Source organism: Tasmannia lanceolata, unplaced genomic scaffold, assembly GCF_043159265.1.
Source record: "Tasmannia lanceolata isolate RefF3 unplaced genomic scaffold, GAP_Taslan_0.1 ptg000002l, whole genome shotgun sequence".
Lineage (NCBI taxonomy): Eukaryota > Viridiplantae > Streptophyta > Magnoliopsida > Canellales > Winteraceae > Tasmannia > Tasmannia lanceolata.
In genome coordinates, this window is record NW_027518679.1 from 36,611,390 (window position 1) to 36,683,478 (window position 72,089).

At 38.4% G+C, this 72,089-nt stretch overlaps 2 protein-coding genes and 1 pseudogene across 3 annotated transcripts; 2 read left to right on the plus strand and 1 right to left on the minus strand.

The window, feature by feature from the left end:
• Positions 1 to 1,780: 1,780 nt before the first annotated feature.
• On the minus strand, positions 1,781 to 20,153 carry LOC143871413 (ribulose bisphosphate carboxylase/oxygenase activase, chloroplastic-like). Of its 2 annotated transcripts, none has more exons than XM_077376670.1 (7): positions 19,996 to 20,153; positions 17,906 to 18,222; positions 16,848 to 16,953; positions 16,669 to 16,754; positions 15,276 to 15,748; positions 2,955 to 3,236; positions 1,781 to 2,138 (listed from the first exon to the last, which is right to left on the minus strand). In XM_077376670.1, the coding sequence occupies exons 1-7, from the start codon at positions 20,038 to 20,040 to the stop codon at positions 2,020 to 2,022; spliced, it is 1,428 nt and encodes a 475-aa protein (XP_077232785.1). In that variant the 5' UTR covers positions 20,041 to 20,153; the 3' UTR covers positions 1,781 to 2,019. The 2 variants fall into 2 exon arrangements, with proteins under 2 accessions (XP_077232785.1, XP_077232786.1); XM_077376671.1 differs by having other exon boundaries at positions 2,922 to 3,236.
• Positions 20,154 to 38,345: 18,192 nt separating this feature from the next.
• On the plus strand, positions 38,346 to 38,834 carry LOC143891278 (uncharacterized). The gene has a single exon (XM_077395895.1). It carries the CDS (start codon positions 38,346 to 38,348, stop codon positions 38,832 to 38,834), a length of 489 nt encoding a protein of 162 aa, XP_077252010.1.
• A 7,086-nt stretch (positions 38,835 to 45,920) lies between these two features.
• On the plus strand, positions 45,921 to 48,126 carry LOC143884431 (AT-hook motif nuclear-localized protein 20 pseudogene; annotated as a pseudogene).
• Positions 48,127 to 72,089: the final 23,963 nt, after the last annotated feature.

A 72,089-nucleotide genomic window follows, 5' to 3' on the forward strand; every position in this document is an offset into this window, starting at 1 on the left:
CTCATAGACATGCCGGACTTCCAAATCAAATATCTTTTGGGAGAGCTGGAGAAGTGCTCCTCTTAGGGAGGAATTCTCTTGAGGTTTTGCCCAGTAACTTGTATCTACCTGGGTTTTGGAAAGTTTTTTTTATGGTTTTTGAATGGGAGGCGTTTTGATTTCTGTTGGGCAGCAATTTTAGGAGGGCTTACCTTGATGGATAGGAGGACAAGGTAATGCTTCAAGAATTTTTGGTCTTTTGTTCCTTAGCCCAGGAATTCATTTCCTGGGTTTCATACGATGTAAAGCAGAGGGGACTCCTGGTCCCGTCCTGATGTAATATTCGTATGATTTATAATATAATACGTCACTTTTTCAAAAAAAAATTCATAAAATAAATTATCAATTTTTCAAATAAAATATATAACAAGAATAGATTTTGAGAGCATATGGCTTGAATAACATTACTGGAATACCCTTCTGTACAACTGGGAAACATGCAAGTTAGAAGCAAATTTAAGACAATGCTTTACACAGTACCGTTCTGCAGGATGGCTGGTTTGAGCTGCTGCTCATGATTTGGGTATGAAGAGGAGGGGAAAAAGAGTGAGGTTAAGAACATGTGATTGTTTTCTGTTAAGAGCCAAATGCGCTGGATTTTAAGACATTCCTTGTTAACCGTATTGAAGTATAAATAATTAAATATTAGCAACTCTAACACCTTAAGCTCTTGGAGTAATTGTTTGGTTCACATGGTATGAGAGCTGTTACCTCACATTAGGTCCTGAGTTCAAAACCAAACAACTCCTTGATATTAAAAATCCACTACGGCCAACCCAAAAGAGGGGCCATGAAGTATGAATGATTAAATGACACCTACTCTAACAGCCTAAGCTTTTTGAGTAATTGGCTGTTTCACAAACCCCACCTTGTTTTTGGCCTTCCAGATTTTCCAAACAAATTTGGCAGAGGAAAGCTTTGCTATAATACCCCACTTTGGTGTGACATGTACCCATTCTGAGAAAACATCAGAAAGATGTGGTGGCCAGTAAATGTTTGCTAGGATACTAATCTTACCCCTTCTCAACAAACAGTCCACATCTCTTTCTTTTTTTTCTAGGTAAGCAAAAAGAAATTGAAGTACAACAATGGAGCTGAAGGAAGCAACATAACAGTGAAACCAGAGTGCAAGAAAGTGTTGGGGGTTCCACGCGAAAGCAAAAATCCCACATCAGAAAAATGAATGGATGTGGGTGGGCTTAGAAGGGCTTGGGAACCCTACCCGTAATGGCTAGCTTTTGAGCGTGAGGCATGCCATCAGAATCCTTGGCAAGGTATGGGATATTGCATCTGGAGGATGAATGAATTTTTTTTTGTTTTCAGAAGAGTTCATACCCTTCTTCGCATACCTATTGGCTCCACAACTGCCCTCCCTGAAGATACAAGATACTGTACCAATGAGAATTCATATGCTTACCATGTATCCTGCTTAGAATTGTAGAGAGGTACCAAGAAACCTGGATTATTCTCTTATCCTCAAAGAAAACACCAATGGTCTATAATTCAGATATACAAGTGGGTGCATAATAAGAACTCGATTAGGAATTTTTTGTTTGAAGACAAAGTAGGCATCCCAAATGACAGATTAGAATAGGCTGATGATTCCCTTATAAATATATGAATGTCGCTCATAGTTGTGTTTACCTTTTCTCATGAAGGATCTTCTCCCAAGGTCCAATGAATTTAATCCATTTTCTCTCTTCATAATAAAATTTCTTGCTTACCAAGCAAAATAAAAGGATTTCACTAAAAGCAAGCTTGTACTGCACATATTATTCACTCACCATCATCTAATGCCAATTACACAGTATATGATCACAAAGATAGTATCTGATCATAAACTCAAAATGAAGATTGAAATAAGTTTGCATTAACACTTACAAGCTATTAATTCATAGATACAGAAGCAACATTACTTATTTCTCCCACTTTTTGAAACCATTTTTGTTGGGCTTGCCATTGAGAATAAGAGTATGAAAATTACTCAAACTGATAGAGGCAACTGCCATTGTCACTCCTGGCTGTTGGATCAAAGTTCGAAGCAGATCGATCAGTGCAACCTTCAGGAACAGGAACATTCACTTGTTGGGCTGCTTTGCCTGCATCCAAATAATAATAACAAATTATGAACTAATCTCCTACCACCCATTCGAAGCAGATGGATCATGACAACCGATTGTCAGTCCAAAACCTAATATTGGAGTCAAATTAATAGGTTTGGCAGTGTATCAAAACGCAGATGTGGGTCAAAATGCGGCCAAAGCAGATCCTGGTCGCCTCGCCACAACATGGTTGAGTACTCGGTTGATGTGGCAGAGTTCTCAGCTAAGTCACAAATATTGTTCTCGGGAGTTTCTTGGCAAGGGAAAATCTCGTTATATAGTAATTTTGTGTTATTTTTTGGGTTTATATCGGGCAAAACGATAAAAATAAAATTATTTGAAAATATAAAAATTAAGATAAAAATATAAAACAAAAAATATCATAAAAATATCGTGATATTATCGCAATATTATCATGGCAAATGAAAATATCGCTATATTTACTAAATTCTCGGGATTATTTCGAGATTTTCTCATTTTATCAAAATGTCACGATAAAATCGCTATATTTTGAAAATATCGGAGATATTTGTGACATAGGTTCTCAGTTGGCGTGGTCATAACTCGAGAGAGTCAAAGGTGTTTTGATTGACTTTGTACGGCAAAATGCAGACTCAGACAAGAACGCTGCCAAGGTAAATAAAGGGAGTCGACTTGGGGGAGTCCACGACAATGCGGAGGAGTTTTAAAACTATGGGCTTTGGGCCGACAATCGGTTGTCATAATCTATAACGGACAGGGCCTTAACAGTCCTACAATCTACAGACAGAAGAAGCAAACCTCAAGGCTTGTAGGATTAAGAAGGTGGAGTACCATAGAAAGCTCCGCTTTCAATAGAATCTTTGTTGGCATCTCCTAGTGCTGCCTCGCTCATGTACTTGTCTGCCAATTGGACTCTCTTCACATTCTCTTGTTCCTGGACCAGCATGTTACCATACTCCATGAGCTTCTCAATGGTCATAGCAGGCTTCTCAAATGTTGGAGGTCCCTCTCTTGAGTTAACCAATTTCTTCCCAACTTGTTCAACACCAACACCGGAAATCCACTTCCTCACTTCATCATCATACACTCTTGCTCTGAGCGCACCGAAAAAGTCTGCAAATCAAATATTATACCATTAATTTTCAGTTAATGCTGGTTCATTACCATATGAACAATAGTCCACAGTAAGAGAAAGATGCAAATATTAAGATTTTTCACATGGATTGATGAATATTTTTAAATAGTAACATGGATTGATGATTCTTGGGAAACAAAATGATCATCTAGGTTTACTATAAACCTATTGGGTTCTTGTTTTTTTATTTTTTTGTTATTAGTCTGTAAAAATGTTAGAGATTTTTCAAAATGGTATTGAAAATTAAATGAATTTTCGCAAGTTATTTTTTAACAAGAAAAATAATTTTCAGATAGGGCCGGTCGACCGGGGTTCTAGGTCGACCGCGGATTGGGTATTGGAAATGTAAACGATTTCCAGAAAGGTGTGGCCGGTCGACCACGGTAGCCCCGGTCGACTGTGGCTGTTCGAAAATCTATCCGTTGGGAGAAAATAGACATGGCTTTTCACTTCCGTTTTTCAAACTTCTTTCATGTCTTTTGCTTGCCAACAGTCACGGATGATTTTCAAACACAAGGGTCACTTGTGGATGATCCAAAATATTTAAATCGCAAAGACTTGCAATCAAATAGTCATTATTCAAACCAATCCAAGAGATGTCTTGAAGGGATGTTTCTCTTAATGAATAGACATCAAATGCTCTATAAAAGGAGGAGAAATCTGTCTTTTCAATACACAGAAAAACAGTTAGTGCTGTATTCTTTTTCCTCTCTTGCAATCTCCTACTTTGTTGTTTTCTCAAAGTTTAGTTTACATAAAAATAGTGCACTAAACACTGTTTTCTGCAGAAACAGTTTTAGTGATTTCTCTAAGGCTTGAAGTTCTTAAAGAGGAGTTTTGGGTTTGATTCCGCTTGTGCAAAGCGTCGTCAAACATTTGTAGGATCTTCCTACAAAGCTTTATTGCATCTTGGAGGCAATTCGCAGATCTCCTTTGCACACAACTGATGGGGACGAAATTTGTCTTAAGAAAAGCGATTACGCACCGTGAAGCAACTCTACAAAACTCTACAGAATTCTACTTTTAGAAATTCCCATCAACAATCTTAACACAAATTTCTCTCACGTTTCTGAGTCCTTCAATGGCGTTGCTTTCGATTCGTCAAATGACCCAAGACTTCATAAAACTTGAGCGTTTTGACAAAGGAAATTTCAAGCGGTGGCAGAAGAAGTTGCACTTTATTCTCACTTCACTCAATTTGGTCCGTGTTCTCACAACCCTAAAGCCGGTGGCAGTTGAAAATGAAACTCTAGCGCAGGCTCGTGCAAGGCTGAAATGGGAACAAGATGACTACATTTGCAAAGGACACATCCTCAACACTATGTTGGATACTTTATTCGACATATATCAGGGAATGGGATCAGCGAGCGAGATTTGAAATGCACTTGAAGCAAAATACATGACGGAAGATGCAAGTAGCAAGAAGTTTACTGTAAGTCGGTTTTTGAATTTCTGCATGGTAGATGATAGGTCGATCATTGATCAGTTGCATGAAATTCAACATATAGTAAGTCAAATACATTTGCAAGGCATTCTTCTTGATGATTCTTTCATTGTTCCTTCGATAATTAACAAACTTCCACCAACTTAGAAAGACTTTAGAAAAAGTCTTAAGCACAAGAAAGAGAAAATGTCTCTTGAAGACTTGGCTCAATGCCTCAGGATTGAGGAAGAGTCAAGGATAAGAGACAACAAAGAAGAGCAAAAACCTCTATCCTCTAAAATCCATTTGGTGAAAAATGTTAAGGACTCGAACCAACAAGGGAAAGGCAATAGGAAGAGAAACAAGAATCTCGAAAAGAAGTTCAATAAGAACAAGAAAAGAAAAGGGGCTTGTTTCAATTGTGGCAAACCTGGCCATTACCAGAGTGAGTATCGACTTCTTAAGGATAAGAAGTCAGGTGCACCAACAGACAAAGAAAAGTTTGTGGCCATTATTTCAGAGGCAAATGTCCTTTAAGATGGCAATGATTTGTGGATTGATTCGGGTGTGACGAGACATGTCTGCAAAGACAGGAATCTATTTTTATCTTATGAAATAGTTGAAGATGGAAGTGTGCTCTACATGGGCAATTAGTCGACAGGCGAAGTCAAAGGAAGAGGAAAGGTGGAACTTGAATTCACATCTGGAAAATGTCTCACTCTTACTGATGTCTATCATGTACCAGAAGTTAGAAAAAATTTAGTATCTGGAAGCATTCTTAACAAGAATGGCTTCAAACTTGTATTTGAATCTAACAAGTTTATCCTTTCTAAAGGGGGTACCTTTGTTGGGAAGGGATATATGTATGAAGGAATGTTCAAGTTAAATATTAATAAAGTGAATGTCTTTGCTTATATTGTTGAATCTTCTTTATCATTATGGCATAGTCTATTAGGACATGTTAATACTAGGAAAATGGATAATAAGGTTAAGTTAGAATTGATTCCTAAGTATCAACATGACTTGGTAGACAAATGCAAAATATGCATGCAAACTAAGATCATTTCAAAGTCATTTCCTAAAGTGTATATGAATAATAACTTGTTAGACCTAGTTCATAGTGACGTGTGTGATATACATAGTGTACCCACTAGAGGAGGCAAAAAGTCCTTTGTCACTTTCATTGATGACTATTCAAAGTACTATTATGTATAGTATATCTCCTTAGTGTGGACCCCGATCCGAGAGAGGCGGGGGATGGGCCCCCACACGAAGTCTCAGGATCATCCACGTGAATGGAGAGCTCTACCAAGGAACTCTCGAAAGAAGTGCCCCTCACAGCATGAGTGGCGATACAAAGGTGAGATACCTCTCGATTCGGGGACTAGCCCAGATTCGAGGCATACCTTAAACAAAGAAGAGTCGCCATACTAAGGAAGTGGGCCCAGGATCCCATACTATGCTCTGTTGCAACGGATAACCAGAGATATAAAAAGAAGGTTCGTGCCTGGTTACGAATTTGGAAGGTCCAAAGAGCACCTCATCCGCCCAAGTGCAAACACCTGGTCTCTTATGCCATTTACTTATTGATTTTGAAGAGTTTTAGGCGAAAGTCATATGAAATGGGAACGAATATCTCCGAGAAGACGTCTATCTAATCATGCATGTCTCGGAGATGATTAATAAGCACACCTAAAAGAAATGAAATAAGTGTCACCTGAGAATAACTAGGTTATGAATGTCATACCTAATTGGTGTATAAGTTCTGGTGTGCAAACACATGCATGCTACAGCTAAAGGTATAGGATCTGTACATGAAAGTAAGAAAACACAGCAAAACATACAACACAAATCAACTCTAAACATGACTGGACAAGAGGAATCCTAAAAATCTAATGCTAGACTTGACTCGGACCAGAATGGTCATCCACCCTGGCTGCTCTACGTATCCCGGCCTCGGGAAGAATCGGAGTCAACGTAGTTCGATGACCTATTCTAAACTACAATGCATAACCATCTAGAACCGCTATCCTAGACTCGATCCACTAGACTCGATTGATTTTTAAAGCATTTTTGTACAATTGCTTAAATTCAAGTGAATTGTAATTTTTAGGACTCTCTATATGCCCTAACTAATGCAAGTTGGTTAGCCTTAAGCTAATGCAGGTGGGCCCTATACAATATGTGTATCTAGGCTGTGCAACCTAATGAAAACCATGGGCTGACTATATGCTTCCTAGTCTAGCCATCAGTTCGACTAAATGTCTAACCGATCAACTTGAGGCCTCCTAATTCTAGGGACACTCACACGACATGACACACCATATCAATACAAATCAGGACAGCCTCCTAACTCTAAGACACCTCAAACTTCTAGGACAGACTCCTAACTCTAGGGGAAGATCTTTTTGAAAAGGTTTTGAATAATTTTTGTATTTTTAGAGGTTTTGAAATGCTTATTTTTAAAGGTTTGGCTGGACTCGGGATATAAATCCCAAGCTGCACTACGTACCCTGTGGAAAGGGATCAAGCCAACGTAGTTCGGAACAGATTTTCCTAACTACTCTCTAAGACTCGAGACTTTTGAGATTTTTGGTTTTTCAAGTGTTTTTTATGTTTTGAAATGTTTTTGACTCAAGAGGACAAATTCCTATCATCATAAGAGTATGACAGACTCCTGATATCCCGCAAAGGTTGGACAGCATCCTATGCTTTGCGGGGAAAAATGACAGAATCACGACTCTGCAAGGGTTGGACAGCATCCTATACCTTGCAAGAGCGGATAAAAATCACATGACTTGATGAGAGGTTGGATGGAATCCTAAGCCCTATGATGATAGGATAGACTCTTAAAAGACTGACTCTCTAGCTAAGGACAGACTCCTATGCTAATGGAAAAGACATTCTTGCTAAGGATAGACTCCTATGTTAGTGACTCTGAGAAGGGCTCTAATGAGACATGACATATCTCTTAGAAGAAAATGAGACAAAGAAGGGTGTTAATGAGACTGGGCAAGTCTCCTAGAAGAGAGAACACTATGATCAAAGCGACAAAGCCTGTCTCCAGAAGGTTTGACTTTTCTGCTGAGACATGCTTGTCTCCCTAAAGATGTGACTTTCTATGAGACAAAGCATGTCTCTCTAAAGGGTGTGACATTTTTACACAAGACATAGCTTGTCTCCTAAAAGGGTTTGATTTTTCTGTTGAGACACAGCTTGTCTCTCTAAAAGGTTGGCTCCACCTAGCGCCATCATTGCCTTTGCAATGAGAGGGACCTAAGGTTTAAGGAATGTACATCTAAAAGACTTGGGCAAGTCTTTTAAATAAGAGAGGAGAGTACTACTTGGACTGAGCAAATCCCCTAATGATGGGCTTGGGCTATCGCCTTCATCGCCCTGGCGATGAATGGAAGGATCTAATGACTTGAGGCTATCTTTATAAAAGACAAAAGGAAGAGGGATACTACATGGACCAAGTAGGTCTCCCTAAAAGATGGGGCTTGGGATAACTCCTTCATCGCCCTTTTGCAAAGAAAAGGCTACTAGTGTTTAAATGTCTAAGCAATTCTCTACCTAAAGAGGGAAGAAGAAGAAGAAAAAGGGTATTACCATGATATGGTGAGTCCCCCTAAGGATGGGCTTGGGCTAGCGCCTTCATCGCCCTTATATAATGAAGGATTTCCGAAAACCCTTGACAAATTTAACAATTTTAACCATTAATGACTACTTTGAACTCTACTAAAAATCCCAACAACAAAAGGAAACCATAAGACTAAGAAATAACCTTGAATATTGACACAGCTAATAGTAAAAGTAAAATAACATGGACATCCAACTATTTGCCATTTACAACAGATTCCTAAAAGAAGAGAAAAAAATGAATGCAGCTTTATCAAATGAGAAACATTATACCCCACAGTTTAGATTGAATTTGCAAAAGTAATTAACATTCCCTACATCCTCTTTCTCACAAGAATGAATAACGTTTGATGAAAGAATGATTATCCAAACGAAGCTATACACATAATGGAAACAGTTCATTGATAGGGTCAAGATATAATGTCTGCATAATTCTGCATTTTCAATTCTATTCCAAACATACAGACCTAATATAGGTATCATTCTAGGTTGAAATAATCTCAAATAAGAATGAACTGAATCAAATAAAAGCCACTGAACATTGATAATTCTAGAATTTTTCTTCCCCAGACCATGATTTTCATAATCGAATATACACTAAAAACAATAGATATGGGAGAACTAATGCATAAACTGGTATATAAAATTATACTACAAATAGAACATTCTCACGAGGAAATGATCATTGGGCATCTGAATTTACACTATGGACAGAACTGTCTCATGTTTAAGGAAGATGCATTATACTATTCTCCCAAACAGAAACAGAGAAAATAAAAGCAGAGATGAAGAATAAATCATTTCCTCATAATACTTTCATGTGAACTTTTATCTAAATGGACAGAGATAAACACTATATACCATGTCTCATGAAAGATAAAGCGAAAATGAGTCCATTAATAATCAAAACCATCAGCACCACTAAAATAATATGAAAACTGGATCACTTGCCACTCTAACTATTGATCAAATTATTATCTTCCCTACAACACAATTTCCATAACATTAGTGTCATCATGTGAAGATGGAATCTTTCTTTAGGTGTTTCCAGTGCCCTTATACCATCAACAAATGTAGCAACTGATTGATAGAATTAGCAGCTGAGTGCTTTTCTTTTCTATCAGATTTTCGAGAATCATGGTAAGGTTTGCTAAGAGACAAGAGAATTCAACGAAGTAGAACCAATATAAATGGCCTCATATTAATGATATGAAAAATGCACACAACAAAAGCATGTCGCAAGTCTTAGACTAGCATGATGAAATATTTCCCCTTCAAGCTATAAACCAAATGATAAATAGAAAATTACCTGAACTGCTGATGTAGAAGATAATCAAACAAAAAATGATCTGATATTGCCGAGGACTGTTGTTGAGAAGAATTGAACTCTTGATCTTCCTTTTTTAGCAAGCTTTTTCTTCTCTCGATATTCCTTCTCTTTGTTCACACCTCTTCCCTTGCAATAGATCCTCTACCAGCCAAAACAAGAGAGTACACGATCCAAACTCCAAAAGAAGAGCAACGAATCTCAGTTGTTAAAGACAAAAGATCAAATCTTCAAGATACCTCAAAATTGGATCTCAAAACCGGAGGCTGGCCGGAGAACGGCCGGAATATAACAGAAGTGAAGATGACCGGAGTTCAGAAATCACCGGAATTTGCAAAAAATTGCCGGAACTTGAGATTCTTGCCAGAAATTGTAAAATTATGAGGAGAATTTGAGAAATAGCAATCAGATCTTTTCTCTTTACCCTTGCTTCTATTTGTAAACCCTAGAAACTCCTCTTATACTCCAGATCTGAGAAATTTTAAAAAAGATTTATGAGAGATTTCAGAAATTTCAGAGAAATGATAATGATAATGATAAATTTGAGGATGGAGATTAGGAATTAGATCTGCCGAATTTCGGCGAGAATTGACGGAAAAAATGGGGATCCGATGGTAAAATCATAAAAGATATGAGAAACAGGTTCAAATGGAAGGGTTCAAGATGAGTTTGTGAGTGTGTAAGTAAGGCTGTGGTGGAATGTGGTAGATTTGAGCTTAGGATGGCCGGAATCCATGGGATCTGGTTGGAGAAAATGGGTTTAGGAAATATTCTCAAATATCTGTTAGAAAAAATGGATTTAATGGTGAAGAAGTGGAGATAGATGGAGGTTTGTGTGAAGTGAAGAAGAATGAGCAGAAAAAAAAATAGTTGGAGCTTGACTAGATTCCGACCGGAATCCCGTCGGAGAAGGTAGGTTTGGGGATTTCTCTCTCTCTCTCTCTCTGCTGATTTTTTTTTTTTTAGAAAATGAGAGAAAATCAATATTTAAAGGCATTTTCGAGAATTGATATTGGCACCCAGATTGATAAGGTGCGCGAAAAATTGATATGGCGCGCCCGTAACTTTTGTCCTATTCGGCCCAGGTTCGGCCCCATCCAGGATAATCCACCTCCCTTTTGTATTTGCACTGCGGTCCTCTCTCAGCTCGTTCGCTAGGCAAAAGCGCTCAGATTTCGACGAAATTTTGCAGGGACCTTGGTGGGACCTTAAGCAAGCTTAGGGTGAAGTTTGGGACCCTAAGTGATTAATTTGGTTGGGTTTTTGCTCAAACACAGAGAGATTAGGGAACGGTTAAAATGGGGTGTCTACACTTAGTCACAACAATGAAGTTTTAGAAAAGCTTAAAGTGTATAAAATTGAACTTGAAAACCAATGTGGATCAAAGATTAAATGCTTATGATCCAAAAGGGGTGGTGAATATTATTTTCCTGATTTTTGTGAATCGGAAGGCATTATTCATGAGACTACCCTTTACAACAAAATGGAGTAGCTGAAAGGAAGAATAGGACTCTATCTGAAATGGTTAATGCAATGCTTGTAAATTCTAGTTTAAACAAAAGTTTTTAGGGTAAAGCCTTACTTACGGCTTGTCACATCTTCAATAGAGTTCCAAGTAAGAAGTCTAATATAACTCCTTATAAGTTTTGGAAGAAAAGAAAACCAAACTTAATTACTTTAAAGTTTGGGGTTGTAGGGTCATAGTTAAAGTCCCTAAGCCTAAATTAAGAAAGTTAGGTGAGAAAGGTATTGAATGTATCTTCTTAGGGTATGCTAATCATAGTAAGGCCTATAGGTTTCTAGTGATAGAACCCAATGACTTTCTTGAGGTAAACACTGTAGTTGAGTCAAGAGATGCTATTATCTATGAAAATAGATTTACTTCTATTGCAAAAGAAGTTGAGTCTAGTACTTTTATGGACCCCCCCCCTCTAGAACTTCAAAAAGAAGTCAGTGAAACTAGTAAAATAGGAAGAAGTAAAAGAGATAGAAAATAAAAGAGTTTTGGTCCTAACTTTATTACCTATCTAGTAGAAGGAACAAGAGAAAAACTCTATACTTCGATCATGTTAAACTTAAACATAGAAAATGATCCTCAAACCTATGTAGAAGCCATAAAGTCACACGATGAAGCCTTTTGGAAGGAAGCAATTAATGACGAAATGGATTCTATCATGGGAAATAAGACTTGGATTTTGGTTGACCTACCACCTGGGTCAAAACTAATAGGTTGTAAATGGAACTTCAAGAAGAAGATGAGAGTAGATGGATCAATTGAGAAGTTTAAGGCAAGACCAGTTGCCAAAGGATTTACACAAAAACCCAGTATTGATTACTTTGACACTTATGCACCAGTTGCTAGGATTACTACCATTAGAGTCTTGATAGCTCTTGCTTACATATACAAACTTTATATTCACCAAATGGATGTCAAAACTGCATTATTGAATGGTGAATTGGATGAAGAAGTATACATGGAACAACCAGAAGGTTTCATATCAAGACAAGAGCATACAGCTTGTAAACTAATCAAATCTTTGTATGGCCTTAAGCAAGCCCCTAAGCAATGTCATGAAAGATTTGATAAAGTTTTACTGTCAAATGGCAATAGAATACATGAGTCAGATAAGTGACTTTATAGTAAATTTGAAGGAAATAAAGGTGTTATAATATTACGATATGTTGATGACATGTTAATATTTAGTACAAATATTAAATATATTCAAAGTACTAAATCATTTTTGTCTCAAAACTTTGATATGAAAGACATGGGTGAAGAAGATGTAATCTTGGGAATAAGAATCATAAGGAATGACAATGGTTTGATTCTAACCCAATCTCATTACATAAAAAAGGTGCTCAAAAGGTTTAATCATTTTGAGTGTTCACCTGTTTCAACACCTATTGATCCTAGTGGGAGGTTATATCCTAATCATGGTAGGATCATTTCCCAACTAGAGTATGCTAGTGCTATTGGTAGTCTCATGTATGCTATGACATGTACTGGACCAAACATAGCATTTGCAGTAGGTAAGCTTAGTAGGTTTACTAGTAGTCATGGTTTTGCACATTGGAATGAAATATATAGAGTATTTTGATATTTAAAGAGGACTATGGAAGATGGTTTATGTTATAGTGGGTATCTAACAGTGATAGAAGGATACACTGATGCCAGTTGGATAACTGAGCGTATAGACCATACTTCAACCAGTGGGTGGATTTTCACTCATCGTGGGGGAGCTGTCTCCTGGGCCCTCTAAAAGCAAACATGCATGCATTACTACTACTATGGAAGTAGAGTTTATAGCCTTGGCTGCGTGTTGTAAAGAGGCAGAATGGCTTAGGAATTCATTATTGGAATTCCATTATGGCCTAAACCAATGGCATCGATTTGTGTCCATTGTGATAATCAGGCCACACTATCAAGGGGGCATATAATCATGTTTATAATGGTAAGTCCAGACATATAGAACTTAGACATAGTACTGTAAGAGTTACTAACCAATGGTGTTGTAACTATTGATTATGTGAGATCAAGCAAAAATTTGGTTGATCCTTTGACTAAAGCTCTTGCAAGAGATTTGATGTGTAAAACATTAGTAGGGATGGGGTTAAAGCCATTAACCAATAGTCACCAATGATGGAATCTCGACTCAACACTTGAATAAACATCAAGTCCTGAGTTAATGAGTCCAAGTACATTATATGGAGTGATTACAAGCACTATAATATACATTATTTTCATCCCAAGGTAAAGTGCTTGTTACTTGTAATGTTTACAAGGGTAAGGATGAGCAAATGGGTTCTTAATAGACTTATAGCATGGTGTTAGAGTGTTTTAGTTACACTCTTAATAAGTCTACCTATGTAAGTGTGGGAGTGGGGCTGCTTCCTATGAGACTTGACTAGTCTCTAGAGCGCTAATGAAACCAAGATATAGACACAAGGCCAATACATGTGTCGGCTCTTAGAAACTGCCTATAAAAACGAAATCTTATGTGTGAAGATATGTCTGGTTAGCCCATTTCAAAAAAAAAGAAGATATGTCCGGTTAGTCAAATAAAATAAGCTAGTTCAAAGATACGTCTACTATGCAGTTCTAGCTAACTTTGATGTGTTTTCACTAAGTGAAGGTTCAAATCGAGAGATACCTTCATTTATGCATAAGGTTTCCAAGCCTGATGAGAAGTTATTTTCATTTTAAAAATAGTGGGGGATTGTTAGAGATTTTTCAAAATGGTATTAAAAATTAAATGAATTTTCACAAGTTATTTTTTAAAAAGAAAAACAATTTTCAGACAAGGTCGGTCGAAAGGGGGTTCTAGGTCGACCGTGGATTGGGTACTAGAAATGTAAACAATTTCCAGAAAGGTGTAGCCGGTCGACCGCGGTTCTTGTGATTGAAAAAAAATAAAAAGTCCAGAAGCATGTCGGCGGGCGACCGCGGTAGCCCCAGTCGACTGCGGCTGTTCGAAAATCTATCCGTTGGGTGAAAATAGACATGGCTTTTCACTTCTGTTTTTCAAACTTCTTTCAAGTCTTTTGCTTCCCAACAGTCATAGATGATTTTCAAACACAAGAGACACTTGTGGATGATCCAAAACATTTAAATCGCAAAGACTTGCGATCGAATAGTCATTATTCAAACCAATCCTAGAGATGTCTTGAAGGGATGTTTCTCTTAATGAATAGACATCAAATGCTCCATAAAAGGAGCAGAAATTTGAGTTTTCAACACATAGAAAAACAGTTAGTGCTGTATTCTTTTTCTTCTCTTTCAATCTCCTCCTTTGTTGTTTTCTCAAAGTTTAGTTTACATAAAAACAGTGCACTAAACATTGTTTTCTGCAAAAACAGTTTTAGTGATTTCTCTAAGGCTTGAAGTTCTTAAAGAGGTGTTTTGGGTTTGATTCCACTTGTGCAAAGCGTCATCAAACATTTGTACGATCTTCCTACAAAGCTTCATTGTATCTTGGAGGCAATTCGCAGACCCCCTTTGCACACAACTGGTGGGGGAGAAATTTGTCTTAAGGAAAGCGATTACTTGCCTTGAAGCAACTCTACAGAATTCTACTCTTAGAAATTGCCCCCAACAAAAAACACTGTTCCTCACACAATTCCACACATGGCTAAAAAGCTGATGCCATGAGACTGAATGCTTACAAACTTATCACTATTCATGCAAGCATGACAATGAAAAGTTAAAAAGAAACAGTATCATATAGACTCCGACAAGGCTCGGAAGAAGCCAAGTAAAATAATGGATTTGTTCTAGACCCAAAGGAGATCTCAGATTAGATCAATTTCATACAAGTAGTTTACCTCGAAGCTGAAGAGGAATAGCAAAGCCAAACCTGTTAATTGATAATTTCTAATACCATTAAACAAAATAATAGGATATTTATTATTGAGAAAATCAAAGTTTCGACTAAGTAGGAATTCATGTGACAATATTTCAAAACAATTCTACAAAAAAATGTTTCTATGTAATGCATAAAAGTGGAGAAATGGCATGGATTTCTAAGGTATAGAAGAAACAGGATGCATGTATGGAATTTCTTCAATAAATTAGCAGTTCATAATGAACAGGACAAAGATGGGGATGGTCACGAAACAAATGAGGCTTACCGATAGACTGCCCTGGGAATGCATCGACAATCTTGACAACGGCCTCCTCGGGGACACCGTCAGCTTTGAAAATACCAGTGCAGACACCAATCCTATCGTCTCTGGTTGGGGCCCAGTAAAATTTCTCCATACGACCATCACGAATGAGGGGGGCATACAATGTGGAGAAATCATTTCCAGTGACTACGATTGGGACACGGGGGTTATCCTCCTTGTTGTACATTCCAGGGAGCTGAACATTTGTTGGGTTATCAGCAATGTTCATGAGAGTGGCATTCACCATCTGGTTGTTAACTGTATATTGGGTGGTCCCACCCATTCTTCCTGCTCCTGCATCAAGATCATTGATGAAAAGGGCACACATTTTCCCCTTCCTAATGATATCCGCCGCTTCTCGGTACCTTTGCCTGATCAATTTTGCTGGCTCTCCTGCATTTCCACTTTCCAACTCTCCAGCACTCATCATGATGGGGCTGTAAATATCAATTGCGTGAGTTATGAGTGAAACAACCAGTTACTCCAAAAGCTTAAGCAGATGAAGATGGCGTTATACTTTAACACTCCCCCTCACGTATGGCCCCTCTTTCTAGGGTTGGCCTACACGTGACACATGTGGCCCCTCTTTTGGGTTTGGCCATTGCATGCGGATTTTTGCTATCAAGGAGGTTTCACATGCTCTGATAATATGTGAAACAACCAGTTACTCCAAAAGCTTATACTGATGGAGATGGCATTATTTAATCTTTTATATACTTTAACATTATGAAAACAGAAGGAACTCAAGAGAAGATGACATATACAGGCAGTCATATACACAATGGACGGATCCAAATACCGATTTGTTTCTCCAAACTAATACATAGATTCATGCTTCGCAGAATTGGTTTGAGTCCTATAGACACAGTTTCAGACAAGAAATTCACATGGGGATGTGGAAATATGGCTGCAGATGTCGACACCAAGAACAACAGTGAAATTTGGAAATTTTGAAGGGGGTACACATATTTAGGCCCTGTTCGTTTTAGATTACGCCAAACTATAGTGAGTCCAATAATTGGTTTTGGACAAACATCGGTTGGGATAATCTTAAACGAACAGGGCCTTGGCAAAATGCGAAGTTAGCATGAACTGATACTGATAAATGAAATTTAATAACAAGTTTATTCCTTCGAAATAAGACGTAACACTGAAGAAACTATATGATGTAGATTAAAAGCGAATTTTAAATACAATAGAATATGGGCTTGTAGAGCAAGCAATATATGCTTAGATTACATTCAGCTATTGCATGTTCTAACTAAAGCAACCAAAATATTATAATCTTTTCTTATGTTCCTGTCAGGCCCCAAAAAACATTGCTAAGACAGAACATAAAAGAAGAAAGATAACTCACTTGATTCCCATCTTGGCAAAGACAAGCTCACACTGGAAAGATTTTCCCTGACCTTTCCCTCCCCAAATACCCAGAATGAGAGGAATCTGTAGGAATTCACCAGTATCAGTCACAGCTGATAAATAGTAAAAACTCTAAGAAAGATTCCAACAGAAAGGGCATGCATGCAATGATCATACCTTAATGGTAGGCAAATTCAGAAAGTTCTTGGTGACGTGAACAACGAGCTTATCCATGAAAGCGGGAGCAATGTAAAACCCACTCATGGTGTTGTCCATTTGGTACCTGAACATAGTTCTCAGTAAGTTAATCAATTATCAAATCTTTCATTGGTAAATCTGATAAACAGAAAACCCCATTTCAGATACTTGAGTTCAAACAATTTAAGCACTGGAAAACAGTAAAAAAATGCCAACGACAGAAGGTATTTTCTCTTATGTCTGATGAACTGAAAAAGACCCATTTCAGATACTTAAGTTCTAACAATTCAGGCACTGTAAACAGTAAACTAATGCCAACAAAAATAGGTATTTTCTCTTATTTCTGATGAACCGAAAAGACCCATTACCGATACTTGAGTTCTACAATTCAGGCACTGGAGACAATAAGAAAAATGCCAACGACAGAAGGTATTTTTCCTTATTTCTGATACTTGAGTTCTAACAATTCAAGCACTAGAAAACAGTAAAAAAAATGCCAATGACAGAAGGTATTTTCTCTTATTTCTGATGAACCGAAAAAGACCCATTTCAGATTTGAGTACTAACAATTTTGGCACTGGAAACAGTAAAATAATGCAAACGAAAATAGGTATCTTCTCTTATTTCTAATGAACTAAACAAACCCATTACATATAATTGAGTTGTAACAATTCAGACACTAGACTAAAAAAAAAAGTGAACGACCGAAGGTATTTTCTCTTCTTTGTGATGAATCGAAAAGACCCATTTCAGATACTTGAGTTCTAACCATTCAGGCACTGAAAATCAGTTAAAAATGTCAATGACAAAGGTATTTTCTCTTATTTCTGATGAACCGACCCATTTCAGATACTTGAGTTCTAAAAATTCATCCACTGGAAAACAATTAAAAGAATGTCAACGAAAAAATGTTTTTTCTCTTCTTCCTGATGAACCAAAAAGACCCATTTCAGGTACTTGAGTTCTAACAATTCATCCACTAGAAAACAGAAAAAGAACGCAAATGAGAAAAGGGCATTTTCTCTTATATTTCTTACTGGCGAAGTCCTGTGCTGATATATTCATAGGAGCTCAAAACAGCATGGTGAGTTCCTGTTCCACTGGGAGCTTGGAAGAGGGGATCAACCATCCCCTTTCCTCTGGTAATGTCCTGTTGGTCGTCAGACGTATCAAAGGCAAGACCTCTCCATTTGTCCTTGTTAGTCTGCTTATCTTCATTTACTTCTGCAACAATCTTGAAACTCCCTGAAGAAACCCTAGGGTGGACCAAACCAGAGTTCACCTTCTTCAAGCTGCTACCCAAGAACGCCGAGCTTGGTACTGAAGCTCCGGAACCGGAGCTGTGTAAGCTCACCTGCATCACAGAGAACCCCTCTTTATACCCCAAAAACAAGACAACTCAAATGAAATTACAGACTCTCATCTCTTTTGCTACTATCCGAATCAAATTCAAGCATGCTCAGAAACAAAATCACATAAATAACTACAAGGAAAAAATACGAGAGAAAGAACCCATGAATGAAAGATACAGAAAGTTCAATAAATTCAATAATAATAAAAAAATCTCTTCTTTAGTCCCCCCAAACCAGCCATCTCTTTTGCTGCTATCAGAATCAAATTCAAGCATGATGAAGAAAACAAAAAATGCTGAAGTGAGGGCTGCGCATTTTGGCATTTTGCATATTGATAGAAGTCTGTTGGATCAGACCATTGTTGAAGGGGATTCGCTAAATGTGATTCATTGGCTGCAAGGTGGGTCGGCTCCTCCGTGGAGATTTCTTTCCATGTTTGATGAGATTGGTGATATAACTCTGGGGTCTTCTATCGGATATCAACATGCCAGAAGATCGGCAAATGATAAGGGGGATGCGCTTGCCAAGCGCGGTGTATCTGGTGGTCCTATTAGGTGGTTTGACCATCTTCCTCCTTGAGGAGTGGTGTCCCGTTGATTGTATATTTCGTCTCTTTTGTCTTCTTGTTTTCTATTGTAAATATGGGAGTTCCATCTCGGTCTCCTGTTTTTTCTACCATTTATAATATTTCCATTTCAAAAAAAAAAAAAAAAACAAAACATGCGACAAGGGAAAAACACGAAAGTAAAAGAAACTGTGAATGAAAGATGTCAAAAGCTCAAGAAATTCAATCAATACTAAGAAAAAAAAAAAAGAAGCCCATTTTTATTCGCCCAAAACCAGACAAATTCAGACGAAATTACAGACTCCCATTCTTTCTTCTAGTATCAGAATCAAATTCATGCATGCTCAAGAAAACAAAACTCACATAAATCCACTAAAAACCTTTAACAAAAAGGAAAAAACCAAAAAGCAAAAGAACCTTGACTGAAAGATACCAAAAGCATCAACCAAAAAAAAAGATACCAAAAGCTCAAGATGTTCAATCAATACTAAGTAAAAAAAAACCCCCTTCTTTATTCCCTAAAAAACAGAAAAATTCAGACGAAATTATAGACTCCATCACTTTTGCTACTATCAGAACCAAATTCAAGCATGCTCAAGAAAACAAAACTCACATAAATCCAGTAAAACACTTCAACAACAATTAAAAACACGAAAGCAAAAGAACTCATGAATGAAAGATACCAAAAGTTCAAGAAAAATGTACCCCTTCTTTACTTCCCCAAAACCAAACAATTCAGATAAAATTACAGACTCCATCTCATTACCTATTATCCGAATCAAATTCAAAAATGCTCAAGAAAACAAAACTCATAGAAATTTAGTAAAAACTTTAACAAAGAGTAAAAAAAAAAACTAAAGCAAATGAACCCATGAATGAAAGCTACCGAAACCTCAATAAATTCAATCAATACTAAGAAAGTAAAAGAGAAAAGGGCCCAAAAAGTAGATAAGGAGATGAACTCATATGAACAACAAAGAAAAAATAGGAAAGCCAAAAAAAACCCATGAATGAAAGGTACTGAAAACTCAATAAATTCAATCAATAACAAGAAAATCAAACAAAAAGGGCTCCAAAATGAGAAAAGGAGAAGAACCCATGTATCAAAAGTTCAAAAAAGAGAATAAAGTACCCATAATTTGTAAAAAAAAACCCAGAACTAATAAAATTCAACCGTTATTATCTACTTGAAGACGGGAAAATACAGTACCGGAGCAATGTTAAGAGACCCAACAGTTGAGATTGTGGCAGCCATTGATCCCTCTAAATGGACGGACCAGATTGAATTGCAGAGTAGCCGAGAGGGGTGGTGAGAAAGTGTAAGTCTTATGGTGATGAGTTTTGAGTGTTGCTGGGGTTAGTTCTTATTGCTTGAAATTCTGTGGATTTGCTTATGAATTCCCAACGGCCACACAATACGGATTGGCTGAAGTGACACGTGGCGAATTCTTGTGCCCGTTATGGTTTGAAGATAAGCCGCTTGTAGAAAATTACAAAAATATGGGTGCTTTCTAGGATGACACTGCTCAAGGGGTGGTTAATAATGTTTTAGGATGTTTGGATTGGTGGAATCAGGCGCTGGAATAGGCATCTAATTCCTATTCCCCTGATTCTGACGTTTAGTTCAAAAGAAAAGGAAGTGGAATCAAGAGGCGGAATTGACACCAGAGTGGAATTTGAGAGAGAGAGAGAGAGAGAGAGAGAGAGAGAGAGAGAGAGAGATTTCCGAATATGATTCCCACCCCAATAATAGGTGGTAATCTGATTCTACCCTAGTTGGAATGGATTTTTTAATTAAAATTTATTTTTAATTTTTTCCTCATTTTGTTTGGCAGAATAGGAATAGGGAATGAAGTCGATTTATGTTTCCCACACCAATAGGTAGTAATCTGATTCTCGACCAGTTGGAACGGAATTTTTATTAATTTTTGGGAAGTGATATATCCACCACTTTTGATTACTAGGGACACCCAGCAGCAGTGTCTGTGGCAATCAGCCTCATTGATCCTTTTGACGAGAAGAACATCATCCCCTCTGCATTCATTGATACACTGTTGCTGGGCATGCCAAGTAATAAAAAAGGGCAGATATATCACTTCCCTTAAAAAAAAAATTTTTTTTTTGTCAGAATAGGAATTGGAATATGGTATCGATTCTTGATTCCTGCAATCCAAACCCTGCCTTTTAGGGTGTTTTGTTTGCAGTACAAAAATCGTAATTTAAATACCAAGTTAAAATGAGAATTTTATGAATATAACTGAGATAAGGGATATGACTATCTTGAATGTTATTAACTTGTTTTCAATGAAATGACTGGACTATTTTCTCCTCAAATGGCTGAACTAACAGAATTACTTTGGCCTTAAACATTTTCAAATTACTAAATCTCAAATATCATTTGAATGTGTACATAAATTAAGCATTATAATTGTAATACCCACTTCTTGGCAGTCAGGGTGGTGGGTTATAACTGCAACCTTAATTGCAATACCTACTTTTGGGCAGTCAGGGTGATGGGGCTTATAACTGCAACCTCAAGCTTGATATGTTCCTTGCATAATGTGACCAAATATTTACATGCATTGTGATGTGGCTGTTAAGATAAGCTACATGGATTTGGTAGTTTTGTTAAGTCAATAAAAGTGATAAAGTTGTTATCACTTGGATATTTTTAGGTGTTATTGATATGCAGGTAGGAGTTTAGTGGAAGAGGTCAAGTGGGTTTTCCATAAGTAACATGTACATAGTATTTTTCAAATTAATGAAGAATTTTGAGTACGAAGGTGTTGTGGGGTCCAGCCCCATGGTGTAGGCCGCCCCACACCCACACAAAGTACTTTTCAAGTCCTATTTAGAATAGGAAGCTAATATCGTATTGAATATAGGAAGCAAGAGGTGTTTGCTAATGGGAAAAGGAAAGTGGGAGAGTGTTGTGTAGTGCGTGTTGACGGTAAAAAGAAAAAAAAACGTAAAAGAGAAAAAACGTGAAAAGAGAGAAAGAGAGAGAGAGAGAGAAAGAAGGGAGAGAAGAAGAAAAAGAGAACAAAGGTTTCTTTGTAAGTTTGGAATTATGCTTTGGGATAAAACCTAAGGCCTTTTGGAGTGTTCTTCCTGAAGATTCGCATTGCGCCGTTGAATCCTCTAGCTTGTTGTACGTAGACTTTATGAGGATTTGGGTTTCTTCGACTTGAAGATCAGAGTAGGTATTTGCGGTGAGAAGGTGGGATTTGTTATTCCTTGTGAGGTAAGCCTTGTATATCTCTAATTTCTTAAATTTTCTCAAGTTTTTTGTGAAAACTTAAAACAAATGTTGTATTACCCATTTTATTTAGTGGAGATTTTCGTTAGATTCGTCCCGTGGTTTTTTCCTTTTCATTTGAGGGTTTTCCATGTAAATTTTTTATGTTTTCTTGTGTGATTTCACTCTTGATTGTTTGATTTCTTAATCCACATTTATTTACTTCAAAATTTTAAGTGGGTTTACATCGATAAAAAACTCTACAAGTAAGTTCAGAGCCGGGGCATGGTAACTACTGCGTGCTCTTTAGGATGGAGGAAATTCCTTGAGGAAGATCTCGGAAACCCCGGTGAGCCTCTGAGGAGGAACAAAATCCCTCGAGGAAGATCTCGTAGTTCCCACATTGTTGCTGCGTGGAGGGGCAAGATTATCAACGGTGCTTCCGCGTGGAGGAGGAGATTGTTGGGGATGCCACGAAAAAAGCAAAGATCCCAAATCGGAAAAGTGAGTAGATGTGGATGGGCTTATAAGGACTTGGGCACCCTCTCCTTAACGGCTAGCTTTTGAGGGTGAGTTCTTCCCGGGTCCCGACAACCTCAACTTCTTCTTCTTCCTATTTCTTTTCAAAAAATTTCATCACCATCCATTTTTTGACATCAATTCTTATTTTTACCTTCTTCTTTGTCCTTCTCTTTTACATTTTCTAGCCCCTTCCATTTTTACAGGATTCCATTTTTACGGTGTCGAAGGGGTGCCCAATGCAACAGACTGTGGAAGGTTGACAGTCACAACAGCGATGATCTATGCCAAGGACGATGCCAAATAGCTATGGCAAGGCTGTGGTGCAAATGAAGGAGGAGACATTTAGAGAAGATGAAAACGTATAAACTTTATTTCTATGCTTAGTCTGCACTCATGAGGACAAAAAAGTCTTTTGGACTGTGCAATGGCATATGTTTGTGCAACGAACTTCAACCACCATCCACCCGTAATTTCCAAAAAAAAGTGTAATTTTTGAGAAAATTTCCCAAGTTTTTAACTAAGTATTAAGTAGAGAACCCATGGAGGGATTTGCTAGCCTCTCCTTCGCACAAGCACCTTCGCGCCCAGTCCTTTGAAGTGATGACAGCCGCATATGTTGACTTTTGCTTTATTCATTTAATTCATCTGACCTGGCTGTCATCACTCGCAAAAGAAGAAGCGCGAAGGTGCTTCTACGAAGGAGGCTAGCAAATCCCACCTATAAAATATGTTTTTTTTTTTCAAAACAAAAAAACGTCCAAAGTTTTGTTAAAAGAGTGGTTAGGGAAACCGGTTTTAAGACTGGTCAGGAGACGGAATAGATCATTTTTTGCCAGAGCATCGCTTTCCTAATTTAACTTAATGGTAAAAAAAGGAGATGATAAATTCGCACCCCATGTAGGATTATCCTCACTCTTTGTGATTTGAAGTCAAAAAGCGTTAAAGTCTATTCACGTTAGATGTTACAATCTATTTTGACGCTTTCTGACGTCAAATCACCTTAAAAGGGTGCGAATAATCCTACACGTGGTGCGAATTTATTATCTCCCTAAAAAAATTGTTTTGTAAATATGGCAAATATTGTTTGTTGGGTACGGAGCTCGGTCTTACGCTAGCTTACCATATCATCTTCCGGGATTTGCTAGGCAATTTTACAGAAAGCCATTTCCCAGCTGACTCATGCATAAGAGAACTACCAACTCAGATGAATTAAATGAATAAGACAAAATCTGTTGAAAAGTGAGCCTGTGTGGCTTTTATCTCACGAAAAGTCACCCGCGACATTGCCTAGCAAATCCCTCGCTTTCCTTTTCCTAACTATGGTTGTACTAGGTCTGGCAATTTCACCCGGAAAAGCGGGGATCCGCCCACCCCGCTTGGGGAGGGGATTCCCCGATTTGAGTGGGGAAGGGGAAGGGGAAGGGGATTTAAAAAATTCCCCGGTGCGGGGAAGGAGAGGAGAAGGGGATGGAGTTCGCCCCGCCTCGCATTAATGCCATTTTTTTTTGTATTTTTTTGAGTGTTTTTTTTTTGGGAAAACTACTAGAAACCCCTTGGATCAAAACATATCTACAAGATTCCCCCAAAATTTTCATAATTTCCATTAGTACAGTTTTGTCCCTGAAATAGCTTTTTATGTTTGCTTTTACCCATAATCCATTGGGCATTGTCCCTCATTATATTAGTATACTACCCTTAGAAATCTCTAAAATCTCTCCATCGAACAATCACTGTAAGGCAACATTAAATTCTTTGAAAATCTCCCTCCCCCAAATAAAGGCAACATCTCTCTGATGAGTGATGAGATTTTATATGGTGTGCACTCCTATAGTCCATTATTTTTCAAAAAGTAATGTATGGGCTACACCATAGGATGATCCAAACCATCCATTTGATAGGCTACAATTTAAAAGTATTTTACAGGCCACACCATAGATCATCCAAACCGTCCATTTGATGGGCAACAATGTAAATAGATTGCGGCCAAAAAATCATTTCCATAGGATGATTGCAACCCTCCGATCTATAGAAGGTACCATAATATGCAATTCCTCTATAGATCAGAGGGTTGGGATTATCCTATGGAAATGATTTTTGGGCCACAACCTATTTACGTTGTGGCCTATCAAATGGACAGTTTGGATTATCCTACAATGTGCCCATCAAGTTGAAGGTTTGGATCATCCTATGCCTATGGTAGTATGGTGTGCCCATCAAATGGACAGTTTGGATCTTCCTATGGTGTGGCACGTACAGTGCTTTTTGGCAAGTGGGATTGGGAATTAGAGATCTGCTAGGGACTATTGATCAATTAAATGAATTTGAGAGCAACCACCTTTGTCCCTATGTTAATAAAATGAATAAGACAAAATCTTAGCCTATGTGGGTTTTGTGGCTACTCTCACATGCAACAGCCAAGCCGCAACATGCCTGAAGTGATTGTCCCTAGCAAATCTTTAGTTTTAAACCTAACATTTAACAAAGTAAACTGAGAAAGTAAAGTGATTGTCCCCGAAGAATGCGGGGCGGGGAAGGGGAGGGGATGGGGATTAGATATTCCCCGTGGGGAGGGGAGGGGGATTCCCCACCATCCCCGCAGTGGGGAGGGGAAGGGGAGGGGGAAAATTCCCTGCAGAGGGGAAGGAGTAGGGGACCCCAACATCCGGCCCTGACCCGCCCCGTTGCCGGCCCTAGGTTGTACCCCCCATTACTGCATAGACACTAAAGTTCGCCTAAAAATATATTTGCCTTATTATCTTGCCTCCCTCTCCAACAGAAAAAGAAAACACCTACGTAAAAAGTATGGTTTAGTTTGAATGGTAAAATCTGTTATTTCCAACTGCCATATTCAACCCTTCTTCCCGCCACAATAGCCTTCAAAACAGAAGACACCCTTTGAAAATTTCATCCCAAATTACACCTCGAACTCCTATAAAACATCCCAAAAATTTGAATAAAAACTCCACCCATGTGTAAAAAAGAGGAAGAACACCAACACCAAAAAGAACAAAAGAAAAACACAGCTTGCATTCCCTTCATATTAATCCAACCATGGAAGAAAACAACCACATTCAAGAAGAACAAATCATAACAAAAGAAGGACCCAAACCTCAGAGCAGGCTACGTAAACACGCCCCCGCGTCTCTTCAAATCGATGCCGCCATGGCCCACACCTTCGCTTGTGGGGACCACTCCAATTCTTGCGGCCCGATTCCCTTACTATCACCGCTCGTTTTGACTCCGCCGCCGTCTCCGGAGATTGAAGAAAAAGGAGTGGAGGGTGGCGACAGGCCGAATTCCGGTAACAATGAGGAGATCCGGCCACCGCCGTCAGGTGGGTGGCAACATCCGGCTGCACCCATGTTCATAGAACCTCCATCTCTTTTTTGTTTCTTTCAAGCTCAGTGTATGTTAGTGCACAATGGAAAATGAGCCTGATTTTAGAGTACCATTTTTATAGACTTTCTGTTCAGCTTGGTATGTTTTTTTTTTTTTTTTTGTTCTTTGTAGATTGAAAATTCACGTCTCCCTCTTCTATAATAGTTGCGGAAGATGAAAGGAAGATTGTTTTTAATTCAAGATATATATATATATATATATATATATATATATATATATATATGCTACCAAAATTTCTGAAGTAAGGAATAAAAAATGTTTTATAGTGATATATGTATATGAAGCCCACAATGGAGACATTTTTCTTGAGAAAGGATTCAAAATTCTTTCTTAGGACTGTTGGAAAATGTTATGTCCCATAGATGGGTCCACTTAGGAAGAATAAATTAGTTTATATTTGATGTTATTTAATCTCCAGTTGGTTGGTATGGATAAGAGTCCTAGAAACTAGGATAGGAATCTTAGAGATTAGGGTTATCTGAAGTTTTAGAGGATGTGATCTGTGGTTTTTCCATAAATAACATATATGTAAGTGGCATTTTTCAAAGGAGTGAAGAAAATTATTCCAGAGAACTGTGTCTTGCGCACAAAGGAGGAGGACCCTTCCCTCGAAGCGGGTCAAGAGGCCGATCTTCACTTTAAGAAGATCAAATCAGTTGCGAACCGATTTGGGTTCGTAACAACAGAAAATTTCTTCTCATATGGTTCTTGCTAAATCTTGAATTATTTATTTATTTTTTGTTTTTCTTTAAGTTAGATGAACACTATCTTTTTAGATGCATTTCTTCTTAAAATTTTCAGAATGAATTATGCTAGGGAAATGGGTCTAAGACAGGGTAATTAAGAGACCGAGCAAATCAATTATCGCCGCAGCATCAAGAAAGGCGGACAATTGCTTTTTGCTCACAAAAAAAAAAATGATAGAAGGACAAAAGGGAAGAGGAGAAGAAAAGGAACAATCCTTTTCTCCACCTTAAAAAGTCACAAATCCATCTCAAAGAAACAAGCTGGGTTGAAGAAAAACCGAGCTTCGCCGCCGGAAGAAAAACCTTTTCTTGGGTTTCAGCCGGCGTGGGAATCCTCCGGGGTTCCAGTTCATTCCATGGATCCTAGACCCCCTGATCCATATTTCCCCCTTGAAATCACCCCCCAATTTGTCCGTGAGGTTGAAGATGAGTACCAGTTCGACAAAATCCAAGATCCTTCCATCAAAACCCCTTTGTCCCAAAAGGATGCCACATCCTCCAGAAATATTGAAATTCTGGGAGTGGGTAACTCTTCCAATCTTGGCTCGAGTCGCTCTCCGCTTGGAGATTCTCTGAAAATTAAGGACCCAGGTTTGTCTCGCCCCTCCCTCCTTCCTTCTTCTGATTTTGAATCCTTCATCCTGAAAACGAATGTCAGCTCCGAATCAGAACTCGATCCTAGCACCCACTTCAAAAAAGGAACTCGGCTTCACAAAATCTTCCCAGGCAAAACCTCATCTGGTTCACCTGGCAAGAAGAAAAAAAAGATTAAATGCAATTCTATCTCTCCGAGAAAAGCCGCCCATTCCTCCCCAAATCAGGCTTCCCAATCTCAAAGGGCATCCCCCGACCTGATAAAAGAATTTCTCCCTCCGCCTCATCCCTCGTTGTCTAGCTTCATTGAAGCCTCCTCTGATCTTCCTCCCCTCAATCCGATCTCAAGCAAGAGTTCGAAGAAAACAATCTCAACAGTTGATTCCTCTCTCTCTTCCAATGGAAAAGACGAAAATGCCACTCTTTATTCCAACCAACCTGGAACTTTTCCCCCTCTTTCGACTGGGAATCCCATCTCTGCCCTTCAAAATTCGAGTCATTCTGAAAATCTCCCCCCAAAAGTCTTATCCAGTGACCAGTTGGTCATTTCCCCTACCTTCTTGCAGGGAGTCTTCCCTAGCACCTCTGTTACCTCCGACATCCTCTCAAATGCAGCCAAAATTTCCGAAAATGGGAGGTCAACTCAATCTCACAATCCTCCTCCCCTCAGAACTTCTCTCCCTCCTTTACTTCCCAACCCACCCTCTGTAATCCGGGAAAACCCCTGGACTAGCCTTTTTAACAGACCAAAGCCTTCAGTTCCAACCAAGTTAAGCAGGGTCTTACCTAAAAGTTCCAGATCAATCAAGACCACCATCACCTTCTCTATTGATGAAGTAAGCAGAGGCAGCAACAAATGGGAAAACTGCCTTGTGGGGTTTTTCTTGGGTAGAAGACCTTTCGTCCAGAATCTTCAAGAAAATCTCCAAAAGAAATGGAGCCTTAAAGGTAATTTAAAGGTTTCAACCTTAAGAAACGGATTCTTTCTTTTCCGTTTTAGCTGTGGGGAAGACTGCGACCAAATTCTGGAAATGGGCGGCCATACTTATGCTAGCAAACCCCTCATTCTTCGTAGATGGTCGCTGGAGATTCCTCTCGAAAAACCTGATCTACCATCCATTCCTATTTGGATACGACTACCTGGGCTTCCTTTGCAATACTGGAACCAAGAGGGTATAAGCAAAATTGGCAGTGCGATTGGAAATCCTCTTTACATGGATTCACAAACGGCAGAAGAATCCAGGCTATCCTTTGCAAGACTCTGCGTCGAAATTGAAGCAGATGATGATCTTCCGCATTCCATAGAGATTCATTCACCCCTTGGTGTGTCAACCCAGATTATCGAATACGAATGGAGGCCGCAAGCTTGCAACCTCTGCAAGGTTTTCAACCACTCAACTGAAAAGTGCCCTGTAAAGGAAAAGCCAGATCCCACTCCTCCGTTTGAATGGAGACCTGTCACTCGAAAAGAATTACCAAAAGAGACTTTAGTTTCTCCCTCTCTCAAGGTTTCTGAATCCACCCCAGAATTCTCCAACATACCATCTTCTCTAATTCCCGAGACAATTGTCCCCATTGTTCCAACTCAAAATCCTTTTGACATCCTCAATGCTGTTGACCCTGATGAGCAGCTTTCTGAATTCATCTCCGGGGAGGAACTAGATGATGACACCCCTGGGAAATTTGCTAACCTCAGGAAATACTGGTCTCCGGGGCTCCCTACCTCAAATTCGCTAAATTCCTCCTCCCGCCTTCCTGTCCTTTCAAACCCCCCTGGGGTAACTGAGAAAATCTTCCCTTCCCCCTCGGAAAAGCCTCCCAGTGAAATCACCTCCCCCTCCTCCCCCTCATCCTCCCTCTTCAACCCTGAAACCCAATTAGCTCCCGATGATGCTTCTCTTCAGACCCTTCCTGGTAATTCCAAACCAGCCCAATCCCCCCACCTACAAAATACCTCATGATTAAGCTAGGGATTTGGAATATCAGAGGGCTGGGAACCAAAAACAAGAGAAAAGAAATAAGTGTCCTCATCCGAAAAGAAAGCCTCCCATTTCTTAGTATCCTTGAAACTCATGCCCCCATTCAAAAAGTCTCTAAATATATGGCAGAGATTTGCAACGGTTGGAACCACCGAGCCAATTATAATTATTCTGATCAAGGTAGGATATGGATCATTTGGAACCCCAATTTGGTTCATGTCAGAATCATCCAAGAAGCTGAGCAGCTAATGCATTGTGAGGTTCGTTTCCTTCAAACCAATACCTCCCTTCTTGTGACCTCTGTCTATGCCCTTAACAGAGGTATTGGAAGGAGAACTCTATGGAGCCAACTTTCCCTTATTGCCTCTCACTCTGCTCTTCCCTGGATTGTTTTAGGAGATTTTAACATCATCAGGTACGCCCATGAATTTCTTGGGGGTACTGGCCCTTCTGCTCGTGATTTGGAAGACTTCAACTCCTGGATCGATTGCAATTCTGTCGCAGATCTTAGATCTTTTGGCCAAACACTATCTTGGAACAACCGGTCGAATGACGATAACTGGAAATGCAGAAGGCTTGATAGAGCCCTTGTAAATGAAGAATGGCTCTTCCAATATCCCTCTTCTTTTGCTTCTTATCTCTTACCTGGGCTGTCAGACCACACCCCAATCATAATTCAGTTTACCCAATCATCCCACATTCCCAAAATCCCGTTCAAGTTTTTTTCTATGTGGCTCGATGATCTCTCAGTTTTCGAAGTAGTGGAAAGAGCCTGGAGTAAGAAGATTAAAGGCTCCCCTCTTTTCGTTGTTATCCAAAAGCTCAAAGAAGTGAAAGATTGTCTTAAAATTTGGAACCGTGATGTGTTTGGCAGAATTGACATGGAAGCCCCTCGGAAAAGGCATCAACTTGAGGCTATTCAAGCTCAGATTGCTATTTCCCCTCTCGACCAAGCTTTAAGAGAAGAAGAACATCGCATTAAGGATTCTTATGTCAAGTCTGCTAATCAGGAAGAGGCCTTCTTCAGACAGAAATCTAGAATTCAGTGGTTGAATCTGGGTGATTCCAACACTGCTTTCTTCCATACTGCTATGAAAGCCAGGAAAAATCAGAATTCCATCCAAGGAACTGTCACTGCCGATGGATCCATCTCTACCAACCCTGATGAGATTGCTGATACGATGGTTGCCTACTTCAAATCCCTCCTCAACAAGGCAGATTCTGACCTTCCATCTCATCCCAGCACCATTCCTACTCCTTCCAGATTCCTCTCTGAAGAAGACTCCTTGCAGCTAACAAAAAATTTTTCTGCTGCAGACATTTGGAATGTCATTAAAAACTCTGATGGAAATAAGTCCCCGGGTCCTGATGGTTTCAATGGCCGCTTCTTTCAAGCTTTCTGGTACTTGATCGGCCCGGATGTTGTTAAGGCTATCCAATTCTTCTTCCATAAAGGCAAGATTCTCCCCCAGCTTAATGCAACTTTTATTTCTCTGCTGCCCAAATCTCCTGATGCTAGCTCTCCTGAGAAATATCGGCCAATATCCCTCTGCAATTTCCTGTATAAAGTCATTACCAAGCTGATGGCAAATAGACTCAAACCCATCTTGCATAAGCTCATTAGTCCCTTTCAATCTGCATTTATCAAAGGAAGGAGCATTCAAGACAATATTCTCATTGCCCATGATCTTTGCCATAATTTTCATAGGAAAAACCAGGAAAAAGCCATGTGCATTAAAATGGATCTCAAAAAAGCCTTCGATAGTGTTAATCGTTCTTCCTTGCTCACTTTCATGAGCAAAATAGGCTTCCCTGAGATCTGGTGCAAATGGGTTCATGAATGTATTTCTTCTCCCTCCTTTTCGGTCCTTGTAAACGGCTCCCCTCGGGGCTTCTTCAGATCTTCCAATGGTCTCAGGCAAGGAGATCCTCTTTCCCCCTTGCTCTTTAGTTTTGTTATGGAGATGTTCTCCTGTCTCCTTTCCTCCTTCCATGCCCAGGGCCTTATTTCTTCCCCCTTCTCCAAAGGAGACCTCACTATCAGCCATACTCTTTTTGCTGACGATGTTATGATCTATGCAAACCCAAACTCAACTTCTGCTGCTGGGATCATTAATTGCCTCGCTTCATTCAAATTATGCTCTGGCTTAGAATTTAACCCCAACAAAAGTGAAGTTTTTTTTGCAGGTATCCAAAACAGTACCAAGAGAGTTCTTTGCAACACCCTCAAGATTGAAGAAGGGAAGTTTCCCATCAAATACCTGGGCTTACCTCTAATTACTTCCAGGCTCTCCTCTCGGGATTGTCAGCCCATCATTGACAAAATAAGGCAAAGGATCTCCTCTTGGTCCACTCGTCTTCTTTCTAGAGCTGGAAGAGTTGAGTTGGTCAAGTCTGTCCTCTCCACTTATCAAGTCTACTGGTCTGCCGCCTTTCATATCCCCAAAGAAACTCTCAACAAAATAGAGAAAATCCTCAGGGACTTTATCTGGTCTGGTTCCAAGCTTGAGAAAACTTACCATCCAGTGTCTTGGAACACAATTTGCAGCCCCAAATCTGAAGGTGGATTAGAGATTAGAAAATTGGCTGATTTGAACTTAGCTTCCCAGATTAAGCAACTGTGGCGCATCTTATCCTTGGAAGATTCTCCCTGGGTTAAATGGTTTGATCGGAAATACATAAGAGGTCGAAGTTTCTGGAGCCTCCCAATGCCTGCTTCTCCTTCTTGGGCAGCTAGGAGTATCTTGAATGCTCGAGACTTTGCTTCCAAGCACGTATGCTACATTGTTGGATCCCGGGCTCCTCTCAAATTTTGGACGGATCCATGGCATCCGAAGGGTCCCCTCGTCTCCCAGTCTTCATTTGGCTCTATCATTAATTTCATCCCTCTGAAGGCTACCATTGACAACGCTAAATCTCAAGGGTGGTGGGACATGATTCATGTGCATCCGCATCTCCTTGATCTTAAGAAAGTCATTGATTCTGGTCTCTTCTCTGAATCTGTCTTGACCTATCCGATATGGAAGCCAGAATCTGATGGTCATTTCAGGCTTGAGAGTGCCTGGAATTCCATCAGGACTATTAATCCTAAACCCCCTTGGACTTCGTCCATTTGGTTTGCAGGGCACACCCCGAAATTCAGCCTCACCTCTTGGCAAGCAATGCAAGATAAACTTTGCACAAGAGATAAACTCCATTTCCTCGGTCCCAACCAAGACCATTCATGCCTCCTCTGCTATTCTGCTCCGGAAAGTACCAACCACCTTTTCTTCAACTGTTCTTATTCGGCCTGGATTTGGCGTTGGATTCTTCGCTGCATCTCTGTTAGGAAGAAGCAAAAGAAATCGCTCTCTGATGAGGAAAGCTGGATCAGGAATAAATTCAAGAAGAAGGGGCAGACATATTCTCTAACCCGAATTCTTCTCACGGCTTCTATCTACCTAATCTGGCTAGAAAGAAATGCGAGACTCTTTGAAAACAAAAAAACTCACAAAAGGATCCTTCTTAGCAGAATTATCAGCACTTCGAGGTCTCGTATTCTCTCTCTAAATCTGAAAGACGAAACCTCTGAAGAAAATTGCAAAATTGCGAAAATTTTCAATCTCCCTCTGGTCAGCAAAACCCCAGAAGCTAAGTTCTGTCACTGGGCGCCCCCCTCTGAATCTGAAGTTAAGTTGAATTCTGATGCCTCCCTTGTTTGTGGCTCTGCCTCGGTTGGTGGCCTTCTCCGGGACCACTTGGGGACCATTCTATCTTTCTTCTCTGTAAACTGTGAGCCTCTCCCAATTCAGGAATTAGAATTTGAAGCTATTCTTCATGGAGTCATCCTTGCCTGCCAACTTTCTGTTAAGAATCTTTGGATTGAATCTGACTCTCTCCTTGCAGTCATGGTTATTCATCGCCTGTGGCCTTGTCCTTGGAGGAAAATCCCTTCCCTTGAAAAACTCAGAACCATCCTCAATTCTCTTGACCGCTGGACTCTAACTCACATTTGGAGAGAGGGCAACAGAGCTGCTGACTTCCTATCTAAACCAAACTGTATTTGTAAAGGGGACCCAATCCCTCTTTGTTTAGCTCCTGATGAGCTTTTAAACATTGTATCGGAAGATTTCTCCGGCATGGCTTATCAAAGATTGTAATTTTGTTTTAATTAATATAGCTGGTGGGGGTCTGCCTAACCCCAAATTACCGAGCAAAAAAAAAAAAAAAAAAAATGATTGTTTAGTAGACGTGACAAACTTTGGTTACGGGGTACTGAGCCTATCTGCTGCCCCCATATCATTTTCCTTCCAAGATCCGTGGCGGTTAATGTAAAGTGGCATGGGAGTGGAAACATGTAGAGTTTGGGTTTGTAAGAAAAAATTTGAATTTTTTGAAGGGTGAGGAGAGTGGAGAAATAAATCAGAATGTAAATTTTTTTTATTTTTTGCTGCCACTCAAAACAAAAAGAAGGGGGCTTGAGTTGTATAGAATAGTAGATGACCCAATAAATGGGTTACTCATTCAGTTTTAACATCTTATAATGTGTATTTTTGTCGTTAAACATTATGTCCAAATACTACATATATATAACTGCACAAAAAAAATATAGGAAAATGATATGGAGACCGAGAATAGGACCTAACAGGGGACCTGCAATGAGAATATGCCATGTGTTGAAAAACAATTTTCTTTTTTCAGATTCCCTTAAAATGAAGGGTTTGCTCACGTCACTAGTGAAGTTGTGGCGTGAATCAATTTGCTGGGTCCCCTTCTAGGTCCTATTCTCGGTTTCCCTAGCATTACTAAAAAAATAACATTAAAGGGGAATAATAACGCTTTCTTCAAAGTGTCTGTTCTCATCAGTGTCTAGGGGTGGCCAACCGGTTCGGTTCTCGGTTCATTTTTTTTCGGTTCTCGGTTCTCGGTTCCATGAACCGTAAGAACCGAACCGAACCGTAGTACACAGTAGGACCGAACCGAACCGGACCGAAAATAATCGGTTCGGTCCGGTTCGGTTCTTCGGTTCTAATGGCTAATTATTAATTATTAATTATTAATTATAATTTATAAAAACTTTTAATTAAAGTTATAATATAAGTTACTTTCTTATTATAAGAATAGTATTAACTATTACTTATTAATATTATAAGTAATTTATATTATTAAGTATATATATAATAGAATATAAAAATATTATATATATATATATATATATATATATATATATATATATATATATATATATATTCAAAGTTCGGTTCTTCGGTTCCGGAACCGAACCGAGAACATTAGACCCGGAACCGAACCGAAATTTTTCGGTTCTTCATCAGTGGAACCGAACCGGACCAAAAATATTTTTTTACAGTTCGGTTCCGGTTCGGTTCTTCGGTTCCGGTTCGGTTCTTCGGTTCTGGTTCGGTTCTGGCCACCCCTATCAGTGTCCCTCCAGACTAACATGGTCTCCTAGTCTCTTTAGCATTAATGTACTTTTTTGGCCTTGTCTGTAGCTTGGCTAGGATTTGAGCGCACGCTTAAAGAGGGAGGAGCTAAATTTGGAGGCATTATATCGTTGATTAGCACAGCCAGTGCAACTGACTGGTCTAGTGCCTAAACGTCCTGTGCCTTGTTGTTGAATTGACTAACCTATTCCCTAATAAGGGACTCCTCCATCTACTTAATTGCCATTAGCGATGCTCATGTATGTCTCATGCTACTTATGAACATGGTTTTAACTTTCAGTTTCGGTACATATTTCGGTGTTGACTGAAACCGAAATTCGGTAAGGTGATACGAAATTTTGATTGTTTAGGCCGAGATTCAGTAAGAAAAAAAAAACCATTTTATCGAAATTTCGGTTTCGGTACGTTTCGGTTTCGGTGTTGTCCGAAATCTAAAATTTTGAATCGAAATTTCGGATTCCGGTCGCAATTTGAAACCTTGCTTATGAAGTATTTGACGAATTGTCGACTGAGTTGGTCAAAATAGCTGATGGAGGTTGGCATGAGGGTTCGAAACTAGGCCAGGGCTACTTTCTTAAGAGTAGCTGGGAAAGCTCTGTAAAGGATGTCATATGGGCCTCCATGCAGCAGCATCATGGCCCTGAAAGTCTCTTGATGATCAACAGGGTCAATTATCTCATTGTACTGATTTGGGGCATTTTGAACCCCTGAGGTACAGTATATAGAAGATCCACAGCAACATCACAACTCACACGATAATAACACCTGACCTACTGCACCTTTTCCTTTTATGGTAGCCTGATCTTCCTGTCTATCTCGTCGAACTTCCTTTTGACTTGATCAGTTTTAGCGATCAGCTCTATAGAACGAATCACATTGTAACTAGGCCGATAGGTCTGATCGGGGCTGGGGAGTAATTCCGATTCATCCTATCTTCTGGTGAGGGTAGGTCCTGGTCAGGCCTTCTTGGGGATGATCAGAGATGCGACCTACTAGTTGTTAGACTAAGTTGGTCAAGTTACCAACATGCTAGTCTAACCTATCAATCCGGTCTATATCTTCAACTTGTTTTGTTGACGGAGGAACTTCAGCAAGGCAGTTATCAGCCCGTGGAGGCAGGTTATGGGAACCATGTCTAGGAGGGGATTGCCCTTCTTTGCCGGTGTGCACCTATCTCGGTGAGTATTTTTGCCCATGTTTAGACCTCTTCTCCTTGGTGTCATAGCTGAAAACTATGCTGACCTGTCTTTTACTTCGAATCCCAGGAATGACACCAATATGTTGCTTCTGAAATTTGACCTAAGATTGAATGAGTCCCAGATGGAAGCAATCCTGGGGAGGTGAAGAAATGCCTAGAGTTATGAAAGGCATGTATACCTTGGAGGTTATGCCCCTATGGGTGTTTGCCTTGTGTCCATCTCCAATTGGTGTCACATGTCCACTTCTGGTTGGTGGCGAATTTTACCCCAACAGGTATATTGCAAGAAAAACTTTTCTTGAGGAAATTTCCTTAGGATTTTGTTTACTATTTTTTTAATGTCACCTAGGATATTTTTTATTTCCACAATTTAGAGGGAAATGAAATATTTTAGGGATCTTATTATAAATTAAAGGGGACAAATAAAACTTGAACTTATGTGGTCCAAGTCATTTTTTTCATGTTTGATAAAACAATGAAAAAGCATAACATTTTATAAAGGTTTTTATTTTCCCAACTTTTTCGAAAAATTCCTATAATCCAAATAGGGCCTAGGGTGCATTTGGATCGTTGGAGTCAGGAATCGGTATTGATTCCGCTTTCCAGAATTTCCGTTGTTTGGGTGTTGCAAAAGTGCGGAATAGGAAACCCCAAGCAGAATTTTCGGAGTGATTTTTGATGGAGAACAGAACTAACCAAAGAGGTGGTATTTGTTGATTCTGCCACCGTCTCGTCTTTCTATATCTCTCTCAACACTAAAGAATATCCTGTTGATTCTGAATCTCTCTCTCTCTCTCTCTCTCTCTCTCTCTCTCTCTCTCTCTCTTCAAGTGAGAGAAAACTCCTCTGAAGATCCAAGCCCATCTATGCAAAACCTATCTCTATTTCCTCATTCATCTTTGCAAAACTCATCTCCGTCTTCCTTATCCATCTCCACAAAACCCATTCCATCTTCCTCATGCATCTCTGCAAAACCCTCCATCTTCTCCTTCAATCTCTACAAAACCTATCTTCATCTTTGCAAAACCCATCTCCTTCTTTCCCATCAGTATTTGCAAAATCCATCTCCATCTTCTTCATTCATTTCCGCAAAACCCATCTCCATCCTCCTTATCCATCTCCTCTATTTCCTCCAAGTCATCAGTGCTTTTCTTCTTTGTTCCATAAAATATTCAATGTTGTTTCCTGATTCTAACACTTGCCAAACACTAGAGTAGGATTTGACATTCCCTTTACCAGAGGAATTCGAATTAGAACGGAACTTGATACCAATACCGATTCCTGTTTCCCACAATCCAAACGCATGAGCACCAACAAACACTCGGATGGGAAGACACATAAATTTTCTTTTCTGTACTGCTCTTTGATTTTCTTGGAACTTATTCAATGGTTAGCTACACATATATTCATGGAGGCCAATGTGACAGTTTTGTGCAAAGCAAGTAGGCACTACAAAGCCTATCAAAACATGGCTTGATTTCACTCCTGTAGGAAATTAATCTTGACCACTAGATCTTGATCATCTATCAACTTGACTTTCTTGGGACTTAAGTTTTTTAGGTGAAAGTTGAAGGGTTTTGAGTAGTACAACAACTTGGGTTACTTTCTTTGTGTGTTTGGCATTAAGAGAACAATCTTCTTCTCTTGAAACCCATCTTCTCCCTCCAACCTCGTTAGTTTCATTCTAACAAAGTGGTAACAAAGCATAGGTTGAAGGTTGATCATGTTTTCTAATATGTTGCAACCTCAACTTCCTCGATTCAATGGAAAGAACTACAACCAATGGAGCATTCAAATGAAGGTTTTGTATGAATCTCAAGATCTATGGGATATTGTTGAGAATGGCGTTGAAGAACCGGTGGATCAAGCGTCTCTCACTCCACAACAACTCAACGAGTTGAAAGACAATCAAAAGAAGGAAGAGAAGGCTTTGCTCTTTACCTATCAAGCGGTGGATGAAGTCATCTTTGAACGAATTTCAACGGTGACTTCGGCAAAGAAGCATGGGATACACTCTATACATCATACAAAGGAGAAGACAAAGTAAAGTTGGTAAGATTACAAACTCTTAAATGCGAGTTTGATGCATTAAGGATGAAGGATTCGGAATCGGTTGAAGATTTTTACAATCGTGTTATTTCTCTTGTGAATCAATTGAGAGTAAATGGTGAAAATATTCAGGATCAAAGGATTGTTGAAAAAATCCTTAGAAGTTTGACTAAAAAATTGGAGTATATTGTTGTTGCGATTGAAGAATCAAATGATTTATCTACTTTATCCTTAGAAAGTTTGTTGGGATCGCTCCAATCCCATGAACTACAAATGAAGCAATTTGATTCTTCTCCTCTAGAACAAGCTTTTCAAACTCAAGTATCTTTTAGGGGTGACTCTAGAGGAAGAGGAAGAGGAAGAGGAATGAATTCTTTCCGTGGAAGAGGAAAAAATGGTAGAGGAAGAAATCAAGAAAATAAAAAAGATGAAAGTGGTCCTTCTACAAGAGGAAGAAGGAGAGGAAGACCTCTATTCGAAATTCAATGGTAAAAAGAAGTTTGCGGAAGAATCTAGTTTTATGCATGAGAATGATGAAAGTAAAGAAGATGACACACTTTTTCATGCTTGTAATGTGCAAGAAGTGGCCTTAGATGAGATGTGGTATCTTGATAGTGGTTGTAGTAACCACATGAGCGGCAACAAAGGCGTGTTTGTAAAGTTAGATGAATCCCTCCAAAGTGAAGTTCGAACGGGTGATTACAAGAGGCTTTCTGTAAGGGAAAGTTGTGATATTCTTGTTCAAATAAAGAAAGGCGTTAAGCACATCTCCAATGTTTTCTATGTTCCCGGGCTAAAGCACAATCTCTTGAGTGTTTGGCAACTTCTAATGAAAGGGCACAATGTTCATTTCAAGGAAGATGCATGCGAAATCAAAAACTAATACATTCATCATCATGAAGACAAAACTCGGCATGGTAGTGGTCTAGCTTAAGGGGAGCTGTTGGAAATTAATCTTGACCACTAGATCTTGATCATCTATCAACTTAACTTTCTTGGGACTTAAGTTTTTTTAGTGAAATTTGAAGGGTTTTGAGTAGTACAACAACTTGGGTTACTTTCTTTGTGTGTTTGGCATCAAGAGAACAATCTTCTTCTCTTGAAACCCATCTTCTCCCTCCAACCTCGTTGGTTTCATTCCAACAACTCCTATTTTGTCTATATGAGCTCATTTTTTTTATGTATATGGATGAACTCATACTTGCTATTGTTATAATAATCTTCATATATATTATTTTCAGAAAAAAAAACTTTTAACACTTCAACTCTAAGCCCTGTTTGGATTGTAGGAATTTTTTGGAAAAGTTTGAAAAGGAAAAACATTTATAAAATTCCCTATTATTTTATATACAAAAAATGTAACTTGAACAAGTCATACGCCTTTTTTTTTATTAAGAGGGGCTTTTGATTTATGATAATTTCGCTCTAAATTAACCATAACCATATCATTTTCCTCTAAATCGTGGAAACAATTTTTTTTGTTGCAATCCAAATGGGACCTTTTCTTGCTTTGATTGCAGGATATTTTTTTGGAAAAGTTTGGAAACGAATTTTTTCCCCAAAATTTCTTATTTTTTCATTATTTGATTATGCATGAAAAGTAACTTGAATGATGACAGTCCAAGTTTTATTTAGAATGGCCTTCAATTATAATGATATTTTAGAGAGCCGTTATTATAGGGAAATGATATCAGCATAACCACGTTTTGATTTTTTCACTAATGCAGCTTGTGTTTTAGTATTAAAAGAGCTGTCAAAAGGGTATTAAAGTTCCCAAGAAGCTCTTACAAGCGAGTTAAAAAAGAAAAGAAAAGTTGGGTTATGTGCAATTATTACAACATGGTTGTGCCGATATCATTTCTCTAATTATATTATTTCCTTCTAAATTGTAGAGAGAAAAACATTCATAGATTTTTTTTTTCATAAGAAAAGTTTTTCCTGCAATCCAAACAAGCCACAGTGTTAATCCTCTCGCCACGGCAACATAGTAGATAAAACCTGTCCAATATTTTCAAAATGAAGGTTTACATTGTAAGATGATCCAAACCGTCATGAGCCACAATGTAAATCGGCTTTGCCCGAAAAATGATTTACATAGAATGATCCCATGCCTCTGATCTATAGAGGTTTCCTTGATATGCAGTTCCTCTCAAGATGGGAAGGCTAGGATCGTTATATGGAAATGATATTTGGGGCTCAATTTACGTCGTGGCCCATCCAATCAACTGTTTGGATCATCCTATGGAGTGGGGTGTATAGTATTTTTTTGAAGTGGAATGATAGATGCAAGGGCTCTCTTTATGCAAGGGCTAAACAAGGGCCCTTGAATAGATCCATGTCATTAAGTGCAACCGAATTCATTTTCTCAAACTACTCTAAAAATGACGTGGATCTATTCAAGGGCCATTCTCCGGCTCTTGCATAAAAAGGGCCCTTGCATCTAACATTCATCTTTTTTGAAAAGTACCGGACTATGCGGCCTTTTACCATATATAAAAACTCTCCGTTTTTATTGGATAACCCCCGCCTAATTCCTCTTCATTCCAAAACCCTATACCATGAGCAAATTGCACTGTTTCGAGAGCATATTGTATCAAACCTCCGGATACTGATTTTTTTTTAGTACATTTTCTGATTCCTATTCTTCTAATCATAATCTCTCGATATCCATTTTCTTGCAAATTTTATAAGCGGTAATAGTTTATTGTTTGCGGATTTCTAGATCACTCGATTCTCGAATAAACAGGTGAAAAGTGTTGGGAATAATATATCAAAATCAGTTCTTATTGGTTTTGTTAAAGTCATTTTGGTCTTCTAGGATAGTTGTAACGTGTGGAAAATGTAAGAGTCTTTTGTGTTTTCTTGAGTTCTTAATGCCTAGCTAGATTATCAAAGATTCAAATGGTGAGTTCATATGTTGTTGCTTAGGTTAGCTAGATGACTCATGGGAACTACAACTATGTGCTTAATGTATTTGCTATTTTTAGGTATGTCTTGAGTCTATAAGTATGGAGTCTTTGTGGTAGAAATTGTAAGCTTAAAGAATTTCAAGGAAAGCTTAGAGAGAAGCTAGGTTCGAGGGATAATAAGTGTGGAGATTTCTAGTAAGTGTGTTTTGATACATAAAGTTCTTTACATTTTGGTGTTACACTTGTGTTTTGGTGGAGCTCTACAGGGTCCTTTGGCCGTGCACCTCCAAAGTTCCCTTACCATTCTCTTATTATCACAACACTGCATTATCGATCCACTCAAAGTGGGCCAATAAGTGGTATCAAAGCTTTTCTCTTAGGTTGTGTTGTGTTGAAAAACCAGTCCAAGATTTATGCACATATTATTTTATTTTTTTGGAAATCTTTTTTAAGTCAAAATATGGTTTATCATATACCAATTGACAGATTTTTCTTTCTAGTTTTCAACAACAAAAAAGGGATCGTCGATTGGAGTTTTCTACAAAAAAGTTATTACCAAAAGAGTGGAGAATAGAGATATGTCAAATTGGACTATTTTTTCAAGATCAGAATATTAAAGTAAAGAAATTTCCTTCAAGTGTTTGGGTTGGAAGGATAATGTATTTTAAGGGTTTTTAGGATGATTATGGTCCAAATTTTAAACGTTTAACGAAGATTCTTTGTTTAGGAAATCTCTAAAACAAGATTACTAAATTAGTGTATATGCTTCCATCTTACATGAGAAACGATTAACCCTTCATTAAAACCACCTAAGAAAAAGAAAGCCTGGTCTCGAACATCTGCTTGTTTAACCAAAGACCCTGATCCACCAAGTTCTCCAACTCCCCCATCCGTCATGGCTGAACTAGTGAACCAATCCCACCTTGTTCAAGAATTGCAACAAGTTGTAGCTACCTCTCTCTCAAATTCAACCTAATATCAGAAGAGAACGCTCAGTTAAAAGCCCATCTCCAAACTAGTACAAGGCCTGTAACATCTCGAGAATCCAATCCCCCCATTATTCAAGAAGTCTGACCCATAGTTAAACTCACAGCTCAACCATCGGTTCAACCCGCTTCACAACAATTGGATCCTTTTTTGAAGAAAAGTATGCCCGATGAAAACCATCCCGTCTCACAGATACTGAAATCATGGGAAGTGAAGTTTTCCATGGTTAACAAAGACATCAAGGGCATCAAAGTCCAAGGGTCATCAAGACTCACCATGTGGGAAGTCTCGTTGTTTCCCAATGTACAACTTCCGACCAACTTCAAATGGCTAGACATTGAGAATTACACGGGAACTGGCTCTCCTTGCATGCATCTCGATGTGCTAGAAGGCATGCTCAGATCTAAGAATTTATCTTCGGAATTGCCACGCCCCCAAGCCACACACCCATGACCTGGGGACACGAAAGTGCTGTATACTTGCAAAGCAAGCTCTACAAGTATACAAGGCTAGCAAAACAATATCAAAACCACTCATAACGTAAACTAAATAATAATGTCTTACCTGAATTTAAAACAAAGTCTTACTATTACACAATACCCACTATGCTAGATTTAGCATAGTACAATAGTTGATGATGCAACTGCATTCCTTTGACATTTCCATGAGGATTCAAAGGCTGAAAATTGTTAAACCACGGTCAGCTGAAAGCTCAATACGTAATAACGCACTACTAAATTGGGGTCATGCATGCTACAATGGGGAAGGCCAAAGAACGAATAATATCGGTACAAATCTACCCAAGAATTGGTTAACATAAATATAATAACTGATAAACAGAGTCCATAAAGAGGTGTATCAAAAGTCACAACCAATAGAGCCACAAGTCCTAAGGGATCACTAAAGGGAGTCAAAATGGGTACGATAACACCTCGAGATCATTGGCTTAGTCCAAAACGCAAGTTATTTTTACCCTGTCTGCCCACGGGTCCAAAAAATGTGTAATTGCTTACACGAATCGCCCACGGTGTCAGAACTAGTTCCTAGGTTCACATACCTGTCGACAGGGCCAACGATTATTCCCCATTCGCAGGACCACAATTCTTATGTGAAAGCTATTGCCTATGCCCACCTGGCGGGGGTCTTTTCTGAGTTCACATAACCTAAGCCTCTCAATAAGTGTCCATAATACATATAGTCCAAAAGGGTGTTCATAGTGGTGGTTCACAAAGTTTTCCACAAGGGTTTCCAATGTAGTAGGGTGCACAATAGTCCAGAGGTTCATAGTATTGAGGAATTGCAAAGGTTTCACAAAGATTTCAAGTTATGGGAAATACATCCAATAAGTGTGTATCAAATAGCAAGATTCAATAGAGTTCAGTTCTTAAAAATTGTTAAGCATGCAAGACCCAAGTAAAAGATCTGAAATTATATTCAAAGGTTCACATGTTCAAAAGATGTTAGGCAACTATGATAAAAAGATGTGATATCGAATGGTAAATCGCAACACTAAAGTAGTACGAAATTACGAATGTCGAATGACGAATATACATCCTTTCAAAAACTTCTAGAGCACAACACATATCCCAAACAATGTCTACATATCAATAAATAGGCCTAGGATGGTGGCCAAGGCAGTTGTTAAAACCTCCCAAAGTTAAAAAAATACTTCCAAATTTTCACTGCGTTCGGACGTCCGACACTATTTATTAGGACGCTTGACACTATTCATTCGGACATCTCTGTGCACTTCTAAAGGGAAACACACTCTCGGTTTCTCGGTTCATGTTTGTTCGGACGTCCGACGCTATTCATTCGACTGGTTTTCTACGAAAATTCCAGATTCATCCTGATTTTACCAAAACTTTCTCGCTTGACCTCCGATTCAAGCGTGGTTTGATCCATTGGACTCGTACCGACCAGAGGAATCCATTAAACCCAACTTCACACTTCGAAGATCTCAAATTTATTTATCATAATTAATCTAAACTCTTAGAGCTTAAACCCAAACCTAGATTCTTGAAGTTCCAAAACTCAATTCTTTAGTTTCTTAGGGATCTATAAATTCATCCCTAAATTCTTATACAATTTTTTACAAAAAACCTAACCATCTACATCATAGTAATAAGTCTTATTGGATCCTAGTTTTAGAGTCTTTTAATCTCACAAAATAACCATAGGACATATGTCTTACCTCAATTCACGGACGATGGATCGAAGCTTGGTTCCTTAACTCCTTTTTATCGGACTTCTTTTCCTCCTTGGGTTGCAAAGAGAACTAGGACTAAAATAATGTTCTACGGAACCTTAAAGAGGTATTTATTGTTTCTAATAGGGAGTCCTAACCCTAATTAGATACTGTAGACACCCAATTTTGACAAGGTGGTACTGATAATAGGTTGTCGCAAGGATGAGTCCCATGACGAGCCCAAGGCCCCTGTCTCTTTCTCTCGATCTCTCTCTGGTTCGCGAAACAGGAAATACTTCTCAAAAAAGAATTTGTCCAAAGTTAAAACCCAAAAGCCCATTTCCACACGGCTCCTGCCTTTTACGGCACAACCAAAGAAGATCGTTTTCACACGGCACTCGCCTAAACTCTACTTTGAGTAACAGAACGTGCAAAATTACGTACACCATTTCGAAGCGTGCAACTAGGTTTATTGGATTCTTCTCGCCGCAAGGAGTCCAACGGATCTGATCACGTGCGATTTGAGGTCCAAACGAATGAGTTACGGTCTTTTAAGAGTTCCCGAAAACTCCTAAAAAACCTGATTTTGTGCACATCGAAATTGCCCACACCACTTTAAAGCATGAAATAAGCTTCATTGGATTCTCCTTGTCGCAAGGAGTACAACGGATCTAATTGTGTGCAATTCGGAGTCCAAACGAAGGAGTTACGGCCTGCCAAAACTCCCGAAAATACCCAAAATACCCCCAACTGACCTACTGGTGGCCTGAAAATCAAGGGGACAAGAGGGATCACCACCAAAAAACCATCAGCATCCAAAGAAGTTAACACAATGAAAGTAGTGGGAGAACCATCAGATCCGTCGGTGGTTTGGCAGTAGGGCAGTACGTCTATCAGAGCACCGATTAGGGAAAAACATACGAGGAGTTCACAACGTTGCCCGCTAGCCTCTCCACAATCATGAGAATCCTCTTAAAGAGGAAGAAGTTATTTCTACTTGCGCCGCATCCACTACCCAACCCACTACCTACAAACTATGATGAAAGGGAGTATTGTGATTACCACCAAGGGAGGGAAAAACATACGAGGAGTTCACAACGTTGCCCGCTAGCCTCTCCACAATCATGAGAATCCTCTTAAAGAGGAAGAAGTTATTTCTACTTGCGCCGCATCCACTACCCAACCCACTACCTACAAACTATGATGAAAGGGAGTATTGTGATTACCACCAAGGGAAGGAACATCCTACTGATAAGTGTTTTGCTTTGAAACACATTATCTAAGACCTTCTTGAGTAGAAACAATTTGTCATCCCATCCAATCGATGTGGGATCTTACACTAAACATGATCACCTGAGTTAAAACAATTATAACAATATACTTAAAAATAATTGGGCATGTTATTTAAGAGACATTTAAGAAAAGAGTGCTACTAGGGAGACCTGAGAGTGGAACCGAGAGTGTAACCTAACAAATCCCCACTCGCCACATGATATTGGAGGGTAGTTCTTCCAGAGAAAAAAAACCAAATTTCAAGGGGTAGAATGCTAATATGTTAACAGGCTATTTGTTTTGTTTCACTTTCAATGTCCAACTCAGTTACTGTATCATTATTCTTAAGAAAATCATGGCACACCTATAAGAATTGGGTCTTTAAACGGACACGACCGGAGAAGATATTGGGTTGGTTTTTTCAACCTAGAACCAGAACGGTCGGGTAAAACCCTGCCCTAGTTGCAACCTTAAATTCATCTGAGGTGGCTGTTCTCAAGTGCGACAGTCATCCAGGAAATGACTTCTAGCGAAATTCCCTAGTAAATACCATTCATCATTAAATATGTGACCATGTCTGTCTTCACCTAGGCACTCCGTTTTTTTATGTTCTTTCTACCTTGGCATTCGATACCTTATCGGGGCTCGACACAGTAACGTGCTCCCATTTCCTACTTACTCACGCGCACATTACCCCACAACAAGAGAGTGAGAAAAAGAGAGGGGAAAAAACAGTACTATCTCTTGGAAAACCAGATACGGCAAAACCAGAAATATAAGGAAGAGAGAGATAATAACGGTTTTTTCTTATCATGATAAAGTTCCAGGTCCCATGGATATAGAGAGATCGAGTGCTTATCGTACTCCAGACGGTCAATTACTTATCGTACGCCACAACAAGAAAGAACCCACTTCAGATCTTGTACTTCCTCTGTCTAGAGAGGCAACAATTCGCTTTTCAAACTAGGGTTTCAGCCAAAAATAAACCCTAACCGTTGTTGAAAGCTAAAACTTGAAGGCGAGTTCTTTTTTTTTTGTCTGCTTTTCTTTTTGGTTGCTATTCTGCTTATCCTCTCAAGAGATCTAAATCGGTGAAATCTGATAAAAGAGTTTGTTTTGTGAGATGTTTGTTGAAGGCCAATGAAGTGTAAGCTAGGGTTAGCCGGTTTGTATGACTTGAATTGGTCTGATGTGAGATAGACCTATACATCTATTGGGTTTAAGAGTTGGATTTGATTTTTTCTATCCTTGGGTCGTCTCTCATCTATAAATCTTGGATCATCATTCTAGTACCTAATTCTCAAAGGAGACAACTCCCTTATTGATTAGGGTTTGCATATGATACCCATTAAAAAAAGGGTTTGTATATGAGATTGATGGAACCTGTTTACCTTATAACATGATTTGAAGTTGGGTAAAGAGGCTCTAGGGTGAAGAGAATTAACTTCTGTAGATTTTCTCAACTGGGTATTGATCTACAAAAGCAACCAAGCTAGAGGGTTTTGGTAGCCTAAGTTGGTTCTACCTGATAAGACCTCACTCAGGAATTAAAAAAAGAAAAACAAGAGAGAGAATAGACTTTTTGTAAGCTGGGTATTTTCTATTACACCCCAAACAATATCACAAAGAAGTAAATCAAGAGGAGAAAGAATAAAGGTTTCATTTTTCTTTTGGGTTTTCTCCAATAACAGTGATGGCAAACCGATGGTGGACTGAAAATGCGGGGATGGGAAGGGTTGATCCAACGGTCAGATCTCTCAATCTCCAACAATCCAACGAAGATCATGGCACTGCCGGAATAGGCCACCTTGGCTCCATAAGAGAACAAAACCTAATGGAAAGCAACACCAACAGTAGTAGTAGCAATAACAACACCGGGAGCCAAAACCCAGATGAAGGAGACCGGGATGCCGGCGAAAACCAGACCTCCGGTGGCCGGAGACCCCGAGGCCGACCACCAGGGTCCAAAAACAGACCCAAACCCCCAATTATCATCACAAAAGAGAGCCCAAATGCACTCCGAAGCCACGTATTCGAAATCACAAACGGTGCTGACGTGGCAGAGAGCATCTCCACCTTCGCCCACAGGAGGCAGAGAGGAGTCTGTGTTCTCTCCGGCAGCGGCGTAGTGATGAATGTCTCCCTCCGGCAACCGGCGGGGGGTAATTCGGTAATTACACTTCACGGGCGGTTCGAGATATTATCTTTATCGGGCGCATTTTTACCTGCTCCGGCGCCGGTGGGAGCGACGGGATTGACGGTGTACTTGGCCGGCGGGCAGGGTCAGGTGGTCGGCGGGAATGTGGTGGGCCCACTGGTGGCGGTGGGGCCAGTGATGGTGATTGCCTCTACTTTTACAAATGCAACATATGAAAGGTTACCCTTAGAAGAAGAAGAGGAAAACCAAGGGATGCAATTAGAGCAAACTTCAGGGGTAAATTCGGGACCTATTGGTTTGTTTAATGATCCTTCTTCTTCTTCTTCTTCAATGCCTATATATAATCTTCCTCCAAATTTAATCCCTAATAATGGTCAGCTTTCACATGATCAGGTCTATGGTTGGACTAGTCCTCCACCTCGTCCACCACACTCTTACTAAAAAAAAAAAAAAAGGGAAAATAAGACAAATATTCTATTAGTCTTTCTGTTCTTTTGTTCATTTGGTGGGTGCATCTCTATGTTTTTTTTTTGTTTTTCTTATTTGGAATGGGAACGATTTGTTCACGTCATTTCATGGTTGTTTGTACACAAAGCAAGGTAGACAATTTCTTCTGAATTTGATGTTAATTAATTTCTTCCTTTTAACATGTTCATTTATCGTTTATCATGCCATGTGCTTTGATGGGTTTTCTCTGATTTTCTTTCTGTCGAATAAAGAAAAAACTGGGTACAAAAATGAAGTGCAGTGCAGCCTAGCCTAGAATCATTGATCTCCTTGGAGAAAACGCCTTCATGACAGGTAAGAGTTATCTTGTGCTCTATATCTGTTTTTTTCTATTCTATTTTTCTTGGGCTGCGGTTTCACAATAACTTTGTTAGTTTTGTATATGGGGTAGTGGGTTTTTTATATTAGTCTGTGAGTAAATGAGTACCTGCAGAATTTTATGGATATGACGTTTCCAATTCACAAGAGTGTGGAAAAGAAAAGAATATCTAGTTAGGTTCACCTGGGTTCATCTGAATCTTTCACCAACATTAGATAGCCATGTCGAAGAAAGAGGAAACACTATCGAGGTAGGTTCATCTGAATCTTACCAATAAGGGTTGTTTGATTCAAGTTGGGTTGGAGCTGTTGGGACTTTATAATGCATGGTATCACATCAAATGATCAGTTTCACCTAAATATGACTTGACATGCAGTCTTAATGAAAAAGCCATATAGGTTCTAGAGGACTGTTTTGATGTAACAGTAACAATGATCTAAACAGGCATCCGAGGGTATTGAGAACCTTTTTGTCGGTTAGAACTTGCTAAATTAGGCTAAGTAAATAGCTTCTTTGATGTAACAGTAACAGGCATCCGAGGGTATTGAGAACCTTTTTGTCGGTTAGAACTTGCTAGATTAGGTTAAGTAAATAGCTTCTTTCGAAGTGTCATGTCATTCATTATTATTTTTTTCTGTATGAGGGTAGTAAAGACCATGTTTCATCACCCTAAATATAATCTTTCACACAAACATTTAATACATGCGTAATTTATTAAAGCTTAACCTAATCTAACTCTTAGTACTACTAATCAGAAGGGCTAATAAATTGTTTATTGTTAAGGGACGGAAATTCAAACACTCATTCACTGCTTTGGATAGGAGTTCAACAGAAAGAAAAGCTCAACCTTGCAAGAAAAAAAACAATGGGAGGTTCAACCTTGTCATAGGGACTGAGGGTTTAGAGGAAACCATAGCAGGTAGGTCACCTAATCGATCTTAGTTATCTGATTGTACATATTGATTAGACACAATGGAGCACCTAATCAGCTCATTTTTGCACCATGGAGCATCATTGATTGATCCGACTGGTGATCAGTTTCAATCAATAATTTCTTTTCATGCCTACGATTGATATTGAGCAGAGGTTATCCCTTTTTCCACTTGCCTCACATTGTCCATCTAATTAACTAGTAGAAACAAGGGATATGGCAGTATGAGATTCTATTAATTATATGACATAAGTCATAATCAGTCCGATCCCACCCACCTTACATTGTTTGTAAATTTGGTGGCTCCACCTTGGAATTTACATAGGTAGAAAACTTTGGTTGTACATACTAACAATTTGACTGTTGGAACTCCATACATCAAACATTTTTCAATGCTTTATGTTCTTTTCTTCAACAGTAATTTGAATTATTCGACGAAGTGATTTCTGGGCTACCACATGTACGTGGTGCTTACCTCTTGTGGATTTGTCATCATGATGTCATTTTGGGTTCCCCTTATTAGTACGTAAATCATTGATTATTAATTCACCAGGTGTGGTCTACATACCCTAAGGGTATTCTTATAAACTTAATACATATATAACATAATGAAGGGCAACCCTACAGGTCACTTTGATCATTCCAAGAATTTTGAATCGTACCACCACTAATATTGCATCTCATGGGAACTCCTAATTAATATTTGCATCTGACAGTATCACTTCCCGATACTTAATAGTTAATAGTGATTGCAACTAGGAAAATCATTTAGAAAGACAAGTAGATGGTTTGCTTGTGCACATTCTAACTTTAAAAAGTTAAAGACGTGATTTTGACATTGATTAAAATTTTTTAAAGAAAGTTTATCATTGATTACAATGCGTTTATGACGAAAGTAATTGCTAGACTTCAAGTAGGTCGCAATGTTTTTATGTTGACATGTCATTTTGCATAAGTAAAACTAATCTGTTTGTTTATTTTCTGGTTCAGTTTATTTTGAATAGGGAATCTATTCGCATATGGGAACTTTGTTCGAATGGCATTTTAATTTGTCAAAGTTGTATAGTAACCCAATTAGTTAATGTTGTAAATTTTAGGAGATATTTATCTATCTTGCAATACAAAGCTAGTGTATTTTTTTATATATTTAGGATGATACTTAAATTAAGATTAAAGGAATTACAAAGAGGTAGAGATTGATTGACAACTTATACATCCCTACATTCCCCCTATTTGGAAGGGAATTTTGCCACATTGTTGGCATCTCTAGGTTTTTCATTAACTGCTTTGGATAAGATGTGAATCCGGTAGAGGGGGTTCTCCTTACTGGGGCAATGGAGAAAGCCCATATCAAGGATGGTACCCAACTTGCACTCACAAGAAGGCACTGGTTGGATTAGTCTCTAGATTGGGATACAATAAATAGGGCTAAAGGACAATGTGTATGGACAAAAATATGTATTAGTAATTTTTTGGAGTTGTCTTATTTCCCACGTTTCCTATTGCCTAGTATAAATAGGATAGTTGTAGGGGTATGATGGGATCAAAATTAGAAAGGGAGAGTTCTTTTAGGTTCATGGAAAATTCTATAAAATAAAAAACTCATAACTTATGACCACAAGAAGCACGCAATAATATCATTCAAAAAAAATAAAAAGAAGCAGGCAAAAATGATAAGACATTTTTCTCTTTGGAAGAGAGGAAAGGAGGGAAAAGATAGGTTGTTTTTCTTGTGGCTTTTCTCTTGTGGTGAGATTCAAGGGTTTCTCTCTTGGTGATTTCTCTTATAAAGAGAATTGTGTAGTCTTGATTATGGGAGAAAGGGAAAGGGTTACGGTTTGTACGTTTCGGTTTAATCCCATTGTAATCCTATATTTTGCTTTCTCACTTCTTTCGAGAGTTCCTTGATAGAGCTCTCCATTCACGTGGATGATCTAGAGAGAGACCTTCTCGTGTGGGGCTCGTCCCCCGCCTCTCTCGGATCGGGGTCCACAGGCTGACGACTCTGCTGGGGTTGGACAGCATCCTATATCTTGCAAGAGTGGATAAAAAAATCACATGACTTGATGAGAGGTTGGACAGAATTCTAACCCCTATGATGATAGGACTGACTCTCTAGCTAAGGAGAGATTTCTATGCTAAAAGACTGGCTCCGAAACTAGTAACTCTAAGAGGGAGGTGTTAATGAGACAAGGCATGTCTCTTAGAATAAAATGAGACAAAGAAGGGTGTTAGTGAGACTGGGCAAGTCTCCTAGAAGAGAAAACACTATGACCAAAGAGACAAAGCCTGTCTCCAAAAGGTTTGACTTTTCTGCTGAGACATAGCTTGTCTCCCTAAAGGGTTTGATTTTTCTGTTGAGACATAGCTTGTCTCCCTAAAGGGTTTGATTTTGTGAGACTTGGATAGTCTCCTATGTGTGACTCACTGACGAGACAAAACTTGTCTCTAAAAGATTTGACTTTCTGATGAGACATAGTGTGTCTCCAAAAGGGTATAACTATTTTCTACATGAGACATAGATTGTCTCTTAAAAGGGGCTCTAGATAACTCTTTCATTGCCCTTGCAATGAGAGGAAAATACCTGGGATTTACTAATTACCATATACTTATAATATTCCTAATTGTACATTTATAAAAGAAATGATTTAAGCATATACAAAGATACAGACCAATAATACGGCCACTCAACAAAATGAATTCATAACAATGATTATAATATCTCACATGATCAAGATAAATAAAAAAAAATGATGGAATTCTAAATTTATACAAGATAAATCAATAACAAGAGAAATGAACCTTTGGCACTCTAGTTGAAGATATAGAAATTATGCATATTCACTCAAAACTGATGCCCATGTTGCTAATTAGAAGGTTACTTCTGAGGTGATATGAATAAACTACAAACATTCTAACCAAATTGTCAACATCATTTGTCGCTTTTCCTATATTACAATTTTGAGATGAAACGCATGCTGTCTATTCAATTATTTAAATACTAGCCTAATAAAATGACTTGGTATGTGGGTAAGTTGATTGTTGAACTAAATTAATATAAAGGAACATAACAATATTATTATTACAACATAATGACATAAACAGCAGCTCTCTATTACTTCCTCGAACCCATTTCAAAATTTTTTTATTTATAATCCCTATAGTGATTAAGTTTAATCTCTACAACTAATAATAAGTTAACTTTAAGATGAAATCAAACAATAAGAATGTCACCCCCTAAAACTGACAAGAGAATCATCATGTAGACTTTCACACAAAATTTTAGCATATCTATGACAATAAATTTCTGTTATGATAATGCCACCCAAAAATTAGTCATGGAATCATTTGAACCAAGCAACATAACTTCAAAATATAACTAAGGCATAATCATATCCCATAAACCCATGGTATAGCAATTCTATTCTTTTAGACGAGACTATGACATTAGCTATCACATGAGAAACTCTCTTTTCATTCTAATGTCACACATATACAAGTTATTATAATAACTATAAAAATATGGAAAATATCTGAATCATCCCCTGCTTTGACTCTTACACTCCTTCTTCTAGATATCCTAATCAAGGCCTGCTACTACATTTTGACTTTTGACCTTAATTCAGACATTCTAATTCAAAACCAGCATTCAAGGCACACACTAGATGAACTTGCCATCTCAAACATATGACTACACCATTTCAGGTATGATTTAAAACTTAAGAGGGTCAAACTACTGCAACAAGGTTCCATTCATCCATAGCCTGTCTTTATTCATGATGATGATCTCATAACTCTAAGCAATACTCATGAACCAGCTAAATGAAGTGAAAAAAAAACCAACTGGAATCTTATCATTATACATGTCCAAATATCATCCTGTCAAAATTTCCAAACCTTTTAAAAAAAATCAAAATCAACAACTATATCTAAGCATACATTTGAAACTACATTCTATAACTCTCATGTATATTATTATCCTTCATGAATTCTTCAGACATCCTAAATTATTAAAAACCTTCATCAGTTTACATAAATACATGCATACGAAAGTACTTCTATTCTCCTTCTACTACTCAGTCATAACAACCAAGCTCTTTAAGATCCATTTAACCAGCAGTTGGTTTAAATTTCCACCATGTAGTATAAGGAACCTGATGCTTTTCTCTAACACTACTATACCCTCTACTGAAGGTATTATAGAATGTCTAAAACAAAACCGTGCCACATGTTTATTTTCTCCTTTAAGGTCATCCAACAAAAGACATGTGTACATGCTCTTAAAAGTAATGGGTATACCACCAGGTTCAGATTAGAGACAAGGTGCGTTTGAATTGCAAAGGCTTCCATCAAATTTTGGTAATATGACCAAACTAAACAAATTTCACTTTGCAAAAACCAATATCCTACAGTTGCCATGGTAATATGTCAAAGAATTAATCATTATTTTGGTAATAAAGCCCAAGGTTGATAATAAAATCACTCACAAATGGGTAATATATCCTAGATTTTTGGCAAAATAACAATCAGAATTAGCAACAGAGCTTGACTTAGTAGGAATATACACAACTGATAACAGAGTAACTACAAAACCATTGATGAATGAGAATACAAACCTTAAATAATTGGATAAGCACAAAATGAACTGTAAAACCAAATACAAGTGATTCAAAGCAAGAAAGCCACCAAATGAGCAATGAAAGCATAAATCGATGAAGATTCTAACAATATACTATATATAAAAAAAAAAAAAACCGCAAAGATGAGCAATAAAAATATTAGATCGATGAAAACACTAGCAGTAGATGATAAAAAAAATTCACTTGCCTCATCTCAAACATCAATCAAATGAAAACACAAAGTTAGAAATTGAAGAAAAGAAGAAAATTACTTGATCTGCTGCTGATTAATTTGCAGACAACAATGGAGATAAACTCATAAACATGTACGATTCAGAGATCCTTGCGATTCTTTTTTTTTCTCTTTTCTATAGAATTCCTTTATACTCTTCCGATCTCTTGTCTTTCTCGGCACTTTATCTTCTCAAACTTTCTTCAGAGTGAAATTTCATAAAATGATAACTCAAAAATGACTCGAAAATGATCAAGATTTGCAATAATTTTCAGCAGATGAGTTGAATTTTAAGGTCTGTAAGCAGAAATCAAGGCCATGGCTCTGATCTATGATTCTCAATACAAATCGCAAGTTCAAGTTTAACTCTACTAGAAAGGACGAAGAGAATATCTAATCTAGGAGTTTGAGGTTAGAAGAAAGGGGGAAAATAGAGTTTCTAACAAGGAGAATAGCATATCCAAGAATAAAATGATTTGCGGGCACTCAAGCTGACCGGAGAAATCAATCCGGCTAGAAAACCTGCCGGAATCTGATCAGACTCGTCGGATAAGAAGAGACTCGGCAAGGGATATAGCCGGAGAAGGTGATCTTGAATCTAGGGTTTCTGAGATGGAAATAAAGAAAGATCAACAGATGTAGTGGAAGACGAGGAAGAAAATGAGCAAAGTTTCTTGGCCGGAACTCCGATGATGTTGCCGGAGAAGATGATCGGAGAAGATCAGATCTACTTTCCCTCTCTAAAATCCTCTCTTTCTCTCGCTCTTTCTCTCTCTAAAAATTAGAAAATCCTAGCTTTTTCAAAAATTAGGTTTAAACTGATATTTATAGGAAATATGGGGTATTGATATCGACACTACAATTTGATGAGCGCGCGGTTTTTTTATAAGGCGCACGGAAATTGATGATCGTACACCCGACTCGTGTCCCATTTGGACCACGATCTAAACCGTTCAGGATAAATTCACCCCCTCTCAGGATAAACTCACCCCCCTTTCTGGTTTACACTACGGGCATTGTCTTGGCTTGTTCGCTAGGCAAACGCACTCGGATTTCGACGAAATTTTGCAGGGACCTAGTTGGGACCCTAAGCTAGTCTAGGGTGAAGTTTGGGGTCTTACCTCACTGATTTGATGAGGTTTTACTCAAAAATGAAGGGATTAGGGCACGATCAAAATGGGGTGTCTACACTCATGGTGGAAGATCGTGATCTCACCCATGGACATTGGCCTTTGTGTTGAACTACGTAAATCATGTTTTCTTTGTGTAATTTCATTTTGTGATTGTTTTATCTTTCCTTTAACTGTGGTTATTGGTTAGATTTTATTTGTCGATTTTTTACAAAGCAGTAACAAAACTGTTGGATTGATCTAATCGGGAAAGATCCATTGAGTTTTGACCGTCGGTGGTGGATTCTTGTCAGAGGTTGAGCTTTTTGATGAGGTTGTGGGGTTGATACAAGATGGCTACAAAAGGCTCAAACACGAAATTAGAGGTTGCCCAATTTGACGGTAAGAACAATATTCCGCTATGGCAACAAAGAGTTCAAGACTTGTTTGTACAACAAGGATTATAAATGGCATTGTTGGAAAAATCAAGATGATGGCAAAAATGAAAAATGGAGAGTGGGAGGATCTTGAAATGAAGGCGGTAACCACTATTCGGCTATGTCTCGTAGATAAGATAATGTACAATATTCTTGGATTTAAAACTGCACTTGAATTATGGAAGAAATTAGAAAAGTTTAATATTGCTAAATACTTATCAAACAAACTATTTCTTAAGAAATAGTTGTATGGACTTCAAATGGAAGAAGTGACTACACTTATGTCTCATGTTAACACCTTTAACAGAATCATAACTCAACTATTGAGTTTTAAGGTGAAGTTTGACGAAGAAGAAAAAGTTTTACTTCTTCTTGCTTCCTTACCTTCATCATATGATACCCTAATTATTGGGTTAATATTTGGGAGACATTCTAATTTCAGATGATGTCACTGCAGTGCTATTAGAAAATGATATATGTAAGAAACCAAATGGAGACCATTCCTAAGGTGATCAGAAATTAGTAATCAAGGGAGAGGAAGGCCAAAATAAAGTACTTTTAGGAAGGGCTCTTGATCTAAGCCAAGAGAAAAGATTAGTAAATTCAGATATAACCACTGTCAGTTTCCGTTGCCGGAAAACACCTTGGTGAAGTATTATCGTCGGCATGTTGGCACAAAAGTCAAAAATTAATCAGCAACAGTTTGTAACCGTCGTCCATTGAACTTTGCATCGACAGTGTTTCATTATCATTACACTGTAAGTAATCATTGATGGTAACGTTTGGCGCTAAAGTCGAAAAGCTTATTGGCAACATTTCATAACCGACACAAATTTAACTTTACCGCGACGGTTACTCATTGTCGTTGCTATAAATGAAAAATATGGCGGCAATAGCTGGTGGGATAGACGATGTAATCTGTGAGGGAAATTATTCGTGATGGTAAATTCAATCCGTTGCTAATAGGTTTATGAAAAAGGCATTAAATATATTTTCGATTTGATACAACGACGGTTAGGAATTAACCATCCCCATAAAAATATATGTAGCGACTGTTTAAAATCAACCATCGCTAATTGTGATTAAGTGGCGATGGCAACAGTACCGTCGCTATAGGCCCTTTTTCGTGTAGTGTAGAGAGTATGGTGAGTGGTCAAGCAACTCTGATTATTGTAGTTAACTCGAGTAGGAATGATATAACTCTATGGCACATGCGTCTAGGTCATATGAGCGAGGAGGAGCTACAAGTTCTTCATTCGTGAAAATTTTATAATGTGTGAAAAAGTGAAAACTAGGCTTCTACAAATATTGTTTATATAGAAAGTAGAGTAAGGTCAAGTTCAAGACATGACAACATACAAGCAAGGTGTGGATCCCGGACGGGGGGGGGGGGGGAGGCGACGAGTGCAATGTGCTTTTTCCCTGCCATGTCCCCACACTCGGGCGTGTGTGTTTTGCTGGTTGTATTGTTTTGGTTGTCCCTTTCTGTTTTCTTTGGTCAAGGGGTATTTGTAAGTGTCTGCGTTTCCTATGAACTTGGGATAAAAATCCGAATTTTGTGGAAAAGAGATTCTCAAAATCGCCAACTAGGTTGGCCTAGGAGCCGTGCGTACTTCTCTAATGAACTTGGGATAAAGATCTGAATTTCATAAGAAGGGCAGTGACCAAAGTTACCGTTTGGGTCAGGGCCAAGAGCCTGTAATTAACACTGTTTTTAGGCATGGTCTGGACAGAAATCTGGGTAAGGTATATGGTTACATTTGGGGAAGGTATTAGGCACCCCTCATGCCCGGGCAAACCCAGTCTCTTGACTTGACTTGGAGATTTTGGGAAGACTTAGCAGAAATTGGTTTCAAACCTTCATCACGATTAAGCTTATTCTCCAATTAGGTTTTAAAAGGAAGGAAATGGTGAAAATAATAAGGAATTTGGGTCTTTTGGTTGTTTATTGAATACATAAAGAGAGGTAAAGGGCTGAGATTTCAAAATCGCAACCTGTGATTTCAAATCGCAGGCTGAGATTTCAGCAAATCACAAGGGGTAATTTTTACTTCAAATAGCAGTTTTTTTATTCCTGGAATTGATTCGTGGCTCCCGAGAGTGATTCTCGGTTCCGAAAAGCTGTTTTTTTATCCAAAAGTTAGTTTTCAGTGCTGTATAAAAATGAGCTTTTGGTGGTTCCGTAAAAGGCGGGTGTCTTGCGAAGACGGGCTTCAGTTTAACTTTGAAACAAATTCCCTTTAAGGAAATATGTTCACTCTGAAAACTAGAGAGAGATCAAGAGAAAGACCAGAGAACCTCTGGGACTGATCATAGAAAACGTCCTCGCGACAACCTATCATTAGCACGACCTTGACAAAATGGGATGTTGACACAAGGTATATTGGAATACATTCATTTGGATGTATGTGGACTCTTATAGGATCCATCGAGAGATGGAACATACTATTTTATTTCTTTCATTAATGATTACTCCAAGTAGATATGACTACATTTCATATGGAAACTCTCTTCACCTACGACCACAAGGAGGCAAAAAATTAGGGTTCTCTCTTGAGAAGATAGAGGAAAGGAAGAAAAGAGGTGTTTCTTCAGCTGTCTTTTCTCTTCAGGTGAGGTTCAGGGGAGCAACAGAAACTAGACTATTGCAATAAAGCGGGTGTCACCAAAGGGTTCTAGCGGCAGATGTTGTGACAGTTTACGATGAGGATGTCAGGGACAATAATTCGTCCTTAAAGATATTTGTAGTGGCGGGAAAAAGTTGGTCTCTAATTTTTACCCCTCTTTTCTTTTTTGGAGCATAGTGACTGATAAACCCATCGCCATTTGAATTTATGGCGACGGTTTCTTCCATCACTAATAATCTTTTTTTTCGTTCTTTTATATTTATTTGCTTAGCTTAGTGTCAAAATTTTCCCTCGCCTTTTCATATATTTTTATGGGAAAAAAATCATCGCTAATAGTATTATTATTTTTTAAATATTTATTATCTTCATTTGGGGTAGTTGTTACCTGTTAACTGTTTTAATCAACACAATAAAAAAGAGGGGATGATATAGGCACAAACATGCTGCGATAATAGGAGCAAACTCACATTGTCCTATATGCTTAACGAGTTGTTACAATAGTTTTCAATAGCCTTTGACAGCTGGGTAAAGCATATGGGACAAGTTGAGCTGGTATCTATTATCAAAACATGGTTGTGTCTATATCATTTTCCTAAACAGGAATACAACAGAAATAAATATACTAACATGTCCAATATTAACAAAAGCATCTTTGTTTCAATACACGATAAAAAGAAATACAACATATTAGAAAATACAATACAAAAAAAGAAGAAGAGTAGTTTCGTCGCCAAGTTGGACGAGACATCTACGCACCCTACATGATAGAAAACAAATGCTACATAAGTAATATGTAAGAAATTCCACTATACATAAGTAATAAAAGCAATTCACTCGTTCATAAATTTTCAAAGAATATTAATTGCATAATCATTGTGACCTGGTGGTCACGGGTTCGGGTCACGGAAACAACCTCTCTACAAAGTAGGGATAAGCTGCGTACATCTAGCCCTCCTCATACCCCGCAATGGTAGGAGCCTCTTCCACTGGGCTGCCCTTTTTTTATTAATTACATAATCATTATCAGTCCTAGTCCTAGTCCTATTCGAAAGGACTTAAGTGGCAGGTAGTGAGCGACAGGGTTATCGAAAAATAAAATCGGGAAGGATACTACTTCCGGTCGCTAAATATTCAAATAAAAAATTTACTAAATGATTTATTTGATTTTTATAGCAAGGAATGGCACAAGCTAAAGAGACATAATTAGCTATGGTCTTCTTCCAGCCGTTGCTAAATAGTTAGAAAAAAACGAGTTGATTCGTCGCCAAGTTGTGTGAGACATCTACGCATCCTACAAATGCTATATAAGTAATATGAAAGCGATTCCATTGTACATAAGTAATAAAACCATTTCAACCATTCATAAATTTTCGAAAAATATCAATTACCTAATGATCATCAGTCCTAGGCCTCTTCGAAAGGACTTAAGTGGCGGGTGGTGGGTGGCGGGTGACGGGGTTATTGAAAAATAAAATCGATGACGAATACTACTTTCCGTTTCTAAATATTCTAATAAAAAATTCACTAGGAATGGCTTATTTGATATCTATAGCAAGGAATGGCACAGAATTGTCATTAAAGAGACATAAATAGTGACGGCCTTCTTGATGCAGTGGCATATCCAAGTGGCACCGTAGGATAATGCCATTTGTCATCCATGTGGCACATCTATATGGTTTGACTAGGTCTTGGGTTTTGCATGGGAATTTAGATAAGCAATTACTATGTCTAGTTTTTAGTATGTGTTAGTTAAGTCTTTCTTTAATGATTTATAGGGACTTTGTTAAGACTTATTGGGTTTGTATTTTGACTACTTAGGAAATGGTATTGTCATGAAAATTGTCCTAGAAGTTATTATAGGGTATTGAGAATAGGTATAGAAGTTATTGGTAAGTCATTTTCCATGTATCTCATTTACTTCTTGTATCTCCAAATATATCAATGAGAATGAGCAAAGAGGTGATGATAGTTTTTGGTTAAAAAAAGAAAGCTTTTCTAAGCATTTAGCAAGAGTTCTACTTCTTGTGTTTTTTTTCCACAACCCTAAGGATTGCGATCGTCGATTCGAACGGTATCAAAGTGGTATCAGAGCATCTAGGTGTAACCTTACGACGGTGATCGTGAGGCGATCCTACGCTAGTGCTTACCAACGAGAAATTTGCTCTAGTTTAAGTTTCTCAATGGCCAATCGACGTCGCCGAGGTCCGATTGAACGAGAGGCTCCTAATCGAGAGAGGGATCTTCATGATATCGAGATTGAGGAATTGAGACGTCAAGTCCAAACCCTCACCGAGAGGTTAGCTCTTTAAGAGCCTCAAGATGAGGTGGAGGAAAACAATGAATCGGAGTCGGACGTCAACCCTTTCGCTCGGCCACACCAACGCCAACGAGAGAGTGACGGTTCTTCTTCGAGACGTCCCCCTTTACGTCAACGTTTCGCCGATATTAAGGTGGAGGTTCCCAAGTTTGAAGGAAAGATGCAACCGGATATCTTCATAGAATGGCTTACTACGGTTGAACGGATTTTTTATTATAAAGAAGTTCCCGATGAGCACAAAGTGAAAATCGCGGCAATCAAACTTCGCAAGCATGCCTCAATATGATGGGAACGATTAAAGCTTCATCGAGAAAAGACTAGAAAATAAAAAATCAGATCTTGGGAGAAAATGAAGAAAGAGCTTCGTAAGAAATATTTACCGGAAAATTATCTAGAAGATGCTTTTGTGGATATGTACCAATTCCAACAAGAAATTCTTTCCGTTGATGAATATACGGAAGAGTTTGACAATAAGATGGTGCGATGTGGAGTTGCCAAGCCCGAAGAACAAACTATTGCCCGTTATCTAGGAGGGTTGAGGCATGACATTAAAGAAAAGGTGCAACTCCAACCTTATTGGTCCTTCAATAATGTTCATCGCTTGGAAAGCAAAGTGGAAAAACAATACCGGCTACGACGAGATCAAGGGCCAACGAGTTCTTTTAGAACTCGGAATTTAGGTCATTAGTCTACTCCTAACTGGGGGAGTACGTCTCATTCTCGTCCCTCTAATAATGTCTCGCGACCGCCCAAGCGTGATGCGGCTCCAACTTATAAACGGCCTAATCTTTCGTCAATCCAATGCTTTAAATGCCAAGGATATGGTCATATTGCATCGGAGTGCCCCAATCGCAAAGTTGTCACTCTTGTGAATGGTGAAATACAAGAGAACAAAGATGAAGAACCGACAAGCGATCCTCAAGAAGATGAAGAGGATGTCGTCCATAGTGATCAAGGCAAGCTCCTTGTAGTCCGAAGAGCTATGAATATGGACCGCTTTAAAGAAGACAATGATTGGCTTCACCATAATATTTTTCATACCCGTTGTACGTCTCATGGCAAGGTTTCCAATGTTAACATCAATCCGGGTAGTTTTGAAAATATTGTCGCAACGGTGATGGTGGAGAAATTGAACCTCAAGACCAAACCTCATCCTCATCCTTACTCCCTTTCTTGGATTAATCATGGAAATGAGGTAAAGGTGTCTAAACGTTGCCTTGTTCCTTTCTCAATTGGTACTAAATATAAAGATGAAATTTGGTGTGATGTGCTACCTATGGATGCTTGTCATTTACTTTTGGGGCGCCCTTGGGAGTTTGATCGCAAAGTCATCTACGATGGTTTCAAGAACACCTACTCTTTTGTTAAGGATGGAGTTGAGGTGACTTTGGCTCCTTCTAGAATGGAAAAGGGACTCAAACCCGACAAGGGGGAGAGTAACTTTTTTCTTTCCAAAACCGAGTTTGATCAAGAGACCAAGGAAAATGGCATGTCCTATGCTCTACTCGTTGTTGAGGTTAATGAGGAGCATGATTCTTTCCCTACGGAGCTTGCACCAATCCTTGAGGAATTTCAAGATGTTGTACCTAGTGAAATTCCTCCCGGACTACGTCCTATGAGAAGCATCCAACATTGTATAGATTTTGTTCCGGGCTCTACTCTTCCAAACAAGGCGGCTTACCGAATGAGTCCAAAAGAACATGAGGAACTTCAACGGCAAGTTAATGAATTCATCAACAAAGGAATGGCACGTGAAAGCATGAGTCCATGTGCCGTCCCCACCTTACTTGTTCCAAAAAAAGATGGCTCTTAGAGGATGTGCATCGATAGTAGAGCGGTAAACAAGATCACCGTCAAATATCATTTTCCTATTCCAAGACTTGAAGATATGCTTGACCAACTTGCCGGTTCTCAAGTCTTCTCAAAGTTGGATCTTAGAAGTGGCTATCATCAAATCCGCATGAGACCCGGAGATGAATGGAAGACAGCATTTAAAACTCGTGATGGATTATATGAATGGCTTGTTATGCCATTTGGACTTTCGAATGCTCCAAGTACTTTCATGCATCTTATGAATCAAGTCTTCAAGCCCTATATCGGTAAATTTGTTGTGGTTTATTTTGATGACATTCTCATTTATAGTAAGAATCAAGAAGAGCATTTGGACCATCTTCAGCAAATTTTCACTACACTTCGAGAGGAGAAGCTATATGTCAATCTTTCAAAGTGTGAGTTCTTGACCAATAGCCTCATCTTTTTAGGCTATGTGATCTCAATTGAAGGCATTATAGTTGATCCCAAAAAGGCGGAAGCTATTACAAGTTGGCCGGTACCGCGCAACATTCATGAAATCCGAAGTTTTCATGGTTTGGCAACTTTCTACAGGAGGTTCATTCGGCATTTTAGTTCTGTGATGGCTCCTATCACGGATTGTCTCGCAGGCGGAACTTTTCAATGGACTGAAGAAGCCCAAGATAGCTTTGGACTTATCAAGAAGTTGATGACGGAAGCTCCTTTACTTGCTCTCCCCAATTTTGATAAGATTTTTGAAGTGGATTGTGATGTCTCCAATGTGGGTATTGATGATGTTCTTAGTCAAGAAGGACGACCTATTGCTTTCTTTAGTGCTAAGCATGGTGATGGGCGAAAAAATTATTCTACTTATGATAAAGAATTTTATGCGATTGTAGAAGCCCTCTATTATTGGCGTCATTATCTCATAAGTAAGGAGTTTGTTCTTTACTCCGATCATGAAGTCTTGCGCTATCTCAACGTCCAACACAAATTAAGTGTTTGACATGCTAAGTGGGTGGAGTTTATTCAATCTTTTAATTTCATCATCTGTTACAAGGCCGGTAGTCAAAATCAAGTGGCGGACGCTCTTAGTTAAAGGCACACTCTTCTCTCCACTCTTGAAGTTAGGGTCATGGGTTTTGACTTCATCAAGGATCTTTATGTTGAAGATATAAACTTTAGCAATATTTGGCCTTAATGCAAAGAAGGTCCTTGCGAGGACTACTCAATTCATGAAGGCTATTTGTTCAAAGGAAGCCTTGTGTGCATTCCAAAATGCTCTCTACGGCAAGCCATCATTAAAGAGGCTCACGATGGAGGTCTTGGTGGACATTTCAGAAGAGATAAAACAATCTCTCTTATTAAGGAATACTTCTTTTAGCCAAAGATGGGTAAAGATGTTGAACGTCATCTCCAACAATGTCGCATTTGTCATATGGTGAAAAGTAGGGTACAAAACACCGGTCTCTATACTCCCCTTCCCATTCCTCAAGCTCCTTGGGAAGATGTGAGTTTAGACTTCGTTTTGGGCCTTCCCCGAACGCATAGGAAGAAAGATTCGGTCGTGGTGGTTGTTGATCGTTTCTTCAAGATGGTGCATTTTGTGGCATGTGAAAAGACTTATGATGCATCCAAAGTGGCCGATCTCTACTTCCGAGAAATTGTTAAGTTGCATGGTATTCCAAAAACTTTCACATCAGATAGGGATCTAAAATTTGTTGGTCATTTTTGGAGAACATTATGGGCGAAGATGGAGACTAAACTGCAATTTAGTTCTTCTCACCATCCTCAAACCGATGGTCAAACGGAGGTGATCAATCGAACTCTTGGCAACCTCATTCGGAGTTATGTAGGAGGAAATAAGAAGCAATGGGATCTTGTTCTTGCACAAGCCGAATTTGCATATAATCGCTCCACTAGCCACACCACCGGTGCTAGTCTTTTTGAGGTAGTGTATGGGTGTAATTCTCAAGGTCCTCTTGATTTAGTTCCTCTTCCTATTACTACTAAGTTGAGCGGCGATGCGGAGGTAAGAGCAAAGGAGATTAAGAAAATTCATGAAAGAGTTCGATCTAATATTGAAAAGAACACCCAAAAGTATAAGGCACGGGCATAAAAGCATAGGAGAAAGATTGATATCAATGAAGGAGATCTTGTATGGATTCATCTTCGCAAAGAGCGTTTTCCACCCGGGAAGTTTGGCAAGCTTCAAGATCATGCAGATGGTCCTTTTCGAGTGCTAAAGAAAATTGGAGATAATCCGTTCAAGATTGAATTACCTGGTGATTACGGTGTTTCAGCTACTTTCAATGTTTCTGATCTTATCCCATACCATGAAAATAACTCGGTCAACTCAGAGACGAGTTGACGTTCAACCGGGGGAGAATGATGCAGTGGCATATCCAAGTGGCACTGTAGGATAATACCATTTCTCATCCATGTGGCACATCTATGTGGTTTGACTTGGTCTTGGGTTTTGCATGGGAATTTAGATCACCAATTACTATGTCTAGTTTTTAGTATGTGTTAGTTAAGTCTTTCTTTAATGATTTATAGGGACTTTGTTAAGACTTATTGGATTTGTATTTTGACTACTTAGGAAATGGTATTGTCATGAAAATTGTCCTAGAAGTTATTATAGGGTATTGAGAATAGGTATAGAAGTTATTGGTAAGTCATTTTCCATGTATCTCATTTACTTCTTGTATCTCCAAATATATCAATGAGAATGAGCAAAGAGGGGATGATAGTTTTTGGTTAAAAAAGAAAGCTTTTCTAAGCATTTAGCAAGAGTTCTACTTCTTGTGTTTTTTTCCACAACCCTAAGGATTGCGATCGTCGATCCGAACGGTATCACTTCCTCCAACTGGTGCTAAATGGTTAGAAAAAACGAGTAGTTTCGTCGCCAAGTTGCTCGAGACATCTACGCACCCTACATGATAAAAAACAAATGCTACATAGGGAATATGTAAGCAATTCCATTATACATAAGTAATATAAGCAATTCAATCATTCATAAATTTTCAGTGAATATTTATTTCCTAGTCATCATCAGTCTTAGGCTTCTTCGAAAGGACTTAAGTGGCTGTAGACACCCAATTTTTTCGTTCCCTGTGAAGACAGGATGCATCCAGAGTACTATTCAGCACTTCGCATGAACCCCAAATTGTGCGCGGTCAGATCCTTCGGACTCCTCGCGGAGAGGAGAATCCAATAAACTGAAAATCCCTTCACTCAGAATTCTGATGGAAACCAAGTGGGAGAAAACCGGCTCCTACAATGGTGAGTAGCGGGCGATGGGGTTATTAGAAAATAAAATCGATGATGGATACAACTTTCCGTCGCTAAATATTTTAATTAAAAATTCACTACATGATTATTTGATATCTATAGTAACAGATGGCACAAAATTGTCGCTAGAGACATAGATAGCGACCTTCTTATAACCATTGCTAAATGGTTAGAAACAGAGGTGGACAAAAGAACCGTTGCTACAATAATTATGATACAATAGCGAAGGATATTTTTCCATTGCTATTCCCAAAAAAAAGTTCCCAAGACCTAGCCCCCACCTTTCTTCGACTCAGCAACCTGCATTCCTTCCTCACAACCTTCCTATAGGAAGTCGCTCTATAATCTTTCCAAATTCATGTATCTCTTTAGGAATCCTAGAGAGACATATGAAATGGAAGCGAATTAGAAAAGGGGTCCTTAATAAGTGTTATTCCTGGCCCAAAATAATGGTGCCGCATCATCCGCCTGCGTAGCTTCTTATCGGTGCCCTCCCCCATTGGAGCCCATAAAACCTAAGAAGTTACCGTCACCCAAGAGGAATTCATAACTATAAGCAATAGGCACACCATCTAGCTACCAAACACATTTGCCAAGTCATTACATGTAGGCAAATTCAATCCCACTATGGTACTTTTTATTAGGTTCACCTGCAACCTTAACACTACCATTATTCAAAAACTCGACTCGACTTGCAAGTGAGAAGAATTGGATCAAATCAAACAAGTAACTAGCAAATCAATAAAGCTTGACATATAAAGCTTGACATATATCTGTTTAACTATTAGGTTGTTACTAAATTGTTCAGTGAGTCAAATCATTTTACTAGTTACTCTTTGAGTTGACATGTTTTAGTCTCATGGACACTATTTCAAATCAACTAAGAGTGAGTGGCGAGTTTTAAGCGTGGAACAAGTTACCAAACTTGTAAACAAGGAAGTCAATTTGTGAGAGAATATGATGCAGAACACATGGCGTTGATCAAATCTTTTATTTTTTATTTCCTATTTTCGTTATTTCATTTGTGGTATTTTTTTGGGACGTCAAAATTTGTCTATTTAGCTTTATTTTGGTGTTTTTAGAAAGGTTTTTCGATTACCTATCTAAAGAGCCCAAGATTACTCTATTTGGACTTGATTTAGCTAAGTTATAGGCAGTTTTAGGATCCGGTAAGTGTCAATTACAGGATTACAATTTTAGGATTATCTTAAGCATATTTCTTACTTTTATTTTTGTTGCTTTAGTTAGAAGATTGAGAATAATTGTTAGGCAAGTATTTAGGGTTGTTGTTCTTAGATTTTAACTCTCTATATTATGTAATGGCATGAGGAAAGAAAGATAGATTTGAATAAATTTTATTTTTGGGATATCACTTGTGAAGAGAGCATTGGCTCTTTCACATGTTATGTTGGAGTTTTTCTCCAAACCGTAGCATGGGTTTTCAATCCCCCACGAGATTATTTTAGTTGCTTCTTGTGTTGATCTCCATCTTGTGTTGCCACTCTACGCTCCCTACGTCAGTTGGTAACAAAGCACAAGGGATCTCCGACGAATGCACGACAGGATGAAGAAGTCGTTGCCCCTAACGTCGGCCAGCTTGATCCAGCCCGCGGAGAACGAAGAACTCCAACAATGGGTGAAGGCTTTCACACAGTTAGCGCTACTCGAAGCCCGCATCCATGAGAAGATGGCCATGGATCTGCGAGTTCCTTCGAGAGCCCTTTTCATGGCTATGCTTCAATGTAAGGGATCATTATAAAAGAAAAAAAGCTTCATTTAAGGTATCAATAAAAGATGAAGAAAGAATGGAAGAATGAAAGGTTGGTGCAATGCCGAAAATCAGATTTGGAAGACGATGGCCTAAACTCGAGGTTGAGTGTTTTTCAAGCGGGGGTGAATGATGCAGAAAGCATGGTGTTGATCAAATCTTTTATTTTTTATTTCCTATTTTCGTCATTTTATTTGTGGTGTTTTTTTGGGACGTCAAAACTTATCTATTTAGCTTAATTTTGGTGTTTTTAGAAAGGTTTTTCAATTACCTATCTAAAGAGCCCAAGATTACTCTATTTGGACTTGATTTGGTTTAGTCATAGGCAGTTTTAGGATATAGTAAGTGTCAATTACGGGATTACTATTTTAGGATTATCTTAAGCATATTTCTTGCTTTTATTTTTGTTGCTTTAGTTAGAAGATTGAGAATAATTTTTAGGCAAGTATTTAGGGTTGTTGTTCTTAGATTTTAACTATCTATATTATGTAATGGCACGAGAAAAGAAAGATAGATTTGAATAAAGTTTATTTTTGGGATATCACTCATAAAGAGAACATTGGCTCTTTCACGTTGGTGAAGGAGCTTCGCTCCTTTCACATGTTATGTTGGAGTTTTTCTCCAAACCGCGGAATGGGTTTTCAAACCCCCACGAGGTTATTTTAGTTGCTTCTTGTGTGGATCTCCATCTTGTGTTGCCGCTCCACGCCCCCTGCGTCAAAATACATGGATGAATTTTATCGATTATCCTCATGTAGCAAGATAGCAAAAGTCGATTCACAATAATTGCTGAGTATTATAGGTGGAATACGATTTTCTATCCAGGATCCACTTATGATGGAACCTGCCTAGGCCCTATCTGAAGTTGTTAAGATGGCGACTAGAGTTGAGACGAAGCTGGAGAGGCACAATGTTAGGGGTCAAATATCTAATGGCCAGAGTAGTTTCCCTGGAATTGATTCATCATGATCACCAATCCTGGTTCGAGGGAAGGCTCCTATATATGAGGATTAATCTCGACCGACAAAACCCACAAACCAAGAATCAAGGAGCATGCACACCAAACAAGTTGGTGGAATGTTGTCTACCAAAGTCAACACTTACACTCTACCCCTGCTAGCCAAGTGCTACAAGTGTGGAGAAGTTGGGCATAAATCTCACTAGTGCCTTAAGAAGAGGCCCATCAAATTTGGCAGAGAGAGATGACCAGTGGGTAATGAAGAGGAACATTACAAACAAACCAGTATCACAAAGAAAAGAGGAGGTGATTTGTTGAGATGAATTTTGGCAGCTCTTGAGGAGGTTGTTGTATGCACCAAAGCAAGAAAATTAATCCCAATATCACAACATATTTAAGACCCAAAGTACAGTCAATCAGAGGTTCTCTGATATAATGCAAACTCATCAATGGAAAAAGGACTTGGCTGCATATTTTGCATTTAGATATAAATTTCATATTTTGCAATCAGATATAATTCAAATTAAAACCTATGAAATAGAGAATTAATTTGACTTCTTTGTCAACAAATTTCTCGATGTCTTCCTAACGGTCTGTTCTTCTCCCCAACTCCGAGAACCATAATATTCCATGTGCTTAGCATTTTTTTCCATTCAAACCGAATTAGACCTTTCTCCATCAACATTTACCGCCAAGCAAGACAATATACCATCATTCATTGTGTTCTTACTTCCTTTTGAATTCAAATCTATTTGTCCAGTTTGAATTAAAATCGAGATGATGGCATCCACTGTAGTCTCTTGAAATTCTAACAATGAATGACTACGAAAAAAGGATAGTTATTTGTTTTGTTGAGGCCTCTAATATATCGTAAGTGGAGAAAAACCAAGATTACTGGACAATCAATCTAGTTAATGGATTAGAGGAAGAAAGGTGGACTACTCTCTATCTGACCTAAAGTTAAATGTATTGTTCATGATATATTCTGTTAGGAGTTTGCTTTTAGGTTCTCAATTAATATTTTCTGGGAGCATTTGGCTTCTATGTTGCTTGTTAAACAGTTAGGGGAGCTATCATGGACTTAGAATGCCTCAAGTTTGCCAATAGTTCTGATTGTTAACCAACACCAACAACGATCAAGGAAATTCTCAGAGGACTATAGAATCAAATCGATTTTCTTGATCTAATTTTTGCAAAATCAGCACCATACAAAGGAAATCCAAGGAAACTATATGGTTACTGAGAAATATATAACAGGAACAAGGATGTTGAGGATGGATTCATAGAGATAAAAATTTGCCAGGAAAGATTAATCTTGTTGGTGATGAATGTCCCATAGATACACCAGGTTTGAATCATATAGTTCTTGGAATAACTTTTCACATCCTAGCCGATTAATGCCTCTAGTAATTACTATACGTAGTACTTCTCTCAAGTATGGATTGTAACAGCTTAAAAGAGAGTAATTAAAGTATGAAGAATTTGACCCAAGTTTTTGTAGAGATAGAAGTTAGTTGTAGTGAGGGAACTAATCAATCAAGGTTAGTTGTGGTGACAGAAGTTGTCAGGCCCTATGAAAAGGCTAACTTATCACTAGATGAGGAAAGAATACCAGTTCTTCATTGTTTATAACGATGGCATTGTCCCATATTATGAGGAATTTCTCTTCTTTATTTGATGACCATGGCATCAATAAGGTGGGGTATTTTGACATATATGCTTGGAGTCTTGAAAGTAGAATGATGAACCAGACGACAAGATTTATGTGTGTGCAGCATGTAACTTTGCAAAAGGTTTGGGAAACACACTTTGGATGTCCTTGACCTCTAATCAGTAATGTTAAGGGTTCAAGTCCTACAGAGTCTCACATGCACATGAGATACTACATTCCCTTCATTGATAAGTTTGTATGTAATTGAATTAATTTTTTCGTCGCAAGTCTAAAGTATATGATTACTCTAAAGAATTTATCCTCTTACCAAGTCATAATGTCAATTGACCCCTTCAATAGCTCCCAAGGCCTTTCATTTGTAGGTGACAAGAAACTGTTACCTTTTTGTCCCAGTTGTATGGATGGTAAAAGCATACCTAAGACTACCTTTCTCATTGTCAATCACTTTCTATTTCTTCTCTTTAAGTCATTGCATGTTGATTTATGGGGTTCAAACCTAGTTATATTGAGACAAGGTTTTCGTTATTATTTAGTTTTAACTAATGATTTTAGTATTCTCATGGTTGTTTCCTCTTGCTCGTAAATCTGATGTGCAACCTTCTTGAAATTTAGGAAAAAACATATGAGAATTTGTTGAGTACAAATATTAATATCTTTCGAAGTGACAATGCTGGAAATTTTATAGGACATTTTTCTATGTTTCTACAAACAAAAGATATTATACATCATTTCTCTTGTCCTCACGTTGTGGAACAAATTGGAATGGTGGAACAAAAGCATAGGAATGTAGTAGAGATGGGAATTTCCTCACTGGATGCTGGCTTGTTTAGGATGGTAGTAGTTATGGTTCATTTCTTCTTTTTTCCCGTATCTTGGTAGGCCACATTGATGTTGGTAGGTCATATAACAATATTGGACTCAGTTATGGAAATTGTATTTTTGGATGCTTACTTTTATATTGACTTTCTTTGTGGGTTCATACTGAAGTTATTGCTATTAAATATAGAAGTTGGGTTTTTGGATAGTTGATGAAATTTATTCGATTTTTTTGTGGTTACTATCCTTTTTTGTTTAAATTTTTATTGCAAATGCTGTAGAATTTGGCAATTAGGAACTAAAACCAGTTTGAGTCAATTGGATATTTGTTGTCCCTAGACACAATTTAAATTCGTAAAAAAATGCAATCAATCTTTTTACAGATTGGATTTCTATTTTTCCTATCTTGGAAATAATTACAGGTTTTTGTGGGGCTTTCTGGTGGTTTATTTATTGAAAATCGTAGGTTGTATGCACTAATGATTATAAAGAATTTTCTTTGTTTTTTTTCTTTTTTGGGTTTTCTCATAAAGTGAAAACCAAAAGATGCTGTTATTTTGATTTTCCAAATTGTGTACAAAATCAACATAATTCATTGTATAAACATCTAATATTTTGATATTGAGTGTTCTTTCATTTCTCATATGGCATTTTCCCTTGGAAAGGTGAATGCTGTTAATCTTTTTCTTATTTTCGAGGATTTTGATGATGTTTCTGTATGGTTGTTTTTTCTTGCTAACTTTTTAGGATTATTATTTAATAATTAGTTAGGTTTCAAATGTTTATCCCTTTTTCTTAGGTTTTTCTATTTTTCTCTACATTAATCATATGATACGGTTTCATGGTTTAACTGCAAAATCCTTGGTGTTGTCTTATTTGTTGGTTTTCGTAAGGTTAAAAGAGTTCTATTCTAACATAATATGTGTTAACATTGTTGAAAATTTGTTAAATGCTCATTAATTTCTTGAGGTTTTAATGGCTTAGATTTTATTAATTGATTGTGTTCTTGATTTCTAAATAAAAATTTTTTTATGGTTTTCCAATTCAAGATTTGTGTTATTCCCTTTTGTGAAAATGGTCATTACTCATTCCTGTAGATTTTGATGCTATAGTTTTTATGATGATTTTAAGGGATTTGCTTGCATCCATCGCAAAAGGCATTTCGCAAAAGGTTTGTCGCATGTCAGAGCAGCCACCTCGTGAATGATGACAAAGTCTGCTGAAAAG

Excerpts from the sequence above, each read along its gene's own strand:
- LOC143891278 (XM_077395895.1), top strand. The coding sequence starts at position 38,346 with ATGGTAGAGGAAGAAATCAAGAAAATAAAAAAGATGAAAGTGGTCCTT.
- LOC143871413 (XM_077376670.1), bottom strand. The coding sequence starts at position 20,040 with ATGGCTGCCACAATCTCAACTGTTGGGTCTCTTAACATTGCTCCG. Across the intron at positions 16,755-16,847 it reads TGAATTTGCCTACCATTAAG|ATTCCTCTCATTCTGGGTAT; the intron begins GTATGATCATTG and ends GAATTCCTACAG. Across the intron at positions 15,749-16,668 it reads TTTGCCAAGATGGGAATCAA|CCCCATCATGATGAGTGCTG; the intron begins GTGAGTTATCTT and ends TGATATTTACAG.